The sequence below is a fragment of the Hemiscyllium ocellatum genome, chromosome 35 (genome assembly GCF_020745735.1).
Source record: "Hemiscyllium ocellatum isolate sHemOce1 chromosome 35, sHemOce1.pat.X.cur, whole genome shotgun sequence".
In the NCBI taxonomy this organism is placed as follows: Eukaryota; Metazoa; Chordata; class Chondrichthyes; order Orectolobiformes; family Hemiscylliidae; genus Hemiscyllium; species Hemiscyllium ocellatum.
In genome coordinates, this window is record NC_083435.1 from 32,247,824 (window position 1) to 32,319,912 (window position 72,089).

Genomic DNA, 72,089 nt, shown 5'->3' on the forward strand with positions numbered 1-72,089 from the left:
AACCTCAGGGCATTTTGTGATTCTCACCAATGCTGTCTACAATAGTACATGTTGCAATCTTTTGCCATTGAATGGCAGCTACAACTGCTTACCATGTTTATTACTCCAGGGTAATTATTGGCTCATAGAAGTGATAAAGAGAAAATAAATCAATTGGAGATTCAATTTGTTTTCTAACACGGTTCACTGCTGATTTACTTAAGCGATTGATTTTCATGGGCTCTTTAATTTCGATGGTGCATGCTAAGTGGTTGGAAGTGCGTGTAGCAAAACTTCATATCACACCAACAGTGGGTGAGATCGTTGTTCGATTATGGTCTAAACCAGACTTTAATAACACCAAGTTTAATTCCGTCAGTATTTTGCTTTACTTATTTTTAATATCCCAAAATTTGTAAGCCATTTAACTAATTTTCTGCACCAAGTAGCATGTTTTAAAAGATAGCATGGAAAACGATTGTTATATGAATCATTTACTGCATTGTGGAAGGTGATATTCTCTGAAGAACCATTTGCGGGACGTTCAGCTTTGGATTTACACAATAAAGGAATCCAAGGCCAAAATCATGTATTAAATTTAAAGTGAGACTCCTATGCACTGTCTATGTTACCAAGCATACCAAACATTCAGTGTGATGGATGGCCGCGTTGAAGTTATTAATATATATCTGCCTATGTCAAAGAAACAAAAACGTTCCTACTTATAGATTAAAAAACAAGGACACGCATACTTAAAAGTAAAAATCATGCAACATGCGGTTATAGTCCAAGTGGTTTAATTGGAAGCACGAGCTTTCTGAACGCTGCTCATTCATCAGGTAGTTGTGGAGTGTAAGATACTTCATATCTCAATGTTTCAATAACTGTAAGAGTATCGTTTTCAGCCTTTCTTCTTAAGACTCCTCCTCCTGAACAGTAACAACTTAGGGTATCATCTCTGACCTGGCTCTATTGTAATTAGTCTTTTGCTACATAAAACAATTAAGCTCCAATTCAGATGCTGCCTTGTCTTTAAAATAGAAAGTGGTTGATTCGCAACACTTAGAACATTTCTGGATATGCTTTATTATGTGACAGGAAACATTATAATGTCTCTTCACAGCACGTTTGATATCTAGTACACTGGAAATGCATAGGTGATTCCTCCCAATTAAAAAAAGACATGCTTCCGTTGGTGTTGTATCCTATTTATGTGGCAATGTCTAAAGTATCTTTTGGAAATTCTGAAGTATTGAATCCGTTGGTTACTTTTAATCCTCCCTTTTCGATATATGATCAAAAGATATACAATGACTGGGGAGAGGGGGAAGTTTGTTGGACGTGGAATGTTTATAAATACTGAAATGTTGATTTGATTATGATTTATGTTTTGCTTATGCTCTTTGTTTGGAATAAAATAAGCTACAAACTGCTTTGTGAAATCAATTTTGTCATTTCAAAATGAACAACTTTGTCTGGAAGTAGAATTGAAAATATTTTAGTCAAGTTCTCGATCAGTGAAATGTAAATGTGAATGAAAAACAAAGGCTATTAGGAAAGAGGCGAGATAGGGAACATGGTGTACAAAATATTGTGTTAATGCATGTCATATTTAGATGATAATTTTTATATTCCAATAATTGCAAATATTCCAAGTACAGAACCATTCTCAATTTAGAATAATTTATATCTTCTGTGCAGATCATTGAACGAGATGAATTTAATTGTCAGACTGGTGAAATTGTTTGGAAGTTATTGTTTCCACCAGAGTCGAATTATTTCTCACTGAGTGAGGTACGTTTATCAAATTACATTAATAACTATGATAATTTCTCTATTTGTTTGGTGACTTGTACATTATGGTGCGATGCATTATTTCCTCTGGAAATCAATTTGAAACTTTAATCTGCTAATTTACTATGTAGCATATTTATATTCCATTTTCTATTTGCTACAATTGAAATTGAACTTTTGCTTGCACATTGTAATACAGACATGAAAAGTATAAAGTGCAATGTCATTGACCATATTACATATGAAAGAAGTGAACACAATGGATGCTGTTGCCGAAACAAAAATGAAGATAACCATCCTCAGTCAACGCGTGGCTTCAGTCTAAATTTACTTGACGTTTGTGATTTGATCAATTTTCTCTACAAACATTCACAGAATTATGATAAACTGAGGCAAATGAAAATGAAAAAAAATCTCAATTTTTAAAATGACCTGATATCACTCTCGTGTTGCGGCTGACTGGGGAAAATAGGAACTGCCCATTCAATAAACGTACATAAATATGCCTACAACTTGTAGAACCATAGGAAATCACATCACTTTCATGTCTCTAAAACAAAAAAAATCCTGTCGCACTATAGTCAAAATGGTTCACAGAACTCCAGATACGATCAGTCATTCATGCTGCTTGAGTGTTTTCTTTGAGATGGGGCCTGTTCCATTTAATGAAATGGAAACAAATATTTTGCTTGGATGTAAACATGAAAGAAGATAGAAATCAGAAAACTGCAGTTCAGACATTTAAGGTCTGTCATCGGAAAAATATTAGAAGCTAATTTTCAACAATTTAATAGAAAAACATGGATAAGTTGAGAAATCATCATGGTTTTGTGAATGAGAAATCGTTCTTGACCAATGTTGCTTCTGGGCAAGAAGGGGGCAGAGTAGTGTCCTCACCAGAGATTGTCTGCTTCGACCACTGTTCTTTCTGCTTTGATCGCTTATTCAAACTTTATTTCTGTTAGGTCTTTAGTTTTCTTTCTCTCTACTTATCTACTGCAGAGAACTAGGTCGCTGGTGGGACCTTTGACCATCAGTCCTGAAATATCTGGTCGTGGTGAGCACTTCATCAATGTTGAGCGTGTTACCATATCAGGACTCTGCAGTGAGGCAGCTAACATGGCAAAGGAAGTTCGCAGTGGCTGGGGCACAGCGTGAACCTGGATTATGGCGCAGTTAAGGTGGTGGCCAGCATCACTTGTTGCCTGCCACTGACCTTCTGGCCGTCATTAATGAGTTAGTGTCAGTGAAAGATCGGAGCTACAGATACTAATCACGAAGGATGGTGGCATCAGTAGCAAAGCCGCAGCTGGGTCTGAAACCTTGCAAATAGTGATGAAGCCTTGCACAACTGACTGACGTTAGCAGCGGTGGTTAGCAGAAAAGGCAGCTGGTGCTCATAAAGGGGGTCTGAGCCCAGTGTGGTGAATCATGCCAGAGTAGTGGAGAGCAAGCCCAGTCAGTGTAATCCTAGGTTGGAGCATCTACAGGCCCATGGCTTCAGAAAGGACTATAATGTTTGACGTTTTAACTTTGTTGCTTTAGTTTTAAATGTTTTTTTAAATAAATGAGATTGTCGTGCTTTTTTTTAAAAACTTATTTCTTTATTTTTCTCCTTCTGCTACCAAGATTATGTACCCAGTTATTTTGTACCTAAATAGCGCATGGACTGGCACAATTGTCCAATTTTCACTGTACTCTTATTCTCTACTTGAGTACACTTGACATTAAACGTCAGTCAAAATCTAAAATCCAAAAAAAAACCTGTTGCAATGGAAAGTAAAACCTGATGCAACAAATGTGAGTACACTAGTTAACTTTCAAGAAGACGTTTTGTAATAGCAACGCAAACAAAAAAAACTTCTTAATTACTTTAAAGATTGATTGGTTGACAGGAAGTAGAACTTCGGCAGAAATGCATTTTTCCTAACAAGATGCAAGCTACTGTGTGTCAGGAAATGTGGTTAGTTGTCAATTATTTTTCATATAAATAGATTACTTAGATGAAGGGACATAACACATGTGTGATAGAATCCATTGCCAGGTGAAGTGGTGTGGCAATTGGAGTATACTTAAGTAAACAGGGCACGATACATTTTGAGAAGATTAATATGAATCAGATTATACAAATGATGAGAAATTTCAGAACACACATATGTAGACAGATCTGAGTGTCCCCTACAAGATCACAATGGGTGACATGCCTGTACAGACAAATTATAATGAAATCTTATACAATATTAGCGTTTATGACGAAAGTAATTGACAATACAATTGATCATGTTTTCATTGCCACATTGCTGGTGAGTTGGCACCTAGCATACTGTATGCTATATTGATCATGTTATTCTGCGCTTGACGAAAGTGCTTTGGCTGCATATTAGAGGAGACTTCATAGACCAATGTCTGTAATCTGGGGGACTGGCAGTGGTAGTCTTGTTAGGACAGTTTGCAGTGACTTGGTATGTTGCCACTGGCATTCAGAGAAAAAGGATGTGATGACATTTAGCAAAAAAGACCTTTTAGCTTCTGCGTGATATGAATATAAAAAGGTTGTTACATCTTCTGTGACAATTGAGAACCAGTGATAACTACTGAAAAATATATTCTATTTTCAACGAATAAAAGGGCGAGATGTTTTTTCTGAGATTGCTGAGACTGTTTGAAATGCACTTCCTGAATGGGGGGATGTGGGTGTTAGTGGTGTGAATGCTATGTACTTGAATGCTTTTGAAGCAGGAGTAGACAGATTATTGCTTGCACAGCGGGTGAAAGATTTTTCGGTTAGGGCTTACTACGTACAGGCAATTTCAATAAGGCCAGAGTTGAATATACTCGGGATGGGTGGGGTAGGGTATTGGTCCACGTATCTGAGACGGTAATTGTGTATACTTTCAGGTTCTCCAAGAAGATTCATATATTTCAGTTTATGAAATTTCAGCTGAATTTGATTTTGATTATCAGACTGCTTGATGCCATTTGCCAGTCAGTTTAATGGTGGCACAGATTATTTTTAGGTAACCAATTCCAGTCACTTTCCAAAGCAAGGCATGGCAATGTTGCTCCTTTAATAAGGTTGTTGTCCGTATTCTTTTTTCAGAGTTGTAAAAAAGTGGGATTTCGAGTCAATTTAATTATTGTTAACACGTACTTCCTCAGGCAAAAGGCTTTCAAGTTTATTAAAAAAAAAACTTGTACAATGTATGGTGAGTGGCCAATTCTCCCAGTTCAGATTTTCTCTGGTTTGGTGTGGTATGGCTTGGGTTTTAGCAGTCTGGCTGTTCAGAAAATCAATCAGACAGTATTGAGGCTGCTGGTCAAAGAACAGCTACATGGACGAAAGTGTATCATGCTGAATATATTTGACATCTCTCTCTCTCTCTCCCTCTCTCTCTCTCCCTCCCCTGAAAGATTTTGTGTATGATTTAACCTTTTTTTTTGCCAAGGGGTGTTTTTGGGGATTATTGGAGGAATTTGGAACACCATCATTACGTTAGAATAGTCTGTTGGGTTTTTGCATTGATAAGGTTATTTTGTATTCTGTTCTCTTTTGTTGTTTTTCAATTGGCAATGTTGCAAATACGTTCTGTTTTGTTTAAACCAAAGTGGTAAGGCAAGCTGCATCATTCTTGAAATATCCATACTGCACCTGCTTAGAACAATGAGCAAAGCTAAGGTATGGGCTACTTACTTGAATTTTTTTGAGAGGTCTGGCTTGTTCCATGACGAAGGTGAACCGGGTAATCCTTAGAAGGTCTGTTGATTTGTGAAGAAAGCTGCGAAATTTCTGTCCAGTTCCTGCTTCAAAAGGGACATGATGCAAACAATCAATTTTGCCTTAATTTGAGTAATAACGTATAGACTTCCAGAACACACAGCTTAATGCCTGCAGCTTCACCAATGGGCGTTTGAAGAGGTGTGTGTGTGTGTGTGTGTGTGTGTGTGTGTGTGTGTGTGTGTGTGTGTGTGTGTGTGTGTGAACGCGTCTCTACGTTTGTACGGAGTGAATTTGGACATCAAAGGGAGACACTTAGCGCTATAAAAAGGTAATTAATTTGTAAAGCTCTGAAGTAAATTATACTTTCATCTCTTGGTAACATCTCATCCATTGTATGTTTCTACCCTGGGTTCTGGAGTCAATCCCAAAAGGTATTGCATCGGACAGTAGGCAGCTAGCCAGAACAGAAGCTTTAATAGTGTTGTCAACATGTATCCTTATGTGGGAGACTTCTTCACATTTGTTAGTCATGGAGTCAGTGTTAAAATGACGCTTTTCCTAGATACCTTTGTCACAAAACTGGTCCTCCTTTTTCGAAAAGCCTTTCCTTGGTTCAAGTAGACTCTGTCTTTGATTTACTTTAGAGGGGTGAGATTCCGATCAGTCTGGTTTGGTACAGAGACGGAAAGGCTTTTGAGTGGCCTTTAGTTCATAAGCAAATAAATGAAACTTCAGGCCCAAATGGTCATGCTTTCGCGGTGACGTGTACAATGAAAGTGGAGTGATCAGGAAGAAGGGCTCATGCCCGATTCTCCTGCTCCTTGGATGACGCCCGACCTGCTGCGCTTTTCGAGCAACTCATTTTCAGCAGTTAAAATCTAGTAGTCAAGTTAATTATCTTATTCTGTGTAATTTTCACTGCACACATACCGAAACGAATTGCAAAGTTAGGTCTTGGGCTGTCCGCTTAAGAATGTTTTAAGTGGTCTGGCCTAGACCATCACAGATTTGAAAAATTTGCGGGATTGTAAACAGCAAGTGGTAGGTGCTTGTGTCTTTATTTCGGGTGTTGGTTTGGTTGGGTAGATAAAACTTGGGATAATAATGGTTGTTTCAGTCTCTAAAATCTGTTTGTTGGATGTGGATGCGGTGACTTTGGAAGTTTTGCAAAAAAACAAATAAGAGTAAGTTGCAAGAATTAGCAGAGAAACTGGGATTGGATCTGTCTGCTTCTGCGAGGAAAGGAGAGATAATTACATCAGTAGCTCAACATTTAAACTTGCTGAAAAAAACTATCAGAGTCTTTGTGTTTCATTGTGGAGTTTTGTGAATGAATTTTTTGTCTGTTTTAAAATCTAGTCGCCCACCTAGCTATCTTACTCCTGGAAATTATCAATGCACACTTAGCGAAACAAATTGCAAATTTAGGTTTAGGGCTGCCTGCTTAAGAATGTTCTAAGTTGTCTGGCCTAGTCCATAACACCTTTTATAAAATTCAGATCTTCCAAGTCGGCATCCTGATTACTTTAATTAGAATCATTTGTGAAACTTGGCTAATTCCAATTATTTTACGAGAGTGAGCAATCGTCAAATTCTTTTGGTTTCTGCAAATCCTTCTCCCTTTTAAAACGTCTGCCATTTTTAGTCCCATGATTGGTTTTCACTGTGGCTGGCATGCCATTCTGTTGATTCTTCCTAAATGCTGCTGAAACTTGGATGAAGTAACCAGACTACCTCAGAGAACATCTGTCTACACTGTCTTCTGGATCGCTTACAACAAGCGCTTTACACGTCTATGTAAAGTCACATATCAGGTCTCATATTTACAGGCTTATTCAACTGAAACTTTCAGATTCACTCGGTAGATACATTGTGCAGTTCATTTTTTAATGTTAGAATACTGTTGAGGTCTGCAGACACTTGGGCCTTTACGTAACTTAGACCTAATTCTAGGAGAAAGTGAGGACTGCAGATGCTAGAGTCGAAATGTTTGGCGCTGGAAAAGCACAGCAGATCAGATAGCATCTTAGATGCTTGACAGTCAACGTTTCGGGCATTAAGTTGTTCATCAGGAATGTGGCGGGTGGGGGGAAGGGGGCTGGGAGATGAATATGAGGGTGTGGTCTGGGTAGCTGAGAAGGCGATAGCTATATGCAGGTGGGGTTAATGGCGATAGCTCAAATGTGAGGCTGGAGCAGAAAAGTGGGAAGTAAGATCGACTGATAGGACAATTCAAGAGGGCGGTACCAAATTGGAGGGTTGTCTCTGTCTTGAGGTCCAGAGAGGGGAGTGGAGGAAATTGGTGAAGTCGACATTGATGCTGTGTTGGTGGAGGGTCCCAAAGCAGAAGATGAACAATTCTTCGTCCAGGCATAGGTAGCGTGGATTTGTCAGCGGAAGAGGCCCAGGACTGCATGTTCTTGACGGAGCAAAAGCAAGTGTTAAAGTAATCGACCCCCGGGTCGTGGGGTTATTAGGTGCATTTCCTAGATATGTCCCCTAAACGTTCTTATTGAAGTGGTCAGTCGCCTAGTCTCCCTGCAGCAGCTTCCTTCATTAGGTTTTACAGCTGTTGACATCACTCGAATATTTTCCACTTAAACAACCATACAAGATTTGTTTTGTATTGCATTTTGTTTCGAAACCTACCATGATTTTATAATCATGGGGTCTCTGCCACGAGTTCAGAATTCGTGGCAACGCAGCCCTCTGTCTCAACAAAACAATCAAAACTGACAGCCACAGTAATCGTGGAACTGACTGGAAAATATATTTTATATAGTGTTACCATGTAATAATAAAGGCCGAAGATGTTTAAAGTAATTGCCATTAATCCATCTCCAATCTGTCGATTTATTCTGACTTTAACCCTCCACAAACCTTGTATTTAATCTGGTCAGATTCAAACGTTTGCACTACTTCTTTTGGAGTGCAGATGTTAAAATATTTTGCTTCCAAGTATGATGACCTTAATGTTCTAGCCTTAATCATTTTTAGAATGAGTATATTTCTGTAAAATATAATTGCTGAAGATGCTGGTGTAAACATGTTTTTTTTCCATATGTCTGTTCAAGACACTCAAACTAATTGCAATTGCTGTGCAATGTTTATGTTGCCTCTTGAGGTTTCTCCTAAGCATAAAAGAGGCGACAATTTGATTGCAAAAGATCTGCATAGATCGAAGACAGAGAAAAACATTCCTTCTGAAAATGGGAAATCCAGCAATCATACAGATAGAAAACATTTGTTACCCCGTTCTTGCAATAGTTGGGGTTCCAGGTAAGTGGCAAAAATTAATGAAATAATATTATTGTTACGATTACTTTTTAAGTGAATAACAAACTCTTCTGTGGCAAAATATTCAGTTTAATTTTGATGTCATGATATTAGTTATCATCATCAATGAAACAATGTCAAGTCTCCATTTAGTTATCATGCTACAAATTGGATCATTTGAATTGCAAGACAACGTATTCATGAATTTGGAAGAATTCACATTTAAGCACATTTAGAAGGAGATATATACATTATCGAAATAGTGGCTTCTGCGAGTTTAAACTGCAAAATGTTTGAAAAATTCTGATGACCAGTTAAAAATATGGTGTGTTTATTGCAAGTGTTATGACATGGGGTAACCGTCCTGCTGAATTGAAAAAAAAAAGCAACACAGAAAATATTTATCCAGTGCAGTAACCAGTAAAACGTCGAGTGGCCAAGAACCACAGTAAAAATTAACAACGTTATTTATGAAAGTATAACAAATAATAATTACCTGATAACTGCATGCAAGTCGTTACTCTAACCTCCCTTCTATAATATTAGTCCGATAAACTCACAGTTAAGATTTACACCACAACACTTCTAATCTCAAAACAAGGCTGTTTTCGGTTCTTCTATTTGATCTTCTTGTGTCTTTTTTTCTTATTCTTAGGAATTTCATTGTCACCGATTACTGAGCAAAAAAGGTAGTTTGCAGCCAGCTATTTTTTCTTAACTGTGAGTTTATCGGACTAATATTATAGAAGGGAGGTTAGAGTAACGACTTGCATGCAGTTATCAGGTAATTATTATTTGTTATACTTTCATAAATAACGTGTCTTTGATGACGTAAAAAAAATCAGTGACTACTATGCTGATTTCCGCAGCACCATTCTCGGCTGGACCATTTCAACTGGCTTTCAACACCAAATGCTTTGGTGTTGAAGCAATGTTTCTGCAGAAAGGCAAGATAGGTCGAAATGACCAGTCATTTGTATTTCTTGTACGTTAATGTCGTGACAAAATAAGCATTTAATTGCGGAGAAAGAGCCTTTTAAATTTGTTATTTGTGCTGTATATGGTAGAGAGTATTAATTTTGTAATTATCAACAAAATTCTGCATTCACGTTTTGTCTTTATATTTTCTGCCATATTATTATAAGAAGAACTTCTGATTATTTTTCATCGACTATTAATTTTTGAACCATACTAACAGATGGTAATTCATAGCAAAGGAACTGCCAATAACAGTAGGGAGGACAATGGAGCTCGTGATCCAGTGCAAGTGAATGATGAGTTATGAATGTTACTTAATATGTTATGTGAGTATGGCTACCTTCAGGATGACTTACTATTGAAAAAAGGATAAGTTTGGTGATTCAAAAAAAAGAGTTTCAATACAAAAGTTAAAATGTCTATCAAACCTGTGTCTTTTGTTTAGGAAACTGTGCATAATAAAGTTAAAAATATCACAACACCAGGTTATAGTCCAGCAAATGTATTTGGAAACACTAGCTTCCTGAGCGCTGCTCCACTGTGTAAAGGCTCAGCGCTCCTAAAGCTAGTGATTCCAAACAAATATGTTGGACTATCACCTGGTGTTGTACGATTTTTTAACTTCAGACGCCCTAGTCTGACACCGACACATCCAAATCATGCGCAAAATAATTATGTCATAAAATGGTTTATAAAGTCGACCACATTATTTACTTGCACTTCTCTATGATTTTGGCTAAAATGGAAGGAAAGCATGACAATTAAATGTTGTGTTTCTCTGCGTGGTGGAATGTTATCCGAATGTATTTATACATTGATTCAAATCAGATTTATAAAGCTCTGACATTGATTTGTTTCAGTTTCCTCAAATAATTGTAGATATGGGATTTTACAAGCTGTTCAATGAAACAAGGGCAGAAACCCGTTCTTTCAGAAAGAAAGAACAATATCGAAAAAAAAACTTGAGTGGTCTGGTTCCTTTCAGCGTAGTGTACAAATTGTGTTAGTTAAAAAAAATAACTTCGACCTCAGGAGTGATATTAGACTCGCAATTTCAAAACTAACGTGTGATCGAAATGAGTCATGATTCGCCTCAATGTATCAGTGGTGAATATCAGATATAACCAAAATGAGAAGTCGACCATTCTATCCCTTGACTCTAATATATTTCTGAATGAACTTGACATTCAGGTTCGAATTCCACAGTCCTATGCACACCTGAGAAAGTTTGATCTCTTTACTTACCATCTGTAAGTTACATTGCTTGAACTCTTCTGCGGCCATTTGAGGAGGAGAGCTCAAATTCATATGTCTATCGAAGACACGACAGATATATCCTTATTCCTGTCTGTAGGTAATGAAGTCTAAGCGAGGAAATCTTATCTTCCCTTCTTTAGTCCTTGATCTGCTTAGTAAGAAATTGAGATCCTAGCAGAAATCTCTGCAGGACATCACTTGTCACAGGCAAAAAAAAGATTAAGCCCAATTTATGCATTAACTCTGCTTATGGGCATCTACCCAATCGTCTATCAATGCGATTGTGTCACACCTGTGATGCAGACTTTTATTAATCACAACAATGATTCTTGTCGCAGCTTATCAAATATCTCAGGTAAAATCGAACTCCATGAAGTTGTGAATACAGTTAAAAGCATAAGTTTAAGAAATCCAAGTCAACAATATTTAAAGGATGTTATAAAAATGTTATCAAAAAAGGGAATTTAGCGAAAGACCAGGGCCTTGAGTGAGTGCAGATTTTCTAGAAAGATATCAAACATACACAGTCTCTAATTCCATGAAAGTTGTGTAATTTACTGTCTTTGTAGGTTTACAAAGTACATCAGCATTTGGTGTTAATCTCAACTTCCACTGCGTATTAATCTCTGGTAACAAAAATTTCTGAAGATCCTTCTGAACCTCCTGCGCCATTTCTTTCATTTTGCTCTAATCATTGATCCCTGCTCATCATTCTCTCTTTGTAATTAAAATTTTCCAGCCCAGAAAATATCTCAGTAAGTCTCCGTTGTGTCACCTGCAGTGGAATCACACCATCGTATAATGCTTGTTGCTAACTTATGGTCCAAAGTTTGTGTAGACTGATTTTCTTGTTTTGCTGTCAGAATTAGAAACTAGTTTTTTGCTTGTTTGCAGCTAACATTGTAACAATTGTGATTCTTTCTCGTGGACGTTGCAACCTCTCCAAATGCATCACCCAATACCTAGTTGCGATGGCAGTGGCAGATTTATCTGTAATAGTATTCGACGTAATATTTTACGAGATTAAGGATTCATATTTTCCATATTCATTCTTCAACTACACACCGATTTGCTGCCTGAACATATTCCTGATTATGGCTTCAGTTGATTGTTCTGTGTGGTTAACAGTCGCATTCACCTTCGATCGATTTGTGGCCATTTCTTGCCAAAACCTGCGAACAACCTACTGTACCGTTAAAACAGCAACTGTGGTTATTGCAGTGGTTTGCTCTCTGAGCAGTTTACAGTCTGTTCCGGGCTATTTTGCAGTTGAACCACGAGAAATAATTGATAATGTACCATGGTCCTGCTCCATCAAAGCGAGCTTCTATACATTACCCATCTGGCTGGCATTTTGGTGGCTGGACACGATTTTAACTCCATTTGTCCCATTTGTTCTGGTAATATTGTTTAATGCAATGACCATCAAACATATTCAACAGGCTAACAGAGTCCGACGTGGATTCCGAGGAAAATCTGGTGATCAGAATTGCAAAGATCCAGAAATGGAGACCCGCAGAAAGTCAATGATTATATTGCTTGCTATATCTGGCAACTTCATAATTTTATGGATTATAACATTAGTATCTTATGTATCGGTGCAACTTACAGATGCACAATTGTTAGTAGCAGATTACAACGACCCATTTACTATTCTTGAACAATCTGGATATATATTAAGAACTTTGAGCTGCTGTACAAATACGTTTATTTATGCTGTTTCCCAGCGTAAATTCAAAGAAGAGTTAAAGAGTATGATTAAATGTCCTGTGGCTGCAATGCCGATTTCACTTAAGTAAGACAAATAATTTCACATAAATCAGATAATAAGGGTCATAATCTTATCAAATTACATCTCATTATACACTCGTACCAGGTTCCTTTTGCTGTGAGGTATTGACAAGACAGGTCAATAAATGCTTTAAAATTGGTTACTCTCTTGCTTTCACCCATGTTGTTTGTTGGTTCCAAGTAAAATGTGCTTCTTTTCCCCAATCCATTCCCACCAAATCTAAACAGAAATGTTTTCTTAACATGGATTGGCACAGAAATATATATTTTTTGATTGTTCACATGCGTTCGTTTAAATATGGTGATTTGCATTATTTTCTTTGTTTTACTTATGAGGCTGTTTAATTTTGTTGTTAATTTAAAGTCTAAATGAATTACTCCCAGATGTTATACTGCTTCCAATTCATGTACGAGCTTTAGCGTTTGATTGTCAGTGTAATCCCTGTTCCTATAAGTAGACGTTTAAAGAATTTAAATCTGGAATATAAATAACAAATGTTATATTGATATTGATCATTTCTGTAAAGACACAATAAACGTATTGTGATAGTGATGCCTTATGAGAAATTTAGCTGCCACTGACTTGTGCTACATTGAGGTGGTGATTTAGATAACATTTAACACATACTGTCAACAATTAAAATATACTCTTGAAGATATAACAGATACTCTGTAGATACAATCAGAAAGAATCAGCAAACACATCAACAAAAGATTTTTTTCCCTTGTCTGTGTGATATTTCTCTGTAGGACATGTTGAATTTTCAAGTAAAAGAAATCCCTTGATTCGATTAACATCATTTGGAAGGAGCTTTATCGTAGAGTAGTTTTGTCCCTAATGCTGAGTCAATTGATTCAGATTTAAGTCACACCTGCTCCAGAAACGTGTATACGTCTGTACAGTTCAATTAGAAAATATGCTCACTGTCGTTGAAGGGTTGTCTCTTCAGTCACCACCAATCCAAGCCTTGTCTATTTCAATGATTAAATAAGGAGTAAATGTAAAGGCAATTGTGAGGTGATCAGTGGTATGTAGACTAGACCAGCTTTTCTGTTTAAAACTTAATGAGGCACCAGGCAACATGTATCTGTAAACATAATTAGATAACTATTACAATAAGACAGTAAGACCTTTCCCAGCCCTCCAATAGTATTATAAAGTTTGGAAAATTTTCAAATTGCTTTGGCCCCTGCGTTATCATTTCTTGGGCAATCTCTCAATTAATTCCCACAGAGTCAAATGTCAAGCGACTTCGAGATTTTCCCAATGCCCAACTCCTGTAATGTTGAAACGACGACAATCTTCAGGCCTTCAAAACAATGCATTGGAACTTTTCAATAGATAATTGAAAGTGATTCTTAGGTCCCTCAGCGTCTCAAACTTTCTGTACATTCACTAAGATTATCATTGAAATGTGATTGAAATCCACATGTCGAATTTTCAACAAATATAAATACAAATTTAAAATTGGAAACAATGTAACACAAGGCATGAATTCTTGGATTATCTAAGTAGCATGCCACAATATTGGTGACAATGTTGCGGTTAGATTTTTTTTAGATTACTTACAGTGTGGAAACAGGCCATTCGGCCCAACAAGTCCACACCGACCCGCCACCGACCCATACCCCTTACCTAACACTATGGGCAATTTAGCACGGCCAATTCACCTGAATCGCACATCTTTGGAATGTGGGAGGAAACCGGAGCACCCGGAGGAAATCCATGCAGGCACGGGGAGACTGTGCAAACTCCACACAGTCAGTCGCCTGAGTCGGGAATTGAACCCGGGTCTGTGGTGCTGTGAGGCAGCAGTGCTAACCACCTGTGCCACCGTGCCGCCCCTAAGCAAGTGGCGACTTGTACACACCAAAAACATATTCTGGTTTCCACGTGGTATTTTAATGACAGCTGGTCTGGATTTTTTAAACAATCTGCACATATGTGCTTTGACACACCTCTGAAGCTTGTGGTAAATGAGCCAGACTCTTTTGGCTCAAGTTAGAGACATTCTCATTTTCCACAAGAGCCTTTCCAACGAATAGTTTGCACAGTGAGTTTCGTAAGATCACAACTAGTGGTGAGGTGAACTGCTATTAAAGCGTTTAATGAGGAAAAATGAGCATCAATTGGAAACTCTAAACAACCGCTTCCAAACTGTGCACAAAATGTGGATAGGTGATCGTCATTGAAAAACGCTCGACCAATTCTACCACTCATGTAAAGTGAGGACTGAAGGGCTCAAGCCCGAAACATCGATTCTCCTGCTCCTTGGATGCTGGGCCTTTTCAGCAACACATTTTCAGCATTTCTACCACTCAACATGCTTTACTCCATATGGCCCAGAGCCTGGTAATCCGATAGTTTAATGGCATCATTGGTGAACAGCTAATTTGGTGACTTAGGTAATGCTTTGGTGATCATATTTGCACACCGCCATGAAAGATCGTGGAGTTTGAATTCAATTTATTTTTGGCTTACAGGTGACTCTAGATCCACTGAAATGTGGTTGACTCTTAAATACGCTCTGGGAAATTACTGATAGACAATGTATGCTGACCTATCCAGTAATGTTCTCATCCCATGAATTACCGCAAAAGAATGATTCTGCACATGGTCTGCTGACGTGGGCATTTGCTTTCATAATCATTACGCTAATTGAAAAAAAATAATGTATCTCACAAACATCGTAATTCTTGCGTCAAAATACTTTGATGTGATTCATGACTGTTTTCTTCGATCAATTGACCACCTTATGCAGAAAATTACGGCTTTTCCTTGTTTTATCGTTATTGGGTGGATAAGCTATCAATTGTTTTCCTTAATTGTCAGATTAGTCGTCTTTCTAAATGTTTCAAGAGTTGCACTCCGGCCATTGGCAGCAGCAAATCTACCCTTTCAATTATCTGAAATAATTATTTTTGAATAAAAGAACATTGTCCCAAATTACATTTTGAATTACACTTTTCTGTGTTCCTTTAACTATATCCTCACGTCCAATATAATTAATTACTCTGACTATTTCTACAATCGCTTTCAGCTTTGAATATCTTCATGTGACTCCAGAAGCCGCGAATCAAATAATCCACAGAAAAAAAATCGTGATCATAGCAACAATTTATTTTGCACAACATTGCATCTTCTTGTGTAAATAAATCAATAAAAGTAATATATAATGCGCCTGATTTTCTTTTCTAAACCTTATGTGCTACAGTGAGCCCGCTCAAATGGCTTAACTCTGCCATCAGTCATACGTTATTGTCAACTGTAGTCGGAACAATAAGAAAGATCCAGAGGCAGTGATCCATTGAAGAGCTATTGAAATGCGACTCAGAACGTAATCTTGTGGTTTTAATGTTTTGGAAGATATCTGTCAAATTCCGTGAATAAATTTGACAACAATAACTATGACCATTGCAGCAAATTAGAATAAAATGATTCAGCTTTTCTGTTGTTACACTAACGCAGGCATTTACGCAGTGACACAGACAAAGTTTAGAAATTACCTAAAGAAAATGATTAGGACTCTCTGAAGTGAACAAATAAGCAGAACAATTACCAACCCCAGTAAATTGAAAGACAGTCTAGTCGAAACCTCGCTGTCACGTGCTTCAACTGTCAAATCTGGAAATTTCTGCTAAATACTCTCCAGGGCACAGCAAAATATAACACAGATAATTTCTTACTAAAATTGACAACATTGTTGCTCTTTCAATGCACAGCATCTATTTTTGACCATAGTGTTTCATCATCATAATATCCTGACGCTCTGTTATATGGTAGAGAATAAATCAAATTATTTAAGCTTACCCCAAAATCTGCGTCATTTGTATGTGGCCTAAAAATTTCAATCATGCAATCTCTCTCTCTCTCTCTCTCTTATTATGAAGATGTAACATTCAGAACCACACTAAATTCTCAGCGAAGTAGGCTATGGCGAGCTGAGTTACAGAATTGTGCCATATATAATCTCATGGCAATCTCTCCAATTTGCACAAGCACCAGACTAAAATTTTGAAATTCATCAATGATTTCCAAAGTGAAGCATTTATTTTTGGTAAATGCGTGTTTATCATTCAGTTTGCATGCTTTGCCAAACTCAACATGTAAACTACCTATCCGGAAAATTCCAGTTGGAAACAGAGAAGGTTGCTGATGGATCCTAATCACCACTTGCTCCAAATGATATTCATTCAAGTGGCATTCAAGTGGAATCCACCAGGCACAAATATCTCCAGAAACCTTTAAGGGCACTGATCACATATACCACCCCTTCATAGACATTGATTTCCAGCATGTGCCAATCACTCAGACACTTCAGGGCACATGTGGAATACATTTGGAAAATGGTATTAATATTCAATGCTTCAGCTCTGGCTGCATTGACATCCACAATTTCAGTCCTTCAGCAATGACACTTTGCACTTAGGGCAGCCAATGAAGTAATGGTCTGAATCAGGCTACATCTTGATGTCATAGCATTCACCGATTCTAAGTCTTATTGAATGATCATAGCATCACTGATTTGCATTGTTTGGCTGTTTTCATTTTCTCACTCAGCCAGCGATGCCTGGCTCACTTATTTCTGACTTTATTGACGTTGTCATAACCAGAAAATATTGCAGCTTGTCATAATTGCCAGCAGGCCTTTGTCCAGTGATGAGGAAACAGCACTTGCTTCGGGTTTTCTGCTGCATCAAGTGAAGTGGAACTCCTGTTTTGGGCAGTCAGAATCAGCATCCGAATAACAGGCAGCACATAATCCATTTTGACATTGGTTGTCCTAATATCGGGATTATGGACATAGAATAAAAATCAAACATCTTTATGGAAGATTAGATCAAGTGGTTTCGCTGTTGTAGTTGGTTCAGGAGCAGAGGCTTAACAAGTGAAAAAGTAGGCAGAGCAGAAAACGTGCAGAATGAGTAATATTGCAAGTTTGGATTGGGTAGTTTGTGGGGGGAATATGCGATATGGCTTAGCGATAGTAGCAAAGCACAAGAATTGGTGAGGTCCTGGTGCAATAGTAGGGACAGATGGAGTTCGAGTTAACAGAGAGACGTAATGTCATTTTGGCAGAGCGCAAACTGACGTTGAGTGTTTTCCTTTAGGCCTGGGCATTTTTTTTCAAACTGCTGAGACAAATCCTACATGGTGAACAAGCTCAGAACAGAATGGCATAGTACTATGGCATTTCTTCCACAGCTTGTCTTGCGAAAGACTGACTATCCACCATTCAGTTTCAGCTGGATCTCCAGGTCCATAATGTAAGATAGAAAAAAAACTTTGTCTGTCGCTGCAGATTGACAGTGCTTGTCTAGGTGAAAGTGAGGATTGCAGATGCTTGAGATCTGCCCAGTGATGGTCAGGAAACGATTTTTTTCCCGCCATCACTGCATATTGTGTTCCTTAAATATGTAACAAAATTATAAATTACTGTAAACAAAAGTTACAGTTTTATTCATTCACAAAATGCGACTGGCACGAGCAAGACCGTCTCCAATTATTAATCGCCCAGAGGAAATATAAGAGTCACCACATTCCTGTGGACCTAAATAACATGTATTCCAGATCGGGTAAGGACATTTGAGAACCAAATGAGTGTTGCTAAAAATCGACAACGGATTCTTGATCATCGTTAGCGTTAATTCAAGATATCTATTGAATTCAAAATCCACTATCTGCCATATCGTGACTTTAAAGTAGTCCCACAGAACATTGCTTGGATCTCTGGATCAGGAGCTAGCGAAAAGACCACGAAGCCATTGCACCTCCCACCCCACCCAAACTTTAATATTGTACTTAGAAGAATAATTAATATAATAAAGCCCTAAGACTGTTGTTCACAATTTTATGATTATAAATAATGTATACATATGATTTACAGATTCGACATCAATGAATTAATTGAATACTAAACATGATCTGGTGCTGAATAGTCTACTCCATTCCCTCTGTTGCCACGAGTTACAGGGTGGTGACCTGCCACATGATCTTAAGATTGAGATTATAAGATTTAATTCCAATAACCTGTGAATTTCACCTTAAAGTTAAGATGACAAATTCACGAGAATGTAATTGAATTGGAAATTGATTTCTAAATGAAAATAAAGGCCAGCACACGACATGGATGCATTCTGTAGATCTGATTGGTTTGCTTGACGCAGTGGCAAATTGCACTGTGGCCGTTATTGCTGGCATGTCAGCAAAGTCAGAATCATGCAGCAAATAATTTGAATTTAAAAGTGATATTAACTTTTTGCAAACGTAATCATGCAATGCAAATAAAAAAAAAACAGTATTTTGGAAGGAAGTTGCAGTAAAAAGACAACAAATGAACACAACAACTTCACAATTCCAGATGACATAACAATTCCATACTTTTTTTCTGTATTTAAAAAATATCATGGGGTACAAGACTTCAATGGATCACACAATTACGTAAACAATGCTCTGATCCATTTTGTTTGGTAATTATGGAAGTTAACAAGAATTGGCTGAGACTTCCATGTGTTTGTTAAATTTCACTTCTAATATTATTTGTGTGGAGCCGAGATCAGAACAGACGCGTTCCTATATTTCATCGTGTCATCATCTCGAATATTGCAATATGTCAGTTCATCGCTGTCACACTGTTTAACATACAGTATACCACCTTCTGGACATAATTTTGGAAGCTTCAATCTCACGTTTGTCAAGTATGTCCTTAAACATATTTATTTTGTGTTTAAGGCACCAGAGTATGCTCCTTATTTTTAAGCAACCAATTGCCACTGACACTCCACAAATCTGAATGTTTGTTCAAAATAGAACATAGAACATTGAACTTTACAGCACCGTGCAAGCTCTTCAACTCTCGATGTTTTGCCGACCTTTCATCCTACTGTAAGATCAAACTAACCTTCATGTTCAAACTCCTCTAACTCTGTTTTTCAAGGAGAGGGATTAAAATAGGTGAAATCAAAAATACAACCACAACAAGCTCTTTCTAAGAGCTCATATTGAAGGTGATGTAATTAAGCAAATATTCTCAAGTCAGTCGAAGTGAAAATGACTCATTCTCAATCCGACTCTTCATAAAGTTGAAACTAATGCCAATCATTGTGGAATTCTATAATAGTCCGTTGAGGATTCTGCAGACGTATAAGAAATCCCTGTGAACACTGAAGAACTGCCTGCATACAATCATAAAACAGCTACTTTCAGTGCAGCAATGGAACAGCCGATTATTATACAGATAGAACGTATTTATTACCCTATTCTTGCAACCGTCGGCATCCCGGGTATGTCTCTGAAAATCCGTTATTAATTGTTGTTAATTCTATTTCATGCGATCACAGCTCCTGCTGACGATCAGATGCTTCGTTTTTAAAGTGTGTGATGTGCAGAAAGTAATTGCTATCGTTCAGCAAACAACAACAACCTCTACGTCTCATCTCGATTGATTTAACTGGCAATATTATCTATTACAACGTTGGAATGTCACCTGCATTTTATTTTCATTTGTCGACAGAAGGTTACATATTCAATTTACCTTCGCTTTTGGAAGGGTAAATGTAAATTTTAGTTTGTTATAGGTACTCAGATTGTCTAAAAGAACGTGCTAAGGGAGAAGTGAAAAAGAACAAGTGCCACATTTCCTGAAAGAAATCAACCTCGGTCTAGAATTTTGCTCCACTCCTCAGAGAAGCTGCTGGAGCTATGGTGACTGTTTTTGCGCATTTTATGAGGAATGCAACATATTTCGAGCACATGAGCAGGGGAATGAGATCAACAAATTCCACTTCAGTCAGCGACTTGTTTACACAGTTTCACCTTGAATGAATTTATACTATTCATTTTAGCTGATCTTTGAAACAAGTGAATCGACATATTTCTTTTAGCTTGGAAAAATATTTCTTCTAGCTTCCCATTAAATGCATGTTTGACTGTTGAACTTGAGGCAAACAGTTTGGCTCAGGAATAGTTGTTTTGTTTTTGTATTTGAATCATTTCGATTATTTATTTGGTTTATAAATCCCATGGGGTAGCACTTCGGCATTATTTTTCTGATCAATACGGAAATAGCAAGCTTAGCATTTTATGATAGCGACAAGTATTTCATTCTGCCATCAAACTTGGAATTTTAAAAAAACTGTATTGAAAGCAATTTAAACTTAATAGTTTTCCTTTTATTTACGTCTTTTGATCAGGTTATCACGAGCCTCCAGTACAGGTGAGATTAGAATGTGGATGTACTGACTTAGAATTGGGGTCTAACACTGCAGCAGAACACCTGTTTGCAGATGTAACCTATATAGTTAAGGCTTGTGTATTTGACAGTCATCCGTGTGGGGCCTGAACAAAACACTGTATAAGTTTGATCTATTTTTTTTCCACTTATTTCAACTCTACTGAAATGAAACCACGCATTTTTCGGCGTTTTTAAAATCCTCCCGAGTTCTTTACTGAACTGTGTATATTGCCAGCTGGATCTGTCATGCTGATTGGATAGTTCCGTAAAGGGATGTTTCACCTGTATGGGCTTTTCCGTTGTTGCACAGGAAGTGACTGCCTGTTTTATGATTTCATAAAAGGCAGGTCTTTATTTTTCACCCGGGTCTCTTATATGTCTGGAGAATCCTAAAAAAAACTATTGAGAATTTCAGAGTAACAAGGAACGTATTGGTTCACTTAATCTCAACATTCTGCATTAAGTCACAGGTATATTGTAATGGGTCCCCGTTGCCATTTTTATGCTGTCGATTAAACGTCCTCTTTTTAAATTTTACAATCAGCCTTTTATAAAGCATATCAACGACGTTGTGCCTTTCTTTTACAAAACCTGAAAGTGGGGTCTTTATACTTGCCAAGTGTGGGTTTGTTTATTCAATTGCCTAGTAGCATCTTTCAAATGGAGAAGCTTCTGGAACATGTGATACGTTCTAAGTTCAACTATGGATATTGATACAAGTATAAATAGGCTGCAGTCAGAAATGACCGAACTCCAGACGTTAACCAGATCAATACAAAGCAATTTGAAGTCATTGAACATCCTTGGGTTGTGGACACATTATTGATTTAAATTTACATTTTTGCCCTTTTACTCGTAGAAAATCATGGGAACACTGTTTCCAGAGAACAAAACTATTTCATCTGATTTCATAATTTTGAAGGTCTCACGGAAGTGTAAGCACCAGAATAAACCACTCTCGATTTCTTAAAGACCATAAAAGATCACTGATTAATAACTCACTATAGTAAGAGTGACATTTTTTTTCTTTGTTTCCTTTCAGCTAATGTGGCAACAATTACGATTCTTTGGCGTGGACGTTGTGACCTCTCCAAATGTGTCACTCGATACCTGGTGGGCATGGCAGCAGCGGATTTGTCTTTGCTGGTATTTGCTGTAATACTCTATGAAATTAAGGATTCGTATTTTCCACATTCATTCCTCAACTACACCCCAATTTGCAGCCTTAACATCGCCCTGTATTTGGTTTCTGTTGACTGGTCTGTCTGGTTTACTGTCGCATTCACCTTTGATCGATATGTTGCTATTTGTTGTCAAAAGCTCCGAACAAGCTATTGTACTGTCAAAAGTGCAAATGTGGTTATGGCAGTGATATTTTCTTTGAGCATCTTACAGACCATTCCACTCTATTTTATATTCAAGCCTCGTGAAATAATTGATAACTTACCGTGGTCCTGTGGTGTGAAAACAAGTTTCCACACGTTACCAGTATGGATAGCGTATTGGTGGTTGGAAACTATTTTAACCCCGTTTCTTCCTTTTGTTTTGATATTACTATTGAATGCAGTAACTATCAGGCACATAGTGCAGGCAAACACTGTCAGAAGGGGGCTCTTGCGAAAGAACAAAGGTCAGAATCTTGATGACCCTGAGGTGGAGAGCCGGAGAAAATCAATGATTATATTACTGGCCATATCTGCCAATTTTGTACTTTTATGGAGTGCATCATTTGCATTCTATATTTCTGTACAGTTTACGGATGCCGAATTTTTAGTAACAAATTACAATGACCCATTTACTATTCTGGAACAATCCGGATATATTCTCAGAACCTTGAGTTGCTGCACAAACACCTTTATATATGCAGTTTCCCAGCGGAAATTCAGAGATGAGCTAAAGCTAATGATTATGCATCCCCTTACTGCTGTAATGCATTTATGTAAGTTAAATTTCTCACTGAACTAAATGACAAGGCTTAGAATCTTGGTAATTCGTGCCTTGGGCCGACAAAGTGTGCCATCTTCTGTCACTTCTCTTCTTCCTGTCCAGATACGTAAATCCTAATTTTCCAAGATATCCCTTTTGCCATGATATAACCAATCACAGTACATTTTCTCTCCCTTTGGCGACATTTTTCAGCCATCCAAATTATGCCTTTGTTATCTTTCTCTGTAGGTTCACTAAAGGTGAGATCAAAGAAATCAGTACAATCAATCAATTTATTTCTATATGTCGTAAGTAATTAAAACTCGTGCGGATCTGAACAGTGCGGCTATTATTTCAAACGCAAAATGAAATTATCTGGGTCTTTCTTTCTTCTTAACTAACTAGCAAAATATCGATGCAAATGGGGGTCGGACGTGGGTGGGGATGGACAGGGATTGGGGTTGGTGCTGTGGGATTGCGGGCCGAATAGGGGAAGAGGTTAGATGGTGTTGGGGGCAGGTAGTGACCGGGTCGGAGTGGACGGGGGTTGGGAGCAGGTCGTGGGGCAGGTTTGGAACATATGGGGTGGGGCCGGCAGGCGTTGCGAGCGGATGGGGCGGGGTTTCACGCACAGTGTACTTTTGCCCAGTCTCCTGAACGGGAAGCAGACCTCACAGAAAACTCTGAGCCCCAGGGATAATCAATTAACTGAATAATCAATTATCCACACAAAACAATGCCGACCCATCTCGACCGGATAATCGAGCTTCTTCTGTACAGTGCCATGTGGATTAAAAACTTTGCTGCACTTTCATGGAGAAACTCACCCTATCGGCTTGGCTGAATTGACATGGCCATAGTGAAAGGTGAATCAGTTTTCAATTGCTCAAAAGCGTACTCTTGCTCAATATTAAATTTGTCTATGAACTCTGTGATACTAATCTCAGTACTATCACATTCACAGAAGGTTCGCCATTGTTTTAAAGTTCCAACGAAGTGAAAGTTAAAAATCACACAACAGCAGATTATAGTTCAACAGGTCTATTTCGAAGTACTAGCTTTTGAGGCGCTGTGTCTTCATCAAGTGCTTATCGAACCGGACCATAAAGCACAGAAGTTTCAGCAAAAGGGTTAAAACGGTTTGATTCCTTACAATGTGGGAACAGGACCTTCGGCCCAACAAGTTCACACTGACAATTTGAAGAGTAACTCACCCAGATCAATTTCCCTCTGACGAATGGACTTAACACTATGGGCAATTGAGAATGGCCAATTCACCTGGCATATTTTTGGAACCTAGGAGGAAACTGGAGCAAGCCCATGCAGACAAAGGGAGAATGTGTAACTCAACACAGGCAGGAATAGAACCTGGGTCCCTGGTGCTGTGAAAACTGAACCACCCTGCCATCCCCAAACGTCATGCATTTGTAATGATATATTAAACACAGAATCTTTCACATTTTGGAATGGGTTTTGCTGGTTTCGTTTTTTATAAATTTATGTCAATCCCAGAACTCATTTTAAGTTAAATTCTGAAAGTAGTTCCAGCTTTTCTAAAAAGTAAGTGGCATCTCAGCTCAGGCAATGAATTGAAGGAGTGATAATAAAGGCTGTCTGTGTTACAATGTTGAGTCGGACTGGTTCTATTTCTGAAGTGGAACTTGCAGAATCTTACATGGTTACATGCAGGATTTTGAGCAAAATAACATGTAATTCTGCAAATATAAATTCAATCCATAAACTGATGTGCAGCAGAGACAGAATATACTTGTGCAAGTGAACGTGTGCATGTGGGCGTTAGCGCATGTGCAACAGTGTGTGTATGTGTGAGTGTGTGACCTTGGTCAAAAGTGTGTGTGTGTGTGTTTGTGTGTGAGATGGGGTGTATGACTGTGAGAGTGTACGTGTATGTGTGTGATTGCACGTGGTGTATGTGTGCATACAAGAGAGGGCTTGTGTGTGAGATAGAGTCTGTGAGAGTGTATGAATAAGTATGAGTGTGTATACGCATGCTTGTGTGTGTCTGTGGAGTGGATAGTGCAGTGGGGTCACTGTGACATGAACCCAAGTTCGCGGTTGAGACCACCTCCATCGGTACCAAACCTGGTATGTGATTGGCCGCTTTGTACTCATCCTGAAGTCTGGCTTGGAGGATGTTCACCCAAAGGTCCGAGGCCAAATGTCCCAGATCACTGGAGACTTTCCCAAATGCAAATACCTATCTTACTTTCTAAATTCACAAGCATGTTTTAGTTAAACTGACACCACTACGGATTTATTTGGCATGAAGAAGAGAAGCAGAGAGTATTTTCCAAACCGTAAAAGGCTTCAGAAATCTCTATAAAAAAGGCATTTCTTCTTCAGGATTCTCTTAAAGTTAACGAGTAGATTCCAACAGCTGTGAAGAAGACAAATGCAATGTTACTGTTCATTTCAAGTGTGCTTGAACATAGAACATAGAACAATACAACACAGAACAGAGCCTTCGGCCCTTGATTTTGGCTGACTTGGGACCTAATCTAAAACCATTCCACTTACACTATCCCAACATCATCCATATGCGTATCTAGGGACTGTTTAAAGTGTCTAATTTGACTGAGTTAACTATATTGGCAGACGAGGCATTGCACGTCATTAGCACTCTCTGAGTAAAGAACCTACATCTGACATCTGTTTCAATTCTATCACCCCTCAATTTGCAGCTAAACCCCCCTCGTACATTCCGACGTCATCATCCTCAGAAAAATCATCTTGTAATGGGGCAACCTGAACTGTCTATAACATTCCACGTGTGGCCGCACTAATGTGAAGCTCAATTCCTCTACCAATTAAACCTAACACACCGTATGACTTCTTAACAGCACTATCAACCTGGGAGGCAACTTTCAGACATCTATGTCCATGGACACGAAGGTCCCTCTGCACATTCATACTACCAGGAATCTTTCCACTGATTCAGTGCACTGCCTTCCTGATATACTTTTAAAGCGAATCACCTCACATTTATCCGCACTGAACTCCATTTGCCAACTATCAGCACAATTCTGCAGTTCATCCACGTCCCCTGCAACCTGAAACATTCTTCCACAATGTCAACCACTCCACCGACTTTAGCGTCATTTGAAAAATTACTAACTCGTCCAGCTATGCCTGCGTCCAAGTCATTTATAAAAATGACAATTAGCAGTGGTCCCAGAGATCCTTGTGGCACACCACTAGTAACTACACTCCACGCAGAGTATTTTCCATAAATCTGCACTCGCCACTGTCTCATCCAAACTTTTAAATCACCCTCATGCCTCCACATTACTCCAAAAGTCTTCCATTTGGAAAATTATCGAAGGTTTTACTGAAGTCCATGTACATCACATCAACTGCCCTAGCCTTGGTCACCTTGAAAACAGCCTACTCTTGTTGAAACCAAGTTGACTATCTCAAATCAAATTGTTGCTTGCGAGATGATTATAAATCCTATCTGTTATATTCCTTTCCAATTTTTTCCACAACAGACATAAGGATCATTAGTCTATAATTAACCACGTCATCTCTACTTTCCTTCTTGAACAAGGGCACAACTTTTGCAATCCTCCAGTCGTCTGGTACTAAACCACTAGAAAATGACAACTCAAGGATTAAGGTTAAAGGCATCGTCACCTCCTCCCTTGCTTCCCAGAGAATCCTCGGATAAATCCCATCCGACCCAGAATACTTATCTACTTTCACACCTTCTAGAATTATTGATGATACCTCCACCTTACTAACCGCAATCCTTTCTATGTCTAATAGCCCATATCTCAGTCTTCTCCTGTGCAATATTCTCCTCGCCCTGGGTGAAAACAGATGAGAAATATTCGTTTAACACCTCTCAAATCTCCACAAAGTCAACATACAACTTCCAATTTCTGTCTTTGACTGGCCCTAATCATCCATTTATTTCTCATATACCCATATAAAGCTTCTGGGTTCTCCTTTATTCTACCTGCTATAGAATGATCATATCTCCTCCTTGTTATTCTTAACTCTGTCTTGAAATCTTTCCAATTTAATCTATAACTCTCCATCGCCTCATCTGAACCATCTTGTTTCAATGCCACATAAGCCTCCCTCGTCTGCTTAACAAGAGTTATAATTTCTTGGGTAAACCATGGTTCACTTACCTTATTATTTCCTCCCTGCCTGACAGGGACATACCTATCAAGGACACGCAATATCTGTTCCTTAAACCAGCTCCACATTTCGATTGTCCCCATCCCCTGCATTTTGTTATCTCATTCTATGCAGGAGCAGAAATGGGATTCGGACGCTACATATGATTCTGCTCAGTCTGCACTTGGAAAAATGTAAGCAGGTTTCTGCCTTATATCTCCGTAGTTGTGTACTGGTGTTGGAGGAGATCCAGAGGTAGTTTGCAAGAAGTATTCTGGACGTCAAGAGCATGTAACATGAAGAAACCCGTTGAGGAGTCTTGTTCTGAAGTCAAATCAACTTAGTAGGATGAGGGTTGGAGGGGAAATTATGTAGGGGTATTAAATTGAAACATAAGTACGACTGAGAGATCTGGCGGGTGTGAATGCTGTGAATATGTTTGCACGCAATAGAGAGAGCAACATCTGAAGGTAGACCGTCAGAATGAAATGACTACAGTTTACAAATGAGATGTGGAGGATGTTCTGCATCCAGATTGTCGGTACTCTGCAGAACTCAATGTGACCCAAGGCTGTGGATGATAAGTCATTGACGATACATTAAAGACAGAGATTTTTGATTAGTCGAGCGGATCAAGTTTTAATTGGTGAGTCTTGGAGAATGAGATTGAGCACTTCAGGATTATCAAATGGTGGAGCTGACTCGATGGACTAAATGGCCTGATTCAACGGCAATATCTAATAGTGTTGTGGTCTTCTTCCCCTTCTTCTGATGCAAAATATTTAAATGTGAAGTCAGATATTTGTGTTTGTGTTGTTGTGTATTCCTTTCCACATCTACTTAAACTCATGCAGTAAATATCTAAATTAATCATGATCCTTCAAATCCGGAAAACAGGTTGTGGCTTTTAGATTTACTTATTGGATGTTCTGAACAATATATAATCCAATACGATAAGAAGTACTGATTGAGGATAAATTACTGTTTTTCATTTATAGCACCTTGTAGCATTGATTTGAACATTACACCTAAGAAAACAAAAGGAGTTAGTGGATCATTAAGCCTCAGAGAGTGGTTTTGTTTAAATGCTGTGTATGCTGGAAATCCAAAATCCCAACAAAAAACAAATAAACTGGCGAATCTCATTATGTTTACAAACTGCTTAGAAAAGACAAACTGAGTTAATATTTCCAATTGTTATACCCACATCTTAAGCGTGAGCCCTAAACTGTTGAGATTGTCCATGATTTACCGTTTTATTAAACGTAATTCTTCTGCCGACTGCTACCTCTCTGTTCCTCTTTGTGTTAGGTTTGGTTAAATATAATTCGGATGAACCCGCCAGATATATGCTAGATTATGGGCGAGCGACATTATTTGTAAGATGACTAATTGTGAGTTCCCATATATACGCTTAGTGATGAATTTCAAAGGAATACGAATAGTGAACATTAGTATGAAAACTTTCGCAATCCAGCAATTTACACTATATGTGTAAAGGGTATGCTTGGATAAAATTAACTTGAAACAAACATGAGTAACAGGCAAGTGGATCACGTCAGATAGCAATACTTCTGAAAGCACGTCCCTCATATTTTGCTGTGTCACCACAGATGTCAGTTACATTGTAGATCTGTAAATCTAAAAAGAGGTTACGTCCTTCCCTTCCTAATGCCTAATTTCATTATTGTCTTAAAGTTCACTCTTTCATAGACTATGTCAAAGGTTTCTACCATCTGGCAAATCAGATGTGTCCATTAGATTCCTCAAACTCAATTGCTGCAATGAGAAACAGGCACGGCTCCAGCAATTGAAGGACAACCAGCTTCACCAAGAAGTATTGCACCTGTTCTATTTACTCACTGCGTTCTAACGTTGCTCACTTAAATCAAAAGAATACTACTTTTTCGCCTTTGAACACTCGGAGCTCGAGTTGAACTCGGAGCTCGAGTGTGACTTGCTCAACGGATTATTCCCATATCTTGACGGCTCTATAAAGTTTTATGAGCCCTGCACCTCGTTAAAGCCCGCCTGGATCTACTGACTCTTAAGTCTTGCCTTGAATCTTAACATGACAGTAATTGCTAAGAACTTTTGGACATTGCAGTCAGCATCAGTTGTAGGGAAAACTGTCGTCCTCTCATCAGCACACTTTCTCCCTCACTTTCTCTCATCCTGTGAATTTTAAAACTGACTAAACTTTGAAATACTTTGCCAAGACCCTTCATCTCAATGAGTCAGCTTCTAAAACCTTGACAAGCTTGTGTCCATTGTGCCAAAGTAGCACTCAATGCAAGCAATAATTTACGAAAGTCGAATTTGATGACCAGTTTCATGCATAATTTGCAAGCATTTCTGGCTTAGACTGTTCTGCTGGACGAAGAAGAAACGGATTTAATCACAGGCTAATTTTGAAAGACGTGTGTCGTATTTTTTTAAACGAAAAAAAATGAAGGAATTTTATTTTCTGTTAAATAGACAATCTCATGCTCATAAATTAAACTCTGCAGTCCAGTCACACTGAATTTTTGGAACTTTTTTTTTGTTTTTTACGTGTCTGTAATTCTTCGCAAACTCTTCATGGTCTCCTCATAACTTACATTCCCATTTAGTTTGTATATCAGCAAACTGGGGGAATCTTGCAAGGTGTGACTTGAGCAGTAAACAAATCTCAAATTCCAAAACCGCCACTTCCACAACCATCCTCATGCCTTAGTTATTCCTATCTAGTGTCCAAACTCAATCATGATTATGTGGACACACTTGAAACTTGAGCAGGAACATGATACAATGCTACAAGTCTTCTCCACCATTCAATTGAATCATGACTGATCCCCTATCTCAATGCCATTTACCTGCACTGTCCGCTTGTTGATTGATATTGTCCATATCTGGTAATTTGTTGATCTTTGCCTTGAATGTACTTTATGAGAGTCTGTACAGAATTCCATAGCCATTAATTGAAGAAATATCACCGATTTCAGTATTACATCGTCTCCTTTTTAAATCTGAGATATTTACCCCGTATTCTAATTTTAACCTCTCTTCCCTCTTTCCCACAAATTTGCGTGGACCAAGTTTCTCTTCGTGATTTTTCTGATTAACTTGCCTGTTGAAATGAATGGTAATCTATTCAGATTTTCCACTACATTACCGCATGTTCCAGCCATTTTCAAATATTGACTACTTCTGATTTTGCCCAAGAATTATTTGCACTTGTCATTAACCCTAAGTTCAAAATGCACAATTGTGGACCTGCTAGCTGATCAAACATCGAAACAGAAATATGAACAAAGATATTTCACGTCCATTCCTACATAATAAAGGTGACGGTGAGTTGTGCGGCTCCAGCTAAATTTGCAAAATAACTTTAAATGTTCATAGTTTATTTACTTGCAAAGATTGGTGTGCAATGAACTTTAAGAAGCAGCATTACAGCATAAATTGATTTATATTGCACTAACCTAGATATTGGGATGTATTCAGTCCGTCACTTCCAATGTGGGATGAAAAGATAATATATCATCACCACTCTGCAAGCTGAATAATCAAAATTTATACTGAAAATTAGCAGTTTATTAATAACTTAAGAACCAGGAGTAGGAGTAGGACGTCTGGCCCTGCGAGCCCACTCTGCCATGCAATCGCTCATGGCTGATGTTATGCTGGCCTTAGGCTCACTTATCCGCCCTGAGAACATAACCCTTAATTCCTTTACAGATTAAAAAAATCGATCTTTTCTTTAAAAACATACAACAAGGAAACATCAGCTACTTTACCTTAGTGTAAGAATTTCCTCCTCAATTCACTCATAAATCTGCTCCCTCTAATTTTGAGGCTATACCAGCAGAAACATTGTCCTTACTTCTACCTTATCTATTCCCCTTATATTTTTACATATTTCTATAAGATTCCACCCCCCCCCCCAGTCGTTTAAATTCCAATAAAAATAATCCTTGTCTACTCAATCTCTCCTCAAACATCAAAAGTCTCAATTCTGGAATCAATTTAGTGAATCGTATCTGCACCCTCTCTGGTGCCAGTACATCTTTTCTCAAGTAAGGAGACCAAAACTGCATTCTGTACTCCAGGTGTAGCCGCAACAACATACTGTGCAGCTATAAGATAACCTCCCTGCTTTTGACTACGAGAGTTATTATATCCACATTGGACAAATAATCAAAAATTTATCAAACTTGAGCAATGGTTAGATTGAGTAAACACTCACATCCATGGTTTCTGATTATTTGTTTTATACGTAAGATGTTCTTTGCAGTCAACGTCATTCTCAAAACTCGTTAAGACCATTTCCCTTTAACTGGTTACCAACAGAATTCCCAAATAAAATAGTGAAGAAGCATTGCGCAAATTTATTCAGTCTTCTTGTGCAGTTTGAGTGTCCACAGAACTGACGTTGACACTTCTGCGGCAATTGAGAAATGATCAGCACTGCACAAATGTTTCTGTAATTCTTGAGTAATGTTGCAATTCATGTTTGAAATAATTTGATTTAAATGCAAATCTACTTCAGTGTTATTTTAGTGATTTGCAACAAATAGAGACTGCTAAAAGCCCCACCTATTCGAATTTTTGAAGCATTGTTAATGTCAATTTGGGGAAGCAAGTAGCGGCCAGTTGAACACAATATTGACCAATGAAAGGAAAACTATAATATATTTAAGCTAATTGCCCCACTTTCAGTTTTCTTCCAACGTTTGATATAAGTATGTGTAGAACGTTTGTAAGATGTGAGTTTGCAACGGTGAACTGCCATCAGATTTTCAGACAGATGACAACTATTTTATTTGAATTCATTTCTCTGAAACTCGATGCATATCAAATCAGATCTCTTCTCGCTAATCCGTTCATTTCCAATTAATGCCGAAATCTACACTCACGGTTTTTCCATTATTATATCATGTACCTGATTATGTAATATGGTATCTGGATAGTTTGTGAGGATTCTTGATTATTTGAATTAGGTAGCTCACTGAGTATATGAATTGTAACGTACAAATTTATCTGAAATTGTTGGTGTCTCTAGAGCAATGCAACAGTGATTAAATTATTTTACCATTGTTAACCAAATATTTGATACTTTCAGACTGAAGCATCTGAGCTGCTGTTTTTTGAATGCAGAGATTGAAATGTTATATTTCGAATGTGTGATCATAACAAGTATCCCGAATTCGACACTTTTAAAATGAGGAACATTTAATATAATTATATTCCTCTTCAACAGTCAAATGGAATATTGCTTGGAGTAACCTGTACAGGAGACTGAAACACATGCAATAATTATGTAAAACACATATGTCAGGTGACGTAAAGCAAAAAGGCGAGCTCAGTTTACAAAAAGAAACAACATTTTCGTGCAGAGAATGCAAGCTATGAACACTACTAATGATCATGGTTCAACCAGCAATCATACAGATAGAAAATATTTACTACGCTATTCTTACAGTGGTTAGCATTCCTAGTAAGCAATTTATAATCGACTAATATTCATGGTCAAATCTATTGATCCGCAGTAGTTTTATGATATGTTCTGTTTGCTTAAAATTGTTTGACAGGTAGATATCTACTAATATAATAAATTAAATAGTAAAAACAATGCATTTTTTTTTGAAAAGTCTTAATACAGTAATTTGCCAGCACCACAGGTCCTGCTCCCTTTGTGGAATTTGCAATATATTTGTTTTGTTTCATTGTAGATAGCTTTTCTATTTTCAATCACACGGTGGCACAGTGGTTAGCACTGCTGCCTCACAGCGCCTGAGACCCGGATTCAATTCCCGACTCAAGCGACTGACTGTGTGGAGTTTGCACGTTCTCCCCGTGTCTGCGTGGGTTTCCTCTGGGTGCTCCGGTTCCCGCCCACCGTCCAAAGATGTGCGGGTTAGGTGAATTGGCCATGCTAAATTGCCCATAGTGTTAGGTAGGGGTAAATGTAGGGGTATGGGTGGGTTGCGCTTCGGCGGGTCAGTGTGGACTTGTTGGGCCAAAGGCCTGTTTCCACACTGTAAGTCTAATCTAATCTAATCTAAAATTAAATATTGCAAAAGAACTCTAGATGCTGGAATTCCGAACATCATCTAATACCCGTAGAAAAAGGCAAACAAACTAATGGTAAAAGTGATTTTTAAAACAAACAAAATGAATAACAACTAAACAACTGGCTTCCTCTTTTTATCAGATACACCCACAATTTGTTGAGACTGATAGATTTCAATTGATTTTATATGCAAGTGGTGGATGCTACTTACATCAGGTACTCCTTTTTCAAATATTTGATCTATTTTTCTTTCAAACGTATGAATCAAATGAACAGACAAGATTTTGTCTTTCTTGGAACAAAAAAGCTCATTTCCACACATCAGGTCAACGAAATAATTTGTGGAAATTTAAACACCTCAACTTATTGGAGATAATATTGAGCAGCCGATCTTTTATTTCAGTTCGTAGAATTTTTTTTCAGTGCTGAAGCAATGGGCGATAATACTGGTTAGGAATAGAAAGTCATGGTGAATCTTATTTTTCACCACTCTCAAGCTGGCAAGTACCACCATTAACAGGGCACAGCATTTTTAGCGAAAGATTGTGTGCAAACCGATGATCCTAAAACTATAGGTAGAGTTACCAAATTGCTTCTATTTTTGTTTTCTTTGAAGCAAATCTAGTAAAAATTGTAGTTCCCTCTTGCGGATGCTGTGCTCTCTCCAGATGCATCACTGCATACCTTATGGCCATTGCCGTGGTTGATTTATGTCTGCTGGTAATTGGTGTATTGCTCTTTGAAGTTAAAGATTCGTACTTTCCGTATATATACTTAAACTACACTCCAATTTGCCATATTAACTTAGTCCTGTGTTTTGTTTGCATTTGTTGTTCCGTGTAATTGAATGTAGCATTCACCACTGAAAGGTTTGTTGCTTTCGGTTCTCAGGATCTACGAATAAACTACTGTTTGAGTAAAACTTCAACAAGAGCGACAGCCGTGGTGCATTGTTAGAACAGTTTGCAAAGCTCTCCCCTCTATTTTATGTATGAACTCCTTGAATAATTGACAAATGTCATGGACTAGTTTTGTCAAAGCAAGTTTTTACACTTTGCCGATATGAGTTACATTTTTGTGGCTAGACACTATTCTAACCCTAGATCATTCTTTGGACTTGGTATTTCTGTTCAATGCGCTGACCATCTGGAAAATATTACAAACAAATAGAGTTACAAAATGAGTCCAAGGAAAAAAGGCAAATATCGGAATCAAAATGATCCAGTAGTAGAGAAATGGAAAAATAAACAATTATTTTATTGTTCGCCATATATGCTAAATTTTTATTTCTGTGCAATGTGATACTGGTATTTGACTTTTTGGTACAATTTGCAAATATAACGTTTTTAGAATCAAATTACAACGATAGACTTACTCTTCTGGAACAATATGGATATATTACTAGGTCAAAACGTGCCACACAAATACACTTGTTTGTACATTTACACATCAAAAAGTTCAGCAACGTTCATGTGTCCTCAGATATTGAAGTAATCCATGTGCAAATGCAATAAACCTGTACAACATCCATGGGGAGGAACATTCCTAACAAACAAATGCCATGCAACCTCCAGGAAAATAAAAGATAACATCTGCCCATTGACATTCAATGGCACTACCATCACTGAAATATCGAATCCCCATAGTGTGGAAACAGGAATGTCGGCCCATTATGTCTGTCCAGACCTTCTCAATATTCACATCTCCTGAACCCTGCACTGACCATGCCTGCACACCTAAGTTGCACAATTTTAAACATTTAGTATTGCCAATCTATATAAGCTGCACATCTTTGGATTGTGCGAGGAAATCAGACAACCTGGTGTAAACCCACACAGACAGGAGGAAAGGGTGGAAACTCCACACCATTACCTAATATGAAATAGAACCCAGGTTTCTGGCAATCTGTGGCAGCCATAGTAACCGCTGAGCCATCAAGCTGCACCGATCTGAATCTTTCATTATCAACTTTCCGGGACTTACCATTGAGCAAGTTCATCTGGACTCACCACATCAGCACAGATGTTACAAAAACAGTTCAGAGGTGAGGAATGTGGCAGCATGTAATTCACCTCATTAATCTACAAAGTTTACTCGACACCCACAAAGCAAAAGTCATGAATAAAACTGCATACTTTCCAGCTGTCTGCATGAGTGCAGCTCCAATAACACTTACTAAACATGACGCCATCCAGGCCAATGTGCCAGGAAGTGTTCATTCCCACCGTTACCCATGCTCAGTAACAGATGTATGTCCTCCCAACAAGACACCCCCCCCACAAATTAATCAAAGATCATTTGACAACATCTTTCAATCCTAAAAAACATCTATTTAGAATGAAAAGAGCAACTGGTACGTGAGCGCATATCCCTCTCCTGCTTTCCCACTGATATACCTATCCAAATGTCTTTTTATTACTGCTTGGTAGTTCATTTCATACATGTAACGCCCTTGTGTGAAAAACGTGTCCATCATTTTGTTTTTCAATCTTAGTTCAATTTCACCTTAAACCTGTTTTCTATAGTTTTGAACTCCTCTCCTTGGGGTAAAGATTTTTTTCTATTCATCTAACCAATGACTGTCACGGTTTTATAAATCTACGTCAGTTCATCTCTCAGCTGCCTATACTCCAGATAAAAAAAAATCCAAGCCTAATCAGCATTCATCTGAGTAAAACTTCATCTGCCATTTCTTGGTCCACAGGGCTAGTTGTAAGATATCCTTGGAATTATAGATTCATACAACATTGAAACAGGCACTTCATTCCAGTCAGACGAAAGTGAGGACTGCAGACGCTGGAGATTACAGTCGAGAGTGTGGTGCTGGAAAAGCACAGCAGGCAAGAAGCATCCGAGGAGCAGGAAAATCAACGTTTTGGATAAAAGCCCTTCATCAAGAAAAACGACTTGACTTGTACAAAATCATGTTGACTACCCCTAATCATTCCTTGCCTCTCCAAATACATGTAGACCCATCCTTCCGACAATGTATCCGTCACAAACGTCGGACTCACCGGTACATAGCTCCTTCACTTATCCTTACGTATCTTCTTTCACAAAGGCACAGCATCAGCCACTCTCCAGTCTTTGGGCACCACACCGTTTTATTAGATGATGCAAATTTTTCTGCAAAGTACACCGCAATTTCCTCCTTAACACATCACAAAAAACTTGGGATAAGCAGGTCCTGTCCCACAAATGCATACACCTTTTTTTTCTAATACTGCAGCACTCCGTCTTCTGTAATTTCAACTGTTTTTTTAAAGTCAATATTTATTTCTCTGAGTTCCCTAGCGTCCACGTATTTCTCCACAGTAATTTCTGATGAGAAATATGAGTTTAATATCTCTTCCATCTACTGCCTTTCAACACACAGACGACCTCGTTGATTTAAGAGGCCTTGGTATCTCTCTCGCTGCTCTGATTGCCCTGACTGTTATTTATCGAGTCTACATAATAGCCAGACGTGTATTCCCGATCTTCCTCTAAGAACGCCCCGACTCTCCTCATAATTTTTCAAGGGGTTCATTTGAACTCAGTTGCTCATATCTAATGCATGTTTATTTTTCTAATTCTTGATTAGAATCTCGATATCTTTATTTTCCCATTGTTCTCTTAACTTGCACACTTACCTTTCATTCTATCTCTGAACTCTCTTTATCACATTTTTATAGCATCCCACTTCGCAGACGTCCCTTTTCCTGCGACCAGTTGCTGCAAACAAGTTTGCAAGTTATTGCTTTATTCCGTTAAATTTTGTCTTTCTTCAATTAAAAGTTTCATTTCTTATGGAAGGCTTATATTTTTTCCATAACTATTCGAACAGAAATACAAGAACGATCACTAGATGCACAATCGTTCGCCTACTGTCACTTCAGTCACATGCCCTGTCTTATTATCAAAGAGAAGGACACATTTGCTCTTTTTCTATTTTTCTATTCGCAGCATTTATAAATTTATAAAGAAAACTTTCTTGAATGCATTTAACAAATGTTTCAACATTCAATCCTCTAACACTATAGTTGACCCAGTCATTGTTCAGAAAATAACAATAATCGACTATTACAATATTTTTGTTCTCATACATATATCTGAGATTTCTCGACAGATTTGTCATTACAATTCCCTGTGACTATTGGGCGGTCTACCGTACAATGCAATTGAGACGATTGCTTGTTTGTTATTTCTAATTTCAATCCATAAATTTTCACTGGACAAATTTTTAGATCTATCTTCTCTCATTTACAGAACTCATATTTTCTATAGTCAAAAAATGCCACTCAACTTTTGTGTCTTTCTGTATCCATTTCCTGTACCACCTGAAACACAGAACATTGAATTGGCAGTCCTGTCCATGCCTCAACGGAGTTTCTGTAATAGTTACACTGTCCCAATCCCATATTCTCAAACATGTCCTGAACTCACCGGCCTTACCTGCAAGACATCTTGCATTGAAATAAGTGCAGTTTTAATTCTTCAGATTGACGTCGCTCTCTGATTTACTCTTACCCGTCTTTTCAAGATAATGCATTCTTTTCATGCTCAAAGCCATTCTCCTGTATATTCCAACAAACTCTGCTACTTTGGATCCTTCCATCACACCGATCTGATAGTATCGAGATTCAGTTAATGGAGTTAGCAAGTCTTCCCGCGAGATAAGTAAAAGTAAAATGTATCTTTTTAGGCAGGTATTTCTTGCCGGAAATGAGATGAAAATGATTCAAGAACCTGAATCCCTGAAAGTTACAGCACGTTCAGCCATCCAGTTGTCTCCATTGTTCTTTTTAGCTCATTTAGCTTTGCATTGGGAGAGAGCCAAAGATTACGACTTTTGAAGTTCTGTTTCTTAAAATTCCATATCACCTCTTATATGAACTCTGTAAAGCCTTACTCTTTTCCACAAACTATGTCATTTCTACCAATATGTACTATTGTTTCCGGTTTCCCACTCTCCCCTTTAACAATATGCCCAAAACAGGATTAATCCAGGGACCAAGAAAACAAGCTGACTACCGCAGAATCTCCTGTCCCTGCTCTTCACAGGAGCGCCACCTGTAACAATTATTTTTCTAAATTTTGTCAGAGTATATCGAACATAAGGTAGATTTTACGTACACAAGGCATGACAGTCTGTTTGAGCTTCCTCTGAGAAGCAACGCTTTTCATCACTGCTCAAAACTAAGTGTCTGTTGCAGAAACGTATAGCCACAGGCGACTTCTGAATTAAGATTTAACATTACGAAGAATCATCCATCTATCTGACCGATTCTGCTGCTTAATCACTTCTCTGAATATACTTGCCTTTCAGGGTGTAGGTTTACTCGCGGAGCTGCAGGTTTGATATCCACACGTTTCATTACTTGGCTAGGTAACATCATCAGTGGCGGCCTCCAAGAGAAGCGAAGCTGTTGTCTCCTGCTTTCTATTTATATGCTTGTCCTGGATGGGGTATCTGGGTTTTGTGGTGATGTCATTTCCTGTTCGTTTTCTGAGGGGTTGATAGATGACATCAAGATCTATGCGTTTTTTTATGGCGTTGTGGTTGGAGTGCCAGGCCTCTAGGAATTCTCTGGCATGTCTTTGCTTAGCCTATCCCAGGGTAGATGTGTTGTCCCAGTCGAAATGGTGTTTTTTTTCATCCGTGTGTACAGCTACGAGGGAGAGAGGGTCGTGTCTTTTTGTGGCTAGCTGGTGTCTGTGTATCCTGGTGGCTAACTTTCTTCCTGTTTGTCCTACGTAGGGTTTGTAGCAGTCCTTGCATGGAATTTTTTGGATGACGTTGATTTTGACCATGGGTTGTACTGGGACTTTTAAGTTTGTTAGTTTTTGTTTGAGAGTGTTGGTGGATTTGTGTGCTACCAGGATTCCTCGGGGTCTTGGTAGTCTGGCTGTCATTTCTGAAACTTCTTTGATGTCTGGTAAGATGGTTAGGGTTTCTGGCTGTGATTGGTCTGCTTGTCGTGGTTTGATCTTGAGGACTCTGTGCACTGTATTTTTCGAGTATCCATTCTTCTTGAATACGTTGTATAGGTGGTTCTCCTCTGTTTTCTGAAGTTCGTCTGTGCTGCAGTGTGTGGTGGCTCATTGGAATAGTGTTCTGAGACAGCTTTGTTTGTGTGTTTTGGGGTGGTTGCTGGTGTAGTTTAGTATTGGGTCAGTGTTTTTCTGTTTTCTGTATACGCAGGTTTGTAGTTCTCCTTTGTCCTTTCTTTCAACTGTGACGTCCAGGACTGCGAGTTTGTTGTCGGTTTCTTCCTCTTTGGTGAATTTTATTCCTGTGAGGGCCTTGTTGATGATGTTAAATGTCTCTTCTATCTTGTTTCATTTTGTGGTGACAAAGGTGTCATCTACGTAGCAGAACCCGATTTTTGGTTTGATGGTTGGTAGGGCGGTTTGTTCTAGTCATTGAATGACTGCTTCTGCTATGAATCCTGATAGTGGAGATCCCATGGGTGTGCCATTGATTTATTTGTAGGCTATGTTGTTGAAAATGAAGTGGGTGGTGAGGTACAGGTCCACTAGCTTCATGATGTTTTCGTTGGTAATGTGATTGATGGTTGTTGGCGTGTGTGTGATGTTCTCTTCAAAAAGTGTGGCAAGTGTCTCCCTTGCCAGGTCGATGTTATTGGAGGTGAACAGTGCTGTTACGTCGAATGGGATCATTGTTTCGTCTTCCTCTATTTTGGCATTTTTGATGATTATTAGGAATTCCTGGATGGAGTGGATGGAATGTTGTCACTCTTCTACTAGATATTTCAGTCTTGCGTGTAGTTCTTTGGCCAGTCTGTAAATTGGTGTTCCACGTAGTGAGACTATAGGTCTGAGGGGGGTCTCCTGGTTTATGGATTTTTGGTAATCCATATAATCGTGGGGCGTTGGTGTGGTCGGGTTTCATTTTCTGGAATTCTGTCTTGTTTAATTGTCCGGAATTGTGCAATTTTCTTAGGAGATATGTAATTTTATTTCCTCGTTGTGGGGTCGGGTCTAGCGCCACCTGTTTGTAGGTCTTGGTGTTTGCGAGTCGTGCATTGGCTTTCTCTATTTAGTCCCTTCTGTTCAGGATGACTGTGAGCTGACCTTTATCTGCAGGTAATATAAGGAAGTTTTTGTCTTTTTCGAGATTTTCTAGGGCTTTCTTTTCTTGTGTGTTCAATTTGGTTCCTTCCCTCTTTCAGCTCAGAGTAGGTGCAACTGTCTGTCTGATAGTTTGTTGTGTTTCTCCCGTGAGATTTTGTCCTTCAACGTGGGTTCTACTGCCCCTAGGAAATCCTTCTTGTCAGCGTCTCGGTAATTGAAATTTAATCCTTTCACTAGTACCGCTTTTTTCTCTGTCTGATAGGGTCCGGTTCTTTTTCCATGCCCCGTGTTATCAGTTTTGTCTGAAGACAAACTTCAGAAAACAGAGGAGAACCACCTATACAACGTATTCAAGAAGAACGGTTACTCAAAAAATACAGTCCACAGCTTCCTCAAGAACAAACCACGACAAGCAGACCAAATACAGCCAGAAACCCTAACCACCTTACCATACATCAAAGAAGTTTCAGAAATGACAGCCTGGCACTCAAACCACAACGGCATAAATAAGTACATAGATCTAGATGCAATCTATCAACCCCCCAGAAAACGAACAGGAAATGACATCACCACAAACCCCAGGAACTCCATCCAGGAGAAAGATATAAATAGAAAGCAGGAGACAACGGCGTCGCTTCACTTGGAGGTGGCCACTGATGATGTTACCTAGCCAGGTAATGAAACGTCTGGATATCAAACCTACAGCTCAGCGAGCAAACCTGCACCCTAAACCTCAACCTGAGCTACAAACCTTCACAAATCTTGCATATACTTGCCTTTTAGGTCTGTGTATAAGATCATTAATCATAAAAAGAAAGAGTTTGTAATACAACCATAAATTACTTTTCTTTACGCAAAACCTTAATATTACCCATGAAAAATCAAAATAAAACCATTTTCCTGATAAATCAAATGGTTCAGAAGACCACTTCTAGTGTTTAGAACATAGAGTGTTGAATATCACAGTAAAGTGCAGGCCTGAGACCCTCGATGTTGTGCCGACATGTGGAACTAATCTGAAGCCTATTTATCCTACAATATTCAATTTTCGTCCACCTGTTCAGACAATAACCATATAATGCTCTTAAACCTAGTGGGTCTACTACTGTTGTGGACAGTGCGTTCTACACCACTACTACTCTTGAATAAAGAACCTACCTCTGATATCTATCCTGTATCTATAACCCATCAATTTAAGACTTTGTCCTCTTGTGCTAGCCACCATCATCTGAGGAAAAAGGCTCTCTCTCTCCACCCTACCTAAACCTCTGGTGAACTTATATGTCTCGACTGAGTCAAATCTCAATCTTCTTCTCTCTGACGAAACAGACTCAAGCCCGTCAGCATTTTCTCATAAGACCTTCTCTCCATACGAAGCGACATCCTCGTAAATCACCTCTGAACTCCTTGCAAAGCTTCCTTATCATTCCTATAATGCGGTGACCAGAATTGCATTTACTATTCCAATCGCGGCCACACCAGAGGTTTGCACAACTGCACCATGGCTTCCTGGTTCCAAAATTCAACCTCTCTTCCAATAAAAGCGAACACACTGCATGCCTTCTAAATAACCCTACCAAAGAGGGTGGAAAATTTCAGGGATCTATGGGCATGGACACCGACATCTCTCTGTACATCTACACTACAATGGACATTACCATTAGCCCAGCATTCTTCATTCCTGTTGCTGCTTCCAAAGAGAATCATCTCACATATTTTCACATTAAACTTTATTTGCCACGTCTCACCCCAGCTGTGCAGCTTAACCATACCCCTCTATAAACTCAGCATTCTTTGGCATTATCCACAACTCCACTGACCTGAGTGTCAACCGAAAATTTCCTAACCAACCTTCGACACCCTCATCATTCATTTATAAAATGACAAACCAGCAGTGGACCTAAAACAGATGATAAATCCCATAGAGCCCAGAGGTGTTAATGTATTTTCACACTTTCTAGATTTGCTAATACTTGCTCCTTATTTCCATCAAACCCCTCGAGTCTAGTTGCCTGTATTTCCGTATTCTCCTCGACAACATTGCCTTTTTTGCAGTGTGAATACCGAAGAAAAATATTCATTTAACGCTTCTAATATCTCCTTGGACTCCACTCTTGACTTACCACTGCTATCCAGGAATGACCCTAATCTTACTCTAGTCCATCCTTTATTCCTGATAAACGTATAGAAAACTTTCAGGTTTTCTTTGATGCTGTCGCCAAACGACTTCTCATGTTCTGTCCTGGCTCTTCCTAGTTCTCTCTTCTGGTCATTCCTGGCCAACTTGTAACTGTCAAGTCCCCTGACAGAGTCTTCGCATCTTATTTGAACAAGTACCTTCTTCTTCCTATTAACAAGAGATTCCAATTGATTTCAGTAAACCATGGCACCCTCACTCAACCACTTCCTCCCTGCCTGTCTGGTATGCACTTATCAAGGAAACGCAGAAGTTGTTCCTTGAGTAAGCTCCACATTTCAATTGTGCCCATTTTCTGCACTTTTCTCCCTCAACCTACGCATCCTTAATCTTGCCTAATCGCATCATAATGGGCTGAATTAAAAGAACCCCGTTCATGTGTAGGCCACTCCAATAACACAGTAAACACAACTCTGATTACCTCTATTATTTAAAAACAGTTGCTTTAGCGATGTTGCAAAGTGCTATCTTCACCATATATAAGTTTCCGGAAGAATGAATAATCTTCTTCAGTGTCCATTATAGCAAAGAAAAAGTGCAATGTGCAAAGTTACTAAAACGCCAGCTATATTCTCATCCAAATCTTTTACATGATCTTAGGCTAAGAAACCAGAAAGAATGCCCATTGATCGGCCTGGGTTTGGAATGTATTGCATTGTGCTTGAACAATGATATCTTTACACATTCAGTACAACATTGGATGCTACTTAAATAGAATCAAAGTACACGTTTGCAGGGAAAACCATAGGAGGGCTTTATTACAATGTCAAAGTGTGCAGACAAGAGGCATATGTTGGATGGTCCAATAGTTTCTTCCTGTACAATAAAATTTCAATGATACTTCATCATTCACTTTCTTGCCCATAAAATGTCTACAACGCTTATTCATCTGTTTGTGGACTTGTAATAACGTATTCCCCTATAGTTTTGTATTTTTGATATCTTGCATTCTGCACTCTCTGACTAGAGTAGAAATAAAGTTCCAAACTTCAAAGTCAACCCCACAGCCCCTCTTGCTCCTGAATTGCTCCTTTCTATATTCCAAATCCACATTTCGTAGGATCTCGGCAGATCTGAAATCAGAACAAGATGCTTCCATGCAGTCTCCCAAACGAGACATCACTCAACTCACTCAAGACCGACCTTCCATCTCAATGCATTTTATCTACATTGTCCGGGTATCTACTGATGCCTTCAACATCTACAAATATTATTGATCTCTGCGTTGAATGTACTGAATGGCAGTCTTTACAGCATTCGAAAGTCTCTCAATGAGGAAATGCTGCCCCATCTCAGTTTTGAATGGTTTTCCCTTTAAGGAGAAAGTGAGGACTGCAGATGATGGAGATCAGAGTCGTGAGTATGGTGCTGGAAAAGCACCGCATTTTCAGGTAGCATCCAAGGAGCATGAGAATCGACGGTTTGCCATAAGTCCTACATTAGGAATGTTTTCCCTTTAACCAGAGATATTTCTCCGTATTCTCGATTCCACGCATAGCTTCCTGCCAATAGGGGGGTCTCACCTACTGCATCCTCAGCACAGGCGACAGCTTCCTGAATTGTCTATGCTTTACAAAATGTAGCCGCATTAGATTCTCCATACTGACCATATCAAGTCAGGTTACCAACTTATTTTGTTTATTTATTAAATGTATTGTGAACATAAATGACAAGCTGTTCTGGGCATTGGTGTGATAGGTAAGAACACACAACAGCAACACTTCTTTCACAGGTGGCTCAGAAAATTTGGCTTGGCCATATGGTCCTTCATCAACTTTTACTAATGCATGATTGAAAACATGCTGTTTTGTTCCATAACGGCCTGGTATGACAACTGCTCTGCCCCGGACTGCAAGAAATTCCAGACAGTTGTGTGCACAGGGCAGCCAATCACGGATGACAACCTTCCATCCACGCACTTATTTACATGGCTGGTTGCGTGGAAAGGTGGCTGAAATCATGGAAGACCCATTGCATCCCAAAAATGATGTCCTATAAGCTCTTCCACAAAGCAGAGATACAGAAGCCTGAAGACACGCAGCATTAGTTTCAGGAACAGCTTCATCACTGATGAATGGACTCCTTAAACTCAAGTAATGTTGATCTTGCTAATATTGACCTTTCCTAGCGAATGCTCTGTGTGGCTTAAACTGTATGCCTCTGTCTAACTTTTTTTTTTGTCAATTTATGATCTCTGTATCCTTGTTTATTATGACCTTTTGGGCTTGTGTATAAACAAAAAATTTCACTGTACTTAGATGCACGTGACAACAAATCAATCAATTGATTAATCAATGTCACCACCTTGAAGTGCCATCTTTGATTCCAGAATGAATTACTGAGTAGATTATATGTATGATGAAATACTGAATGTATAAATATTTAACTGATAGCATTGAAACTGAAACATCCTCAAAAGTTCAATTCTGTCGAATTCATTGTTTCCACTTCTCCAGTCGTCCCTGCGTATCTCACAATATGTTCCTTCTCTGCTGACAAGATCAGTGCTGCTTCCATGTCTGCCACCTCGGAGGAGGAGAAGTCCATGTTGTGAAGATATTGCTCCTTCTGTGACGTCGGACAATGACTCTGACGAGTCCTGGCTCGCAAACGGTCAATGTGGACTCGGCTTGTCTGGAAACATTTCTCAATAAACTATTTTTAGTCGAAGGTAAAGGGTGGCGATGTGAAAATCCCGATGAAACGATGCTTTGGTCTTTCACATGCCCGGATTTCACAGCTCCCGCACCAATCTGTAACACGAATCACATTGGCACTGAACCTGTAGAAGAAAGTGATGTCTTCAACGACTTGAATTTTCAATAGATTAGGAACACAATAGTAGCAAATTTGGCCCTCCTTCGGAATTTAAGCTTGAATTCCAGGGGGAGCTTTAGTTTAATAGAGACATATTTATAGGCTATTCCAAACCATGTACTTTCCCAAAGATATCCTACCCTAAGCAAAATCAACTCTTCACGAGTCGTCCCACCGGCGACTTGAATAACTGACGTAAACTCGACCTTATGGGGTGTTATGGGTTCATGGATAAAGCGAGGAAATCCCATCTCTCAGGGAAAGATAGTGCTCATTTCCCTTCGAATTGGAAGCACCTATTGCCCAGATTGATTTGTTTCATACGTGCACCTTCCATCACACAACTAAGTTAAAGTGAGATGTATTTTCAAGAATTATGTCTCTCACAGAGTGATCTTATTCTACGAGTGTATTACTGCGAGTTTAGGAAAACTTGCAATGGTGTGGTATAGTTGGGAACACCGATGTCTGTTCAGAAGATGCTAAAGACAGCGAGAGATATATTTGCCTCGTGATGTGCATGAGTGATCAGTTGGCAATAAGGTCAAAGTTTGGGTCATTTGCAAAGTGTGAGTTGTCGGGTTTACTGAACTGATTTTCGCTTACACCACAGACAAGTTCTTGCCACATCTTTACCAACTCATCACAATAAATGATTTCTGAGCCTTAGCAGCGATAATCACGTTTAATTTCCAAATCATTATCCGCATACAATTCCCAGAACCACTTGATATCCATTAGAAATCCTGCCATTGATCGTCATGGTGGGCAGCCATATTGAATCGGCTTTTGAGTTCACGAAAAAAAAACCCGACAGTTTGGAATTGCCCTTTGTGGTTCCTTGTGTAGGTTCCTACAAGTAGTAGATTGTGGACATCCTGCTGGACTGGGTGATGCAATAGTGAGATTTCCTCCCCTTAAGAACAGTATTCGAACCCCTGACACCAGTTTGTATACGGTTCAAAGGTTGGCATGCAAGCTAGAGCGAACTTAGCTATCAAGGGGAATGGTCTGCACTGAGGAAGAAATTCAATCCCTACTCCAGCTGCATCCTTTTCATCATGTTGTTTCGGACATCTTACACCAATTACAGGGGACACCCGGCAGTAAGTCTGTTACTCTACCTCTGTTGCAAACATATGTATGCTCTTTCTAACCTGACTTCAGCCATCACATTGCATGCCCAGTAGGTGACTTCAACACAACATGTATCACCAGCAATCGGTGTTGCTTCCTACTTTCATCTTCTGTAATATCCACTATTTCTCATTCGAGGAGCAAACCTGCGTAGAATAGAACTGCAGGAGTCATGCTGAGTGGTATGCTTACTGCCATTCACATTTTTACCCTTTTTCGCAAAGCATTCTGACCTTAACAGTCTGAGCAAGTGTTGCACTGACAGTTAATGGAAACATCCTTGTTTTGCTTGTGTGGCAAGTTATACGTCAATTCCATAACAATATCAATCTATTGTCTCTAACTGAGGGGGCAATGATTTTAAATGCAAGGAAAGGCACGAATTCTGCGAGCGTCTACTCACGTTCAAAGCGAGTGAATGCTGTTACAGCCAATGAAGAGAGCTCAGATGTAATATCGTCCCGTGATTGACCTGGACAAGATGAACTCTGCACAAAGTGTCCTTGCTGTGGGATTGTGCACACAGTTGCTTGTGCACATTAAAGTGCAATGGCTGAATTCCAGAGCACCATGTAATCATTAACAATTCATTGAAGCTAGTTCATACAGGCATGCCAATGTCTGTAGATGTGGGATGCAATTGTCTGGAGTTCACGTGGGGCGCCCTGACCATCAGTACGAAACATGAAGGCCGACGAGAGCAAGCAGCGAGTTGAACGTGGCAAAAAAAACCTCTGGTTTCCACGTCGAGTTTTAACACCAGATGGTCTGAATAATTTTACTCAATGTGTTCAAATGCGCTTTGCCTCACTCTGATTCTGGTGGTAATTTATCAAGAGCCCTATGACTGAACGTTTGAGGCATTATCACTCTTAAACAAGAGCCTTGCAAACAACTGGTTGGTGTCGTGACGTTGATTAAATCACAATCCATCGCCAGTTGGATTGCTAATCAAGCATTTAACAAGGAGGATTACGCGTAAATTGTGAACGCCACCTAATTGTTTGAGAAAAGTGCACACAATATGTTGAGATGATCTCAACTTCGAGATGACCTTCATTGAAAAATAAACACTCCCATTTAAAACACTCATCTCGCCTCAGCACATAGCACTCAAAGTCTTTTCAAGAGGACAGATGAGTGGCAGACTCACTGGACATTTTATTCAAAATCTGGGGTAATGTTTTGGGACCTCAATCGAATCGTGTCACAGCAGATCGTGGAAACTGAAGTCGATTACTTTGGCCGACAGGTGACCTCGGACCCAATAAAATTTGTCTAACTCTTAACTACCCTCTTGGCAATTTGAGATAGGCAACGAATACTGATAAAGACAGCGAAACTCTCCTCATGTGAATAATACGTATTGTGTGGAATGTATTCTGACAGAAACATTTCTTTCCACGATCATTACTCTGAATAATATAAATTAATGTACCTCATAAATCATTACCATTACGACAACAAAAATGTGTTTTATGACCATGTATTTTCTCATTGTTATGAAGAAATTGTGACCTTTTGTAGTCTCATCTTTATTGCAGATAATGAAGAATAGTGAGAAAAGTAGTATTTACAAATGTTTCAGAGGTACACACTTGCAGTTTGTAACAACATACAGCCTTCTCAAAACATCTGAAGCAAGCTTTTTGTATAAAAGAAAACTATTTTCCCAAATTAATTTCCAAGTTATATTTCACTTATTGACTCAGATTCGCTAATGGTTTGATTTAAAATAAACACGACTCTATCCACAGCCAATTTCAGCTTTGATTCTGTGTTTTCGTGTGGATCCAGAAAGCGAGAATCAAATATTAAACAGAAACAAAAAGAAACAAACTGCAGTCATGAATACAGTAGCAGTTTGTGTTTTCTTTATTTGATGGAATATTCCATCTACTTGTGTAAACAAATTGGCTAAAGTAATATGTGATTCAAATGGATTTGTGTTTTAAAACCTTCATTAGACAGCGTGTCCTCTTGGATAATGTAGCTTTGCCATCAGTCATATTGTATTTCCAATTATAGTCAGGAGCATACTAAAGATCCAGAGAGATCAAGCGATGGAACCCCTATCAAATTACACCTCTGATTTTATCGAACGATTTTAATTTGTAGGTGTCAATTTTCAATGGAAATGTATCTGTTCAAATTATACAGGACAAATTTAACAGCAACGAATATGACACTTGGTGTACATTCAATCAAATAGGTTCCACTTTTCTGTTTTGCACTAATGCAGTCATTTATGCAGTGACACAGACAATGCTTAGAAAATGCTTAAAGAAAAAGATTGCGACTCTCTGAAGCGAAACATAAACAGAATAGTTCCCAATGTCAATAGCATGAAAGATAGATCTGTCCAGGTCTCGTTGTCATATGCTTTGTTTGTCAAATGGAAAATGTGAATGTGAGCTGAATGTGTCAATGATGGAAACATATTTTGCACAACCTTTCTAAGCTCTCATTGACATGGGTTTGGCGAGCAGTAGTGTTGCACACAATGATCATCTTACCATCGAGACAATCTCGACGCAAAACTCCCTAATTTCCTCAAGCACGTGATCAACATGATCAATGATTCCACATTGACACACTATTTGCTTGATAAATGCTTGTTAATAGCCCAGCTCGCACGTTAATGTAAGAACTAGCCATTCAAAAAATTCAACAGACAAACCAGAGAGGATTGTGATGGATTCTATTCGCCAATTGTTCTAAATGAAATCTATGTTGGATATTCAAAAGGCATCGGCTGGCCCAAATGTCCCGCGAAGCATTCATGGGGGGGGGGGGGGGGCGGCACGGTGGCACAGTGGTAAGCACTGCTGCCTCACAGCGCCAGAGACCCGGGTTCAATTCCCGCCTCAGCCGACTGACTGTGTGGAGTTTGCACGTTCTCCCCGTGTCTGCGTTGGTTTCCTCTGGGTGCTCCGGTTTCCTCCCACATTCCAAATGTGTGCGGGTCACGTAAATTGGCCATGCTAAATTGTCCATAGGTAGGGGGTAAATGTAGGGGTATGGGTGGGTTAAGCTTCGGCGGGTCGGTGTGGACTTGTAGGGACGAAGGGCCTGTTTCCACACTGTAAATAACCTAATCTAGTTCCACACATTCGTGGACATTGACTTTCAACATGTGGCAGCTGTGACATACAAGATGGTGTTACTCTTCAGTGCATCAACACTTAGGAGAGTCCAGAAAAAGTGGTTTCATTTTTTCTGGATTGGAGGAGGCTGGATTGGACACTTGCGAGAAGTCTGGGGCATGCATTTATGGTGAGACAGTTAAAGTTCAAAGGAGATGTGAGGGACCACTGATTTACATAGAAAGTACCTTCAGAGGAGCCTTGATTATTTGAACAAGATGGACGGACACTATTTCCTTCAGATAATTGATTTTTGGGTAACTGATTCAATACCTCTCGTCTGGGTCTCGGAGTTTTCTGAAGTTTCCTTTTTCCTTGCTCCCTCGCTCTGTCTCAGGGTTTGTTTCTCAGCAGACACACACTTGTGTGTAAGGGACCTGCAGCATTGCTGAAGCTTCCCGCCTCCTACCCAATCAGATCGATGGAATTGACACAGCAAGCACTTGCTAAGTCCGCTCCCCATTCAGTAGACTGGACAGCAGCGTACCGCGCATGAGTCCCCACCACCGACTGCCCTGACAATCTGTCAAAACCAACCTCCGTCTGTGACCCAATCCAGCCCACCATCTGCCCACACAACCCGTCCAACCCACGTCCAGCTGCGCCCCCCAATCCTGTGCAAACACATCCCCCCATCAGCCTCCACCCACTGTCCACTCCCTAATCTGATCTGGCCACACTGCCGTCCCATCCTTCAGGGATTCATTCGTGATTGGAACAGACAGGCGGCTCTGTGGGCACAAGTAAGAGGCCATGACGGTGTGTTGCCTCCAAAGTGTCAGGATCCTAGATGGCTTGAAACGTCTTCCAGACATTTTGGAGGGGGAGGACGAACAGCCTGTGGTAATAGCTTTTAGGATACAAGAAAGGAGAATATATACATTGTGGAAGAAAGTTAAAATGTCGGACCTACAAGAAGTTATCGTAGGATGACTCAAATCTATTCCGAGTAGAAACAGCAAGAAAAATAGGACGAACATGTGTCTCTAAAGATAGTGTGAGGGAGAGATTTTAAGAATTGTCGGGCAATGGGATTGCTTTTGCGTGGAAGTGGAAACGCTGCAAACTGGGCACGTTACACCTAGGAAAGACTCAGAGTGATCTTCAGTTTTCGGAAGTGAAGAGGCATGGAAAGTGGTGCAGCACTTGATGAAGTGCGTGGGAAGGGTCCAAAAGTAGTGTGTCAGGGTTCTGGGAAACAGCAGATTAGAGCAATGGACGCAGATGTTGCGGGAGGGGTGGAGACCAAGGCAAACATGAGTAAGAACAAGAATAGGCAGGAAAACACTGCTGAAAACAACAGGTCAGAAATCAGATGACACTAGGTTATAGTCCAACAGGTTTATTTTAAATCACAATCTTTCTAAATGCTGCCATTCGTCAAGTGATGTGCAGAGAGGCTCCGCAGCACAAAATTGAAAGCAGAGAGATCAGATAAGACTCTGCAGGTGATCAAATATGCGAGACTGCATGAATAAAACGTCAACAGCTAAATAGTAAGTGAAGTATAGTCTAATTGATTGAGTTAGAAAACAGCAGGGACAGTGGTCTGAAATAGATGCTTTCCATTGCAAGATGAATATTAGGCAATTACGATGAATTTGGACCTTTGGCTTGTACTTGGAATTGTGACATTATTGTGATAATGGAGACATGTTTGTAAGCGGAGCAGAAGTTGAAGATGAATGTCCCAGGATTTAAACGTTTCAGGTTTGAAAGAAATGGATGCTTAAGGTGTGGGGGATGACATTACCAGAAAAGAAGCATCTCACATCAGGACTCAGGGACAACATATTAGTGGACATGTGCAAGAGGCAATATTGGTGTAACCCAAGAATAGGAAAGGTGAACTCACGATGCTGTGGGAATACTTCAGGCCGCCGAACAGCCAGCGGGAGATAGAGGAAAGAATATGTAGGCAGATTTTGGAAAAATGTGAATGTAACATGGTTATCGAGGTGCGTGTTTTTAAATTCCCCTATGTTACCTGAGAATCAATTAGTGTTCGGAATTTGGATGGGGCAAAATTTGTAAACCAAACTCAGAAAGTTTCTTGAGACAGCATCGAAAGAGTTCTACCAAGGATGAGGTTACACTGGACCTGGGAATGTGGCGGCCAGACGATTGAACTCTCAGTGAAGGAGACTTTCGGGAGTGGCAGCCCTAATAACGTATTTTAAGATAATAACGAATTTTAAGATGCTCATTACAGGGAGAATAGCATTTCTCGTTTGAAGGTGTTAAATTGCAGGACGGCGCACTACAGCAATATTAGACATTTCCTGCGAGAATTAAGGATAAGAATGGCAAGTTACACAAACTTGAATGGCCAGGGGTGTTATGACCTTGGTCAAAAAGAAAAAGGAAACACATATAAGGTCTAGGAGAATTGTAATCAAACGATACTCTTGACGTACAACATCAATCGCTTTTCCCTCACAATCAAAGTACAAAAGAAATTAAACAAGGAATTGAAGAACTCAAAGAAGCCATGAAAATTTAATAACGAACAGAATTAAGGAGACTGAAAAGGCTTTTTAATGATGTATCATGTGTAAGAATGAAGCCATGCAAAGGGTTGGCCGACACAAAGACAACGATTTGAATCTATGTCTGGTGCAAGAAGAAGTAGGTGAGGTACTAAATGAATGATTTGTGTTGGTATTTACCAATGAGAATGAATTCTTGGACGATGATCTTAGGGAAGGGAGTGTCGAAATCTTAAAGAGAAGTTTCAAATGCAAAGTAAGAGGCGTTGTCCATCTTAAAAAAGAATTAAAGCAGAAAAGTTCCTGAATCATTTTGGTATCTATCCTAGAATTCGGAGTGAGCCAAGAGAACAAATTGATGGAGTATTGACTGATATCTTTGTATCCGCCTCGGCAGTGAGTTCCCAGAAGAGTGGAGAATAGGCAAATTTATCCCAATGTCAAAGAAGGGTGTGCGATGTTGCTGCTACTTCAACAAGGTTATGTTATCCTTCGTTTTTATTTCAAAAGCGTTCTACGAAGTACACTTGACGATATGTCTGGCATGATCTCTTGAACAAAGTTCTATTTTTTAAAATAAACTCTTGAACGATGACAGGGGATTGAACAGTTCTCCCAGCTCAGCTTTGCTGTGGTTAAGTTAGGTTTCGTTTTGTAATTGAGCAGTCTGGGTGTTCAGAGTAAGCAGTCAATCAAATTTGAGACTGCAACGCCAAAGTAACAGCTGCATGGAAGGAAGTGTTCCACCTGAAACTCTGTCTCTCTCTCTCTCTCTCTCTCTCTCTCTCTCTCTCCCTCCACACCCCCACCTCCCTCCCACCCCAACGCCAACTGTAAGTGCCCGTGTTTGATTTTGAACTTTTTTGCCAAGGGAAGTTTATGGGGATTGTTGCAGAAATTTGAACCAACATCATTAAGTTGGGAAAATCTGTTGGGTTTTCAGAAAGACTAATTTATTCCATATTCTGTTCTCCTCTATTTGAGCTTCATTAGTTAACCTTGCAAATAAACGTTGTTTTGTTTAAAATTATGTGGTTGGGCGAGATGCATTACTGCTAGAATATGCACATTACACCTGCTTAAAACAATCAGAAATTTAGTGTCTGAGCTATATGCTTGAAATGGTTTGTGGTGGTCTGGCTTAGTCCATAACAGACTGGGGGCTCTTTACAGGATTTTTTCTTTCGTTCAGATATGGGTTCAGGATTGCTTGTCTGGAAGGCAGCGAACGGTAGACCATATTGTCAGTTGTTCTAGGTATTGATTCCGGATGGTTTGAACAGCGTTTGGACTATCAATGTCTCTTTCAGTCATCAAGAGTTTCCTGGGTTGTGTAAATGTTACCTTACAGAAATTAGAATAGGTGATTAAGGAAATCCTGCTGGAATTATCAGTCAAACTGGGATTGAAGCTACCTCCTTCTTGGAGAAAAGGAGAGATAATTATAGAAATAGCTCAGCCATTAAATTTGCTGCAAACAATATTAGAATTTTTAAAGGTGGCTACAACACAATTGAAATGGATGCATTTGAGTTCAGAGCAAAAGACAACGAAAGAGCAAAATAAATGAAACTGCTTGAATTACAATTAAAAGCAGAAGGAGAAAACAACGAATTGCTGCAGAAGATCAAAAGGAAAAAAGGGTGAAAACGAGAGAAAATGGGAGAGAAGGGAGAGAAAAATTGATAGAGGAGATGAAGAAAGAGGGAGTTTCTACTTCAAAAAATTGGCACTTAGACAGCAATGTCAGCTTAAAAGCATGCAATGAAAGGTAAAGACAAGCTTAGTGAGGAAGACAGTCAGTATGAACCGACCCATCGTCGCCAAAAGCCTAGTGAAAGTCTGTTTACATATATTCCCGCATTGCTTAAGTTTGATGGGAAAGATGGAGAAGCCTTTTCATCTCATTTGAAAAGGAGAAGTAAGGACTGCAGATGCTGGAGATCAGAGCTGAAAAATGTGTTACTGGAAAAGCGCAGCAGGTCAGGCAGCATCCAAGGAGCAGGAGAATAGAAGTTTCAGCATAAGCCCTTCTTCAGGGATTCTGAGCGTGTGGTTGCCGGAGTGCCGGTATATCTGACTGCAGTGCTCGAGTATCTGACGGCTGAAATCCTGGAGCTGGCCAGCAACGCGGCCTGGGACAACAAGAAGACCCGTATCATCCCCAGGCACCTGCAGCTGGCTGTGTGCAAAGACGGGGAGCTTAACAAGCTGCTGGGAAGGGTGACCTTCGCTCAGGGAGGTGTGCTGCCTTATATCCAGGCCGCGCTGCTCCACAAGAAAAACCACTGCTGGGGGCACCGCTAAAAAGTGAATAGACCGTTCTTGAATCTGACAACTCAAATGCTTTTTTAAGAGCATTCCTGAAGAAGGGCTTATGCCCGTAACGACGAATTTCCTGCTCCTTGGATGCTGCCTTAACTGCTGCACGTTTCCAGCAACACATTTTTTCAGATCCCATTTGAAAAGTTGGCTGAAGAAGTGCAGTGGCCAGTGACCATGTGAGTTTTGTTGATGCAAACAAAGCTTGTAGGGCGATCTAGTGAGGTATTTGGTTCATTATCAGATGAGGTATCTCGGATATATGAGGACGTGAAGAAAGTTGTCTTAAATGCATATGAGCTTGTGCCCAAAGCCTACAGACAACGTTTCAGGAATTTACGAATGGAGCCTGATCCAACCGACAATGAGTTTGAAAGGGTAAAACAAAGTAATTTTGATAGGTGAATATGGCCATTAAAAATAGAGCAAACTTACTAGACTCTTAGAGAGACGATCATTTTGGAGGGGTTCAAGAATTCACTTCCTGAGCTAGTGAGAACTCATTTGGAACAGTCGAGAATAGAGAACAGCTAAAATGGCTGGTGGTCATGAGTTGGTCCGTAAATCAAAGCTTGGCTCCCAATATAAATTTCAATTCGTGAGAGATAGAAATTGGGGAAAAGCGAAATCCTCACGTGGTAAGGGAAAGGTAGATTTCAGGAAAGAGTGCAAGGAAAACTTAATAAAGGTAAGAAGGAAGCACTTGAAGGGGAATGTGACGCTAAAAAGTTCCGGTGGTTTCATTGCAACAAAATAGGCCACGTGAATTGACAGTATTGATGAGTCAGAAAAAGGTTTGGGAAGGTTTGAGCTCGGAAAAGAGAATGAGCCAGTGAATTTTGATGGAGTGTTAATGGAAAACGCAGTGAAGTTAGAAAGCAGCGCCAGAATGTACAGCCTAGTCGAAGATTGATTAAGGAGGAGGTACCAGATCTTCTTAAAACGTATACCTGCAAAGAAAAAGTTTACTCAAATAGGACAGGAGCAGCAGGTAAAGAGGTTACAATATGAAGAAATACAAAATCCTTTCGATATTTGGTATTGAATGATGAGGAGAGATGTATCTCAGAAGGATAATAGCAGAAAACTGCTAGTCACGGGAGTTCAAGGGAGGCAAGAGGCACACAATTATGAAGAATTATATCACAGATTCCAGGAAAAAATCGTGGTAGGAGTTCTGGACAATTTCTCAACTCCAGAAATACAAATTGTCCTTGCTTCGAATACTGGGAAAGCGTGAGGACTGCTGATGCTGGGGATCAGAGTCGAACAGTGGTGCTGGTAAAGAACAGCTGGTCAGGTAGCATCCGAAGAGCAGGACAGTCGACATTTCAAGCATAAGCTCTTTATCATGGCAGTTTCCTGATTAAGAGATTGCGCTCGCAATGTTGACTCTCCTGGTCCTCGGATGTTACTTGACCGCCAGTGCTTTTCTAGCACCATATTTCGACTCTTTGTAATGATACAGCCGATTCAAGTGTATTCAATTCATTCAATGTGCTGAGGTTGATAAGCCAGTGGAAACTCAGACAAGTGAAGTGTTGCAGGACATATATCCTGGGATTTTTCCAGATTTGTGTCGCAATGAGTTCACAACGTCACCCGTTGAAAAAGGAAAGAAAAATGAATATAGTAAACAAAACAAAACTATTTGTTAATAAGGAAATGGAGACTATCAGACATTCAAATGGATGATAAATGGGCACAGTCCATCAAGTCGTAATGTCAGTGGGTTATAGACTGTATTGGAAAGGTGGAATGAAAAACCAATTTTTCTAAGTCAGACTTGCTCAAAGGATGCTAACATGTATCTTTGTCCAAAAGAGCGAAAACAGTTTAGGACTTTTCAATGCCAAATGGTCTGTATCGGTTTAAAGTCATGCTGTTTGGGATGAAAACTGCACCAGAGACTAACCAATAAGGTCATTTCTGGATTACCCAATTAGAGCCATAGAGTAGTAGCGATATGCAGCACGGATATGACCTGCTTATTTTTTAGTCACATGTGGAAGGAATGTTTGAAACATTTATTAGAATTGTTTGATCAACTTCTGGAAGCAGACTTGGGAATACACCGGGCTAAAAGCGAACTTGCCAAAGGCAAAGAACACTTCCTTGGCCATGTTATTGGACATTGACAATGGCCCCATGGAATGAAAAATCCATGGCAATTGAAGAGTTTCAAATACTATCGACAGAACGAGCAGCATAACGATTCCTGGGATTGAATGGATTTTACCGAAAGAATACATGAATAGGAAGGAGTTAAAAATCACACAACATGAAGTTATAGTCCAACAAGTTTAACTGGAAGCACTAGCTTTCGGAGAATTGCTCCTCCATCAGAAATAAGTATCAGAGACATGGGTTTTATTACTGGCTGTGATTTGCCAATTCCTTGACATGTCTGGCAAAATGCAATGACATCCTTGTGGAGTCCAGGCCAGTTTTAAGACACAGAATTTATTGCAAAAGTTTACAGTGTGATATAACTGTAATTATGCATTGAAAAATACCTTGATTGTTTGTTAAATCTCTCATGTGTTAGAATGACCATGTCAGTTTCACTTCTTTAATATGTAAATCACAAAACTCGTTGTAAACGTTACATTCTCAGGTTAACTGCAACAATTGGTGTCAGGCCAGATAGGATGTTGAAGGTGTTAGCCCCCTGTGTTCTATTGTCTGTGCTGACTGAATCTAATCTAAATAATGTGTTAGCAGAATCTGACATGAAATCATGCAGTTTTTGTGCATAGTACAATGTAACTCTGCAAGTTCAAGTTCACCCCACAAACGTATATGTGGATATGTGCTTGTGTGTGTGTCTGTAGCAGAAGGTTGTGAGTCTCTGTGACAGAGAGTGTGTGAGAGAGGCTGAAGCGGTCTAAGTCTGTGATAGGGTACATGTGTGAGTGTAGGAGTGTGTATGTGTGTCTGGGGTGGGGCGTTGTGAGTGTCTGTGAGATAGAGTGTACATGTGTGTGAGTGTAAAGGTGTCTAAGTCTGTGAGAGGGTGCAGCTGTGAGTTTGGGAGTGTGTATGCATGTAGGAGTGTGTATGCATGTCTGCATGCGTGTCTGTCTGTGCATAGGAGAGTCTCTGTGTGTATAGAAGTGTGTGTGTGTTCGTGAGTGTCTGTGTGTGTCTGTGTATAGGTAAGTATGTGTGTATGTGTGTGCATAGGAATGTGTGTGTGGGGGGAACTGGGTGGTTGTGAGTCTCTGTGAGAGAGATTGCAAAGGAATGTGTGTGTGAGAGCATAGGTGTCTACGTCTGTGAGAGGATTCATGTGTGAGCGTAGGAATTGTTTGTGTGTAGTAGTGTGTTTGCGTCTGGGTTGGAGGGTTGTGAGTGTCTGTGAGATCGAGTGTATATGTGTGCACGTGAGAGTAAAGGAGTCTAAGTTTGTGAGAGAATGTATGTGTGAGTTTGGGAGTGTGTCTGTCTATAGGAGTGTGTGTGTATGTGTGTGTGCGTGTCTCTGTGTGTGTAGGATTGTCTGTGTATGTATAGGAGTCCGTGTGTGTGTGCGTGTGTGTGTGTCATGGGTGGGGTTGTGAGTATCTGTGCGAGAAAGTGTATATGTGTTTGTGAATGTAAAGGAGTCTAAGTCTGTGGGAGGATGCATGTGTGAGTTTGGGAGTGTGCGCGTCTGCAGGAGTATGGGTGTCTGTGCATAGGTGTGCCTGTGTGCATGTACAGGAGTGCCTCTGTCTGTGTCTGTGTGTGTGTGCGCCTGGGTGGGTGTTTTTGAGTGTCTATGAGAGAGCGAGTGCATGCGTGTGTGAGTTTAAAGGGATCTAAATTTGTGAGAGGATGCATGTGTGAGTTTGGGAGTGTGTCGCTGCAGGAGTGTTTGTGAGTTTCTGATTGCATTTCTGTGTATAGGTGTGTCTGTGTATAGGTGCGTATGTTTATGTATAGAAGTACGTGTGTTTGTTTGTGTGTGTGTCTGTCTGAGGTGGGGGTTTTGAGTGTCTGTGTGAGAGAGTGAATATGTGTGTGTGAGTGCAAGGTGTCTAAGTTTGTGAGAGCGTGCATGTGTGAGTTTGGGAGTGTGTGGGCCTGTCGGAGTGTGTGTGCATGTCTGTGTGTGTATAGGAGTGTCTGTGTGTGTGTAGGACTGCGTGTGTTTATGTGTATTTTTGTGTGTGTAAGAGTGTCTGTGTGTGTATCGTGTAATGGTGGTCACCTGTAGTGTGACAACAACTCAAGGTCCCAGTGCATGCCCTTCATGTGGGTACCAAACTTAGCTCTCAGCCTCTGCTCAACCAGTTTTGGCTGCTGCCTATCCCGAAGTCTGCCTTGGAGGATGATCACCCGAGGTCCGAGGTCGAATGTCATGGACCACTGACGTGTTCCTCAACTGGGAGTGAACACTCCTGTCTGTTGATTCTTACGCAGTGCCCATTCATTCGTCGCCGGAACCTCTGCTCGTTTTCACTAATGTGCCATGCCTCTGGACACTCTTGCCTGCAGCGTATAAGGCAGACAACGTTGGCTGAGTTGCATGAGTACCTGCCACGTACATGGTGGGAGGTGTCTCCATGCGAAATGTTGGTATCCCTGTCCATACTCTGACACATCTTGCAGCAAATACCGTGACAGGGTAGTATGGAGTTGTCCTGAGAGCCAGGCAGTGTGCAACAAACAATTATCTGTTTGAGGTTTGGTGGTTGCTTAAAGGCATGCAGTGGAGATGTGGGGAAGGTCTTGGGGAGGTGCTCATCATCACTGACAATGTGTCGCAGGTCGTGAAGAACATGGCATAGTCTTTCGGCTGCTGTAAAGTACTGAACAACTAAGGGTTGCAGGACGTGTCTGTCTCACAAGGAGATCGTTATGGTTCCTTTCTGTGGCACGTCGGAACTCGCGGTCGATGAATTGACCATCGTACCCCGTTCTTTAGAGGGCATCCCTGATAATTGGGCACACCAGGAACAAAGAAAAACAGGAGATATTTGGCAGTCTCACAAGTAGTAGTGAAACCCACCCTGACATCACAATGGATAACATTATCACTGCGGAAAAGTCGATTGTCAACTTATTGGACCATACCCTTCGAGCAGAAGGTATTGAATCCTGAGCAGGGGTCTCAATTTCTGACCCACCACCAAAATGGGCGCCTTGGTTCTTGCAGCAACATAGAGGAGTTCATCAGAAGAATGAGACTCCGAGAATTCTTTCAAGGTGCCAGCAGTGACCACTGTTGCACTATAAACACACAGAGACACTCCTATACAGACCCACCCACCCACACACACACACATAAACACACAGTTACACACACGCAGGCACTCCTATACACACACACAGGAACTCTTATACAAACATGGGCATGCACACACATTCCTTCAGGCATACATACTTCCAAACTCACATATGCACCCTCTCACAGACTTAGACCCCTTTACACTCACTCATAAACATATATACTCTCTCTCACAGACACTCACATACACCCAACCCAGACACACACACACACACACACAGGCACTGCTATATACACTCACAAGTCATGCACACAGACACTCACACATACCACACTCAAAACTCACCCATGCATCCTCTCACAGACTTAGACCCCTTTACAATCACACATACAAATATACACTCTCAGACAGACAATCAAAACCCCCACCTCAGACATACACATACACATACACACATGTCCACAAATTCGCGTGTGGGGGGAATTTGTATTTGCAGAGTTACGTTGTACTTTGCTCACAAACTGCATGAATCCATATAAGACTCTGTTTAGGCATTTTTAAAATTAGAATCAGTCTAAAGATTATGACAAAGACAAACAGAGCACAGGTGGCCTGTCACCAATTTTTACAGATAACCTGAGAATGTAAATTTGGAAAAGAGTTTTGTGATTTACATATGAAAGGAGTGAAACTGTCATAGTCATTCTAACACATGGGAGACGTAACAAACAATCAAGGTATTTTTCGTTGTATAATTTCAGTTACATCACACTATAAACTTTTGCTATAAATTCGCTGTGTCTTAGAGTTGTGTACTGCAAAACTATCTGGTGAACGAGTGGCGCTCCGAAAGCTAGTGCTTCCAATTAAATCTGTTGAACTATAACCTGGTGTTGTGTGATTTATAACTTTGCACACACCAGTCCAACAGCGACATTTCCAAATCATGAATAGGAATGAGAAAGAAGGATAATTATCCTGCAAGTGAAGACAGTCTTAGTATTGGAGGGCAATATGTGTTGATTCAGGCTTATATGGCAGAAGGACCTGTCGCTGTGTTGTGCTGTTCTTGGTATCCTGCTCTTCTTTTAAAGCACAATTGGAGATTGATCACTCGTGTTAATCAAGCCTACAACATCCATGCTACAGGTGTAAACAAACTTCATAAAATGAAAAAAATTGCGATCACTGGTAAATATGGAGTGATTAGACAGTCTTCAATTTGTGCTAAAGAAAAATGAGAATATATTCCATGCTTCACGAATGTTTTACCTCTTCAGTTCAGCTGTCATTGCACGCTTAAAACTTGCCCTTCTGCCATCAAACATTATACCTCATTCAAAGCAGATTATTCATTATTTGTTCTGATCTCAGCATATGGATTATGACCAATACATTTGCTTTCGGTTTAACATCAAATCTGGTGAAAATTGTGATTGTATCCTGTTGACTTTGATATTTGCCTAAATATATATTTATGTAACTCTTTACAAAGGTAATCAATTGATGTGTTATAGCATTCAATTATTTATTCTATGATACCAGACACTATTAGCTTCAGATTTCGACTTCAATTACACCACATTTGAATTCTGAGTATTATCCTGGTGATGTTGATTGATCTATCCAAATAGCTGTAGTACTCATCTTTGATCGATTTGTTGCTGTTTGGTGCAAAAGGCTGTTGGTAAAGTATTGTTCTGCTAAAATGATAGTACCGTTTATAAGAATTGCCAGTTGTCTGATCATTTTCTGTTCACTTAATATCCATTTTTTTTATTTGAGCCTCCTGAAGAATTAGCAAAAAAAAGACTGCTCTGCCAAAGCCAGTTTCAGTAAGTTACCTAAACGGATTGCATTTGGTGGATGGAAATTACTTTTAAAAATTCCATTTATTTCGGTATTACCGCTCAACGTGCTCACCAACAGGAACATTGTATAGACTGAAAAACATGAAGGAGGACTCAGAGGAAATGGTAACTGTCTGAAACTCAATGATTCAGAAATAACATCGGGGCACAGTGAATATCACAACGCTAGGGACCCTGTTTCAATGTCAACCTCGAGCCTCGGTATGGAGTTCACAGATTTTCTCCGTGTCTGAGTGGATTTCATCTGAGCGCTCCAGTTTCCTACTATCGTTTTGAAAAATGTAGTTTAGATGGCTTGGCCATACGATGTTTCCCGAAGTATCTAGGGCCTGTCGGTTAGGTGGATTACCAATAGGATGTGCATGGTTAGAGGGATGGTGTGGGATTCGGTGGAATGATCTACTGAGGGTTGCTGTGGCAACTGGTAGTTTGAATGACCAGGTTCTCCACTGTACAGAGTGGAGGGGAGAACGTCGATGATTATATGAATGGACAATCTGGAAACTTCTATTATAAACACTGCAACATTGACATTACATTCCCAATTTGCAGATGCACAATTATGATCCAAAAGTTGGAATCATTCATTTGTAATCCTAGAAAAAGAAGACTATATGATGAGCACATTGAGGATCCTGCTTAAGTACATTTAATTATAAAAGATCACAATGTAACTTGAATGTTGAGTTGATAATTTGATTACACACCACATTTGGCAGCTTATGCATTCCTTTGAGAGAGCTCTTGCATTCCCAACAAGATGAGTCTTTTCATAAATTTCTTTTTGATTTCGCTTGCTTGCGAAAACTAATTCTCCAGAAAGTCAAAATAACTGCATCCACTGTTTCAGTCAAATTTCACAAACATCTTTCAATTAAAATGCTACCTGAAAGAAAGTGACTTTTGTCCAGTCTTACAAATGCACTGTAATTAGATCATCATGTTTCAAAATTTTGACTCAACATATTAAAAAAAAATCGACATTTATCATGATGCGTGAACTTTCCCATATGGGCCATAGATTTTGGTGTAACTGATGGAATATTTTTGACAATATGTATTCAATTTCATCAGAACTTATGATCTATAAATTGGCTTTCCATTTATATCATATATTAAATTGCATTTAGCGCCATTTATTTATTCATTGAATCAAGGTAAACAAAGGATGTTTGCTGACAATTAGATCCTGTGCCTCTTCTGTTTATATAAAACCAATTTAAAATTGTTACTGGAAATCTACAACAATAGTCGAAAAAGCTGAATAACACATGCGATCGAGCTGAATCTTTGCGAAGAGAAACATGCCAATGTTTGTAATCTATATGGTATTTTCAGAACTGTCAGTCGTCATCTGTTGAGGTTCTCCATTACCTTCGGCTTTTACTATAGATAATTCTGCAAGTCAATGAAATCGTATGCATGGACCAGATCAGATCCTTTCAAATTATTTGAAGAACGTTTTCTTATTTTAAAGGAAAATGTAAAGTGCTGTGTTTTACATCCAATCTGGCAACTCAATCTGCTTAGTGGTAGGCAAAAGAGACTTCAATTTCTAATTAATTACATTTCCTACAGTGTGGAAACAGGCCATTTGACACAACAAGTGGACATTGGCCGTCGAAGAGTAACCCACTCAGACTCACTTCCCTCTGAGTAATGCAGCTAATACTCTGGGCAATTTACAAAGTTCAATCCATCTGACATGTATATGTTTGATTGTGGAATAAAACCAGAGCACCCGCAGGAAACGCACACAGACACGGGAAGAATGTGCAAACTCCATACAGATAGTCACCTGAGGCAGTTAAACCCGCATCCCTGGCACTGTGAGACTGCAGAGCTGACTACTAAGCCTCTGTGCTGCCTAGCTGACTAATGCACTGGTTAAAATATAATAAAAGAAAGAAGAACTTGGAATGACTTAATCCTGTTGCTAATCATAACAGAAGAATACACACAGTAACTATACTAATGAAAAGTACGAACATGTTAACATCATGTAACGACAACACTAAGCAAAAAGGCAATGTCAGAAACTTATTATCGTGCAGGCAATTTGGAAGCAACAGCCAGGGGCACGAGTGGGGGAAGTGAAATGGCGGAGAGAGAGAGAGAGAGAGAGAGAGAGAGAGAGAGAATGTTGAGAGAAAATTTAGAGAGAGTGTAGCCTGCAGATATTTACTGCAATTTCCAACCCTATCCAAATTTCAGCAAAAACTGCTTAAAGGTAAAATTGAGAAACGAAACTGATAAATGCTCGCTCATTCAATTGCTCCAACTTAAGAATCATCTCAGGCCTCACAAGCTGCTTACGTTCCCACACACTGATGGATATCCCTCGTTCAATCTCTCGTTTAAAACAAACCTGGACAAAATACACCTCTGCAAACAATAGCATTGCCAGACATGGCGGAGCTCTGCCGCATTTATTTCCGTGTCTATGAGCACCAGGAAAGAACGAACAGTCTAACTTTCAACGTTGTTATTCATTGTTTTTAATTTTAGATTTCAAAGCGAATTTTTGTAAAAGCAAAAGTGCTACAGCAAGCCAATTCATTGCAAGATCCGAAGAACGAGAATTGTTAGAGTTTGTAATAAAAATCAAAGTGAAGAGGCAAGTAGAGTTTAATCTACTTCCATGGAATTTCTGGAATGTGATAGTAATCGCATGAAGTGAATGAACACTCAGTTCCAATACATGATGTTATTTTGATATAAGGAGCGTTTTAGAATTTTGTAAGTTAACATTTTGCAGCCTTTATGGCATAGTCAGAATTTCAAAGGAAAAAAATGCATGTTTGAATTCATTTTTCTTAAATAATGTTGATCATATAAAACCTGTTTCAATTTCCAACACTGGACTGAATAATTGAATGCCAAAAGCGAACATTTCAGGTTTTTCCACACAATAACTGACTGCTTTCTTTTTTTACAGTGTCTCTTTGTGTCTTGCGAATGCAAGTACAACGTATATCGCTTAAATAATTTATTCAACGTTGAGTTTAAGTTAAACAAGGACTTCTCTTTAAATAAAAAAAAATGCCCCTAGAAAAATCAATAGGGTGTATTAATTTCCTTAATGGAACACAAGGAGCATAAACTTCAAAATATATCGATTTAAAATTCAGCAGCATGATTTGGAACGCAGACAATAAATTTTGAAAAGAAAGGTCTCTTTAACTTCACCATGAGGTATCCTTTGAATTGAACGTAATTTTTGAACAGGAAGCATGCATTTCTCTTGGGATTAATTCTGCTCAATGGACTGAAACTGAAAGCACTCATGATGTAATACTAGCCTAGTCACTTGTGGTTTCTCACTGGTATTAAATAAACAGCAGCTTGAAAGCAAAAAATCTGAGTGTAGATAAGGCAAAGAGAGAATTTCTCAATCGGACGAACATGGCGCCACAGATAATCATGCAGATTGAAAATATTTTTTATCCCATTCTTGCAATTGTTGGTATCCCAGGTAAGTCACTGAAGATGACTGAACAGTTGTAGTTTATTCTGTTAAAATGAATTATCTTAATGGAATACTCATTTGGATTGATGCATTTAATGCTGAAAACAGTGAAAGTTCTCTTGCAACTGCATTTGACAGTTTGGAGAAGCTTTATTTATATTCCTTGACAGGACGTGAGCACCACAACTTAGTCAGCATTATTGTTTCATTCATAATTGCCCAAAGAGTAGTTAAGAGACAACTGCAATTCTGTGTGTCTAGAGCCACATGTAGTTCAGGCTGGACAAAGATAGCTAATGTCTTAACGTTAACTACGTTAGTCAACCTTATCGATTTTAAAGAGAATACCTATGTCGTCCTTGCCATCGTGCTCCTTTCATATTATGTTCAAGTTTTAAACTTCGCTCTGATGCATTTCCACTACGCCAGTATAATCTTAAAGTTTAATGCCATTCAGTTTTTAGTAACTTAGAGGGAGACATTCTGATTTTCAGGTAACAAGATTTTCTACGATCACTTCTCTAAATTTAAACCAAATTGTTTTACGTACTCGAAAAGTGCTCAGAGAAAGAGTGGGACACACACACACACACACACACAAACACACACACAGAGAGAGAGAAAGACAGACGACGAGGAAACAATATTCATAAGGATCTGTGTTCGGGAAATATTCAGTTTGATTTAGCAACAACGATACCCTCTATCAAAATTATTACAGAACAGCTGTGGGTTTCCTGATTGCTATAAGCAATCGAGTTTACTTTCCACAATGGAATGCAAATTAAGTTCCATTTGTTTCAGATTCTGGTGCTTAACCACGTTCAACATCAGTTATCCTGTGATAAATGATAGAGGTGACACGCTTGAAAGATATTCATTTTTGAGATGTCTGGACAAGATAGGCTTGAAAGGATGATTTTTCATTTCGCAAGATAGAACAAATTTTATAGTGAGATCAGTGCTGATGATTAAACGTTTATTCATCTATATAATTAACTCGGCTGAATGGAGTGGAACTGTTATATTTGTACATGACGTAAAGATGGTTAGGAACTGAAATGATAATGCTCAAGTAATTTTATGATAACGGGGAGGGGAATTTATTCTGTTCAGCTGACTGAATGACTGGTTTGCAGCACAGAGTGTAGCGAACAGTGTAGGTTCAATTCACGTGTTTGGGCAGCAGGAAGGTACGATTTCCTCAAATGTGCCCCTTGCCTCAGGTATCGTGTCCCTCAGGTTTAGTCCCTGTCTAATGAGACAGCGAGAGTAATCTGGAAGTAAATATGTTTATGAAGGGAAATACATTGTTTCAAAATGTGACAGATATCTGTGAAACAGGATATTAATACGAGTGAGCTGGAGGTTGTTCATTTTCACGACAGAGAAAAGTAATTACCTAGCATTGAATTCAATGATGAGTGATGGCAGAGCTCCGAGTTGCAAAGTGTATGCACATCTCAGTACAGTAAACACAGAATTTTCACATGCAAAATAGTAAGGAATTATGAACGCTAATAGAATGTTATTGCTTATTGACAGGGACGTTTGACACAATCAGACAAATAATGATTAATTTACTAATGCTTCAGGTGATAGAGTCTGGAACACAGAGGGCGTCATAAGTCATTTTTGAAGGAAACTTGCAAATGCAGTGGATGTAGTGCAGATAACGTTTACCTCAGTAGAACCTTGAATGTTGTACTGTGAAAAAACGATTGGACACCTGAAATTTGAATCCACATGAATTTGGAAGAGTAAGCTGTGATTTGATGAAGCACAAAAAATCCGTGGATGGTGAATATGTGAAGCATGGTTCCCCATGTACGAGAATGTGTAATTTGGAGTTACTCTTGAAAAAGAAATAAGAGTAATTTCAGATAAAGGTAAGCAGAAAAAAAAACGTCTGAGGGTGTGATTCTGGACACAATTTTGTTTAAAGAAACTGTGATAAGAATTTTATTGTCTGCATTTTAAGTATGAGATAGATATGTTCATCGTGCAACGCCTCGTGAAATGCACACTTCAGGTCACCTGACGGGGTAGTGAAACGTTCGGGTGATATGTGACATGAAGATATAAGATATCTTATTATAAGGTATACTAAATTATAGGATATAATAAATTAATCAGATGAGCTGATCAGTTGGGAATGGCATTCAATCCAGTTTGCTGTGACGTGATGGACTTAAGCAGGACAAGCAATATGAGGGAACATCTGGGAAGCATCAAAAATATAGTTGAACCTCATTGGGCATCGTCACTGCTCTTTTAAAGGAACTGTATTAATTGATGAATACTTTAGAGACGATTTGCCTTTATTAGCTGGGAGTTGATTCTGGAAATGCATAATAAATGAGTTGGCCACAGCTGGCATATCGAGGGCTGTTCATGAAACCACATCATTGGAGTATGTGATTGCAGTGAAGAGATTTACCAAAACATTTTTTAGGCTGGAGACTTGAAATTGTGAGATCGACTTGACTGATTAGGCATTTTTCTTCTTGAAGTAGACGGAATTGAAGAGCTAATGCATACTTGAGATATGTAGATTTGTGAGAGCCATGCATAACACAAGCAGGAAAACACGTGAATCCAAGATGGAGGCATCAATGGCCATTCGAAATTTATTTTCGCTAATGGGTAGGATACTGACAAAGGATGTAAATACTTTCTTTGCACTCAGGGAGTATTTGGAATTCAGTGCCTTTAAAGGTATGGCAAACACAAGTGTTTCTATATTTTAAGAAGTACGCACACGCAAGCTTCCAATGTTCAGGCAAACAACGTTGGAGACTAAGCGTTACAGCACTTGTTAAGAATAGTCAGCCTGTTGTTGTTGACTAGTGCACACTCGATCGACTTATGGACATTCTTATCTTTGCGATGGCTCTACAATATTCTGACAAATTCCGTAAATGTTTTGAACTCATCAATTCCTCTCAGTAGTCAACATAACTTCAACTTCATTAAACTTCTCCAACATCTGTTGAAGAAACTGAAATTGCTTTTTTTCGGTATTCAAACATATTTATTGCAGTGAACACAAATGGATCCAGAGCTGGTGGGCATCTGAACTCGTGCACTGACTGGGAACCATTTTTGTCGCTGTTGGCAGATTGATAAACTTTGTCAATGATAACTGATCAGGAGCATAAAGACCAAACAACCGAGTCTCCATTTGTAAACAGTCGAAAAGTGTGGCACAGGAGAAATCGCAGCTGATCATTTAGCATCTGAGGAGCAGGACAGACGACATTTCGTGCTTTCCTGGTGAAGAGCTAACTTTCAAAACGCCCACTCTTCTGATCCTTGGATGTTGCCTGACCTGCTGTGCTTTTTCCAGCGCCACACTTTTCTGCTCTCACTCTAAAGCATCTGCAGACCTCACTTTCTCCATTTTTACACAGCCCTCTGTTCACGTTCATCTGCACCTTAGACTTCTGCTTGAAAATGCAGCTGAATAATCAACACTTTGATTAAATTAATTACTGACAGTGTGGAAACAGGTCCTTCGGCCTAACAAGTCCACACTGACCCATCGAAGTGCATTCCACCCATACCCAATCCCCTACATTTACCCCTTCACCTAACACTAGGGGCAATGTAGCATTGCCAATTCGCCTAACCTGCACATTTTTGGATTGTGAGAGGAAACCCACGCAGACACGGGGCGAATGTGCAAACTTCACACAGACAATCACCTGCGGCAACTTATATTAATTGTCATATTAATTCCAACAAGTGCGGCAATCCTTCACCAAATCAAGATTTTTGAAGCAGTTTTTTTACTATTCTCAACTTACAATTAAAAATACAAAAAACCTTTACACTTCGGAAGCGAGATGGTGAAATGTTATCAGAGATATGCAGATATGAGAAGTAATTAGATTGTGCACGTCAGGCAGTAAGGTCTATTATTATTATTGATTCAGATATTCACATGTTGGTTCACATTTGATTCAATATAGTTTTTGCAACACATTTCACATTCACTCTGTTCTCTAATAAAATAAACTCTTTTCTGTACGCACATATCAGCGCATACAAATACAGTCATAATTTCCTGCTATGAATGTTATTTATGGAAAGCTGTATGTCATCCTTAGCTTGTCCAGCTTATATGCAACTCCTGCCTCTGAGAAATATGATTTCCTCTTAAGCTATTTCTAGCATTGTTTAGCAAATTATTCAATTGGTACAAAGCATAAAGCAGGAAATTAATTAATGAAGCTGTACTCACTGTCAGAAGGTGACAAGGATGCATAATTGACTCTTCAGCATTCATCACCGATATTGACAGACGAATACGTCTAAAATGATGTAGCTACATGACTGGAGATGTGACAGGTGAAGACGGAAACAACAATTCGACATTAACCGGCCTGACCTGACATTCATCAATCTCAATACAGCACACACATCTGACATTGACAGCATTAATGAGGGATTGGGTTGGTGAGTGGATGTAATCAACATTAATTGTTGAGAGAGAAGAATATGTTGAGTGCAGACAAATTTGGGTGGTATGGCTGTACCAACATGACAAGTTGGATAGAAGTTGACATTATCTAACCGTTGAAGATTGCATGTTTATAAGCTATTTTCAACTGTACATTCTGTAAGCTGACAGACCACTGTTTAACGTTGTTTAATGTCAAATGCCTAATCTCTGTTCAGTTTATTCCCATTAGAGAATTTGAAATGCCACATGGCAGAGGTCAAACCTGCTTAAGCTTTGTTCCTTAAAAAATCCATTTACTCCAGGCATTAGTCTACTAAACGTTCTCAGAACAGCTTCCAATGTACTCATTTCATTTCATAAGTACTTAGACCAGTATTACCTACAAAATGCCATAGCTTTCCTGATTGCTTGTAACGACTTCATCTCAAAATTTTTTGATCGATGCAATAGGACACACACATGATTCTGTACCTCACATCCTACAACCTCGAATCATTTAGATGGCATGACTTTTTTTCTTTCATTCTTCCAGAAATGACAATTTCATACTTAAATTCATAATACTCCATTCTGGAAATTAGATCAATTCTTACCCCTTTCAGCTTTTAATGTCTTCTTCACAGCCTAGGCAAACTTAGAAATGTGGTGCCAGTCTAAAGAGAGTTACTTGCATTCCAGGCAGCTTGAGTGGAAAGCACGATCAATTAATTTATCAAAGCCCTTCGAATGGAACACCTAAGCAGAAGTAGGTGCATGAATAATGAAATTGAAGAGGAGACTCTACAAATATCTCCATGTTTTTTGATGGAGAAACTCAACAAACTGAAACTGAAACAACTGTAAGTGTCTCCTGTCAAGTGGGACTGTCGAGTTGGAGATGTATCTCAGCCCAGCCCTGTGTCATTCAGCATTACAAATGACAGCCTTCGGCTAATAAGATTGGCTCCAGGCTTTATTGAAAATTGGCTAAAACACTGAATTCTATAAATTATATAGATCCTGACAACGTTTCAACGATAGTACTGAGAATGCATGGTTATTAAATAACTGCTAATACAGCTACGAAACTGGCAATATAGACATTCATCTACGTATACCCAGGGTATTTGAACATTAAATATATCCATTCATTCCAATCATTTCATTCTGAATCCTCTGAAAAGTACAACAGTTGCAATTGGACATTGCCATGATGCAGAGCTGGGCTGAAAAGTTACAGTTGAAAGTCAACTTGAAAAAAAAATTGAACTGATACATTTTGGAAGGTCGAATTTGAAGATTACTGGGTTAAAGGCACGATTCTAGCAGTGTGGAGGAACAGAGGAATCTTGATGTCCACATCCCTAGATTCCTCAAATTTGCCAAGTTGATTGTTTTATTAAAAAGGCGTATGGTGCATTCGCTTTCAATTGGAGGGGAATGGAGTTTAAGAGATGTGAGGTTATAATGCAGCTCCATAAAGACATGATTAGAACACACTTGTAATATTCTGTTCAGTTCTGGTCACCTCATTATAGGAAGAATGTGAAAGCTTTAGAGAGGGTGAAGACGAGATTTAACAGAATGCTTCCTGGAGTAGAGGGCATTACTTATGAAGAACAATTAGGGAGCTCATCTGAGAAATCAGATGCGGCAAAGACGAAGTGCCTGCCTCTTCGTAGGATAGGTGGAACAGTCCATCTTCCGCAGCGTAACTGGTCAGAAATGCCTGCCTCTTCATTGGATATGTGGAACAGTCCATCTTCAGCAACTGCACTTGCTCCATACCTCACCTTTTCCTCCGCTACATCGATGACTGTATCGGCGCTGCCTCGTGCTCCCACGTGGAGGTTGAACAATTCATCCACATTACTAACACCTTCAACCCCGACCTCAGCCTCCTCCCTCCCCTTCCTAGACCACTCCATTTCAATCTCGGGCGACGAAATCAACACAGACATTTACTATAAACCGACTGACTCGCACACCTATATAGACTACACCTCCTCCCACCCTGCCCCCTGTAAAAACGCCATCCCATATCCCCAATTCCTTCGTCTCTGCCGCATCTGCTCCCAGGAGGACCAGTTCCAATACCAAACAACTCAGATGGCCTCTTTCTTCAAAGACTACAATTTCCCCCCAGACGTGGTCGATGATGCTCTCCACCGCATCTCCTCCACTTCCCACTCCTCCACCCTTGAGCCCCGCTCCTCCAATCGACACAAGGACAGAACAACATTGGTCCTCAGCTACCACGCAAACCAACCTCCGTATGCATCATATCATCCGTCGTCATTTCTGTCACCTTAAAACGGACCCCATCACCAAGGATATCCTTCCGTCCCCTCCCCTACCAGCGTTCCTAAAAGACCACGCCCTCCCTGATTCCCTTGCCAAGGTCCACACCCCTCACCAACCCAACCTCCACACCCGGCACCTTCCCCTGCAACCGCAAGAAATGCAAAACTTGCGCCCACACCTCCCCCTTACTTCCCTCCAAGGGGTCCTTCCATATCCACCACAAATTCAAATGCACCTCCACACACATCATTTACTGCATCCACTGCACCCGATGTGGCCTCCTCTATATTGGGGAGACAGGCTTCCTACTTGTGGAACGTTCCAGAGAACACCTCTGGGACACCCGGACCAACCAACCCAACCACCCCGTGGCTCAACACTTCAACTCCCGCTCCCACTCCACCAAGGACATGCAGGTCCTTGGACTCCTGCATCGCCAGACC